This window comes from Ranitomeya variabilis, chromosome 3 (assembly GCF_051348905.1).
Source record: "Ranitomeya variabilis isolate aRanVar5 chromosome 3, aRanVar5.hap1, whole genome shotgun sequence".
Taxonomy (NCBI): domain Eukaryota; kingdom Metazoa; phylum Chordata; class Amphibia; order Anura; family Dendrobatidae; genus Ranitomeya; species Ranitomeya variabilis.
In genome coordinates, this window is record NC_135234.1 from 188,289,124 (window position 1) to 188,361,212 (window position 72,089).

The following is a 72,089-nucleotide window of genomic DNA, read 5'->3' on the forward strand; positions in this document are numbered from 1 at the left end:
CTTTAAGAAATGAAGGTCAGTGAGTCGGAAAAATTGGGAAAACTTTGAAAGTGTCCCCAAGTGCAGTGGCAAAAACCACCAAGCGCTACAAAGAAACTGGCTCACATGAGGACCGCCCCAGGAAAGGAAGACAAAAAGTCACCTCTGCTTCTGAGGATAAGTTTATCCGAGTCACCAGCCTCAGAAATGGCAGGTTAACAGCAGCTCAGATTAGAGACCAGGTCAATGCCACACAGAGTTCTAGCAGCAGACACATCTCTACAACAACTGTTAAGAGGAGACTTTGTGCAGCAGGCCTTCATGGTAAAATAGCTACTAGGAAACCACTGCTAAAGACAGGCAACAAGCAGAAGAGACTTGTTTGGGCTAAAGAACACAAGAAATGGACATTAGACCTGTGGAAATCTGTGCTTTGGTTTGATGAGTCCAAATTTGAGATATTTGGTTCCAACCATCACATCTTGCAGTGGCATGCTATTCCATCTGGTTTGCGTTTAGTTGGACCATCATTTATTTTTCAACAGGACAATGACCTCAAACACACATCCAGGCTGCGTAAGGGCTATTTGACCAAGAAGGAGAGTGACTGGGTGCTACGCCAGATGACCTGGCCTCCACAGTCACCAGACCTGAACCCAATCGAGATGGTTTGGGGTGAGCCGGACTGCAGAGTGAAGGCAAAAGGGCCAACAAGTGCTAAGCATCTCTGGGAACTCCTTGAAGATTGTTGGAAGACCATTCCCGGTGACTACCTCTTGAAGCTTTTCAAAAGACTGCCAAGAGTGTGCAAAGCAGTCATCTAAGCAAAAGGTGGCTACTTTGAAGAACCTAGAATATAAGACATAACTTCAGTTGTTTCACACTTTTTTGTTAAGTATATAATTCCACATGTGTTAATTCATAGTTTTGATGCCTTCAGTGTGAATGTACAATTTTCATAGTCATGAAAATACAGAGAAATCTTTAAATGAGAAGGTGTCCAAACTTTTGGTCTGTACTGTATAATATACTAAAAATGAAGGTGCTCATAAATTGGCCAATTTATGTGAGGTGAGCCGATCAACAACAGCAAGGTGACCTTCCCATGATGGGAAGCGCCAAAATTGGCAGGGATTACCCAATTCTGGGGCAACTGAGAGCTGATAATCTTAGTCTTGGATTGGGTCAATATACAATACCCTTTTCCTAGGTTATTAATATCAGCCCACAACTTTCTGTTTCGCCTTTGCTGGTTTTCGAATATAGGAGGACCCCACACAATTTTTAACCAGTAAAGGCTAAACAAACAGCTGTGAACTAATATTAATAGCCTGTGACCCTTTATGGATATTGGCCTATTCCCAGAATATTAACATCAGCCCTCAGCCATCGGCTTTCCCTTAGCTGGTTATGAAGATGATAGAGATGAGCGAACACATTCAGAAAACTTTGTAATCTCAAATTCAGCATGAAAATTGCACATTAGGATTTGTGTTCAGGTTCCTGAGCATTTTCCTCAAAATGGGCAAAATTCATCCAAAGTTCGGTAAATGATCGAGTTTCCACTATTGCTTTTGTTAGGACTTTGGCTAGTATAGTGGTGCTGTATGATGAGCAGGAGGGACGTGCTTGATGAGGGGAGTGGGTGGGGAAATCTCAGAGTAGTGGGGACTGTATTTTTTTAAATTAATGGGTGTAGAATCTGGCAACCAATCACAGCGCAGAAACCATCCACAATGTCGAGACACAAGAGCTTCTGTCATTGAATGCTGATGTCACATGTCCCTCACCATATAAAATAGAGTACATGTTGTTTTTACACCTTTACACCATTTTGTTAGTATAACAGTGCAGAGAGGCTGTTCCTTCTTCTGCAAGCAATCAGTTAGCTAGACGGTTTATTGTCAAGCTAGTTCTGCTAGATAAGATCCTGTCTCAAATCGATCTTCCAGTATCTAAATAGTTTGTGCTAAAAGTGTGGTGCAGACAGGAGTCCACATTCCGGAATCTAAATAGTTTGTGCTAATAGTTTGGTGCAGCCTGGAGTCCACATTTGAGAACCTAAATCGCTTGTGCTAATAGTGTGGAGCAGCCAAGAGTCCACATTTGAGAATCTAAATAGTTTGTGTTGATTGTGTAGTGCAGCCAGGAATCCACATTTCAAAATCTAAATAATTTCTGCTAGTTGTGTGGTGCAGCCAATAGTCCACATTTCAGAATTTAAATCATTTGTGCAAATTATGTGTTATAGCCAGCAATATACATTTCAGCATCTAAATCCTTTGTGCTAATTGTGTTGTTCATCAAAAAGATAGCATTTCATCATCTAAATCCTTTATGCTAATTATGTGGTCGATACATCAGTCCACATTTCAGCATCTAAATCTTTTGTGCTAATTCTGTGGCTCAGCCACACTATCTCAGCAAATAAATACAGATTGCTAATTTACTGAAATGTGTGGGTCTAGAGTTTTAAACAGCTGGCCAAAAGAGGGGAAGTTTACATACAAAATGAGTGGGAAAAGGCGAGGTCATGGTGAAAGGGGGAATAGGCTTGGTGTTTGAGATGTACATTGGGTAGGTGGTAATGTTACTGAAAGCTCTACTCCGGCTCGACCTATCCAAAGACAACTGACAAAGACTGTTACTGGATGGGCTACTCGATGCCCTTTCATTGGAGCTGCACAGCGGTACACCTTGTAGATGAAGGCAAGAAAGTGTATGTGCTCCAGTGGATGGCAAGAGCTTTATCAAGTGGCCTCTCCTCCTCTTCCTCCACCTTAACATAACACACAGTACAGTCCTCAGAGGTGGCACCCCAATTAGTCTTGTTTTCCCTGCTTCACAACTGTCCAACAGACCAACTGACCCAGAGTACAAACAGTATAATTACGCTGCATGGATGCATGGGACAGGGTCTGGGACTAGCTTAAACACTGATCAGTAACAGGTGGATGAGTGACAGGTATAGGACTGGGGCTCTGAAATCCCAGCCAAATTCAGGCAACAAACTTGAAGGAGACCCAACTTGTAGCCCAAACATTTTAAAAAATTATGGCTAGAAATCAGGAAAAATGTCATCAATTGACTCACAGTAGAAATTTTGGAATGGCACAGCAGCAGTCAGACATGGACTAGTTATGAGCCAGGATCTGGGCTAGCATTTGCAGCTTTCAATTTAGGTTCAAATTAAGAGGTGGGTGAGGGACCGGTGTAGGCCTGTTGTGCTAGGAGCCCTGATACCTCATGCAACAAGTCAAACTGTTTATCTGCTCAGCTACACTCAAGTGGCACAAATATCAGCTTCATAGACTATTATTGTTTAAAATATGTAAGGATAGTAACACAGTTAATTGACTGAAAGTAACATGTAGTCCAAACATTTCCAAGAATTAGGAGCAGACACCAATAAAGTTGAATCAATTTCCCTTCCATTACAGGTAGCCCACCAAATTGTTAGTAATAGCAGCAGTAGCAACAGAAGGTACAGAAACTACGACAAAGGTGTGACAGAATGCAATAACGCGAGATCAGTGCAGCACACTAGAAACTACGCCATTGCCTAGTCTGCCCAGTCTGCGACTGGGGTGAAAAAGTCATTGGTGATCCATGACTTGTTCATCTTGATGAACGTTAGATGGTCTACACTTTCAGCGGACTGTCGTATGCGCTTATCCATCGGGACACCACCAACAGCACTGAAGACACATTCTGGGAGAACCCTCACCTACTGTATCCTCACCCATCCCGTGTAGACTGTGAGCCTCCATGAACAGGGTCTTCTCTCCTCCTCTACCAGTTGGTGACTTGTATTGTTTAAGATAATTGTACTTGTTTTTATTATGTATACCCATTTTCACATGTAAAGCGTCACAGAATAATTGGCTCTATAACAATAAATAATAATAATAGAGGTGTTCGGCTGCCAAAGAAAGGGAGACGAGAAGCCCGTTCAGTAACAGAAGTTGTCAAATTGCTCGCAAATATACTATTTATAATCTGGGGAAATTGATGCCACTTTAGTTGTGTGTCAATATTTTTTTTAAATATGGAAACTTTAAGTTGGGTCTCCATCTGGTGAGTTGCCTGTAGTGGAAGGGGTGTCAGAACCCCATTACATTATTTCTACTCTGGGGAAATTGTCGTGTCTGCTCCTAATTTTTGGAAATTTTTAGACTCCAAGTTGGGTCTCCTTCGTGTTTGTTGCCTATAGCAGTTGGACTCCCAGACCAACAAGCCTGCACTTACTTTCAGTCAACTACCTTACTATCCTTACATTTTTCTACCAATAGTAGTCTACGAAATTGATTTTTATGCCACCTGAGTGTGGCTGAGCTGAAAAGGAGTTTGAACTGTTGCATGAGGTATCAGGGCTCTCAGCTCAGCAGGCCTACACCGACGCCCCACCACCTCTTAATTTCAAAGCTGTAAATGTTGTCACAGACCCTATATCATGCATGGACCATGCCTGACTGCTGCTTTGCCATTATAACATTTCTACTGTGGATCAGTTAATGCCATTTTTCCTGGTGTCTGCCCCAAATTGTTTTAAATGTTTTGTCTCCAAGTTGGGTTTCCTTCATGTGTGTTGCCTGTACCAATAGAACTATCAGACCACAAAGCCTGCATTTACTTTTACTCAATTACCTATGTTACTTTCCTTCATTTTTTCTTCAAAACTGATGTATGTGACCCCTGAGTGTGGCTGAGTTGAAAAGCAGTTTAAGCTGTTGCATGAGGTATTAGGGCTCCCAACACAGCAGGCCTAGTCCAATCCCACACCCACCTCATCTTAATTTGAACCTAAATTCAAAGCTGTAACTGCTGGGCCAGACCCTGATACCTCATGCATGACCCATGGCTGACTGCTTCTGTGCCATTATTTAATTTCTATTATTGGAGAATTGAGCAGTCTACTACTTGTGCTACTATCCTTTTATTTTTATACCAATAGTAGTCTACAAAACCAATGTTTGTGCCACCTGAGTGTGGCTGAGCAGAAAAGCAGTTTGAGCTGTTGCATGAGGTATCAGAGCTCCCAGTAGAGCAGGAATACACTGGTCCCTCACCCACCTATTAATTTGAACTTAAATTCAAAGCTGTAAATGCTGGACCAGATCCTGGCTTATAAATGGCCCAAGCCTGAATCCTGATGTGCCATTATAACATTTCTACTGTGGGTCAATTCATATCACTTTTCCTGGTGTCTGCCCCAAATTTTTGGAAATGTTTGGAATCCAAGTTGGGTCTCTTTTATGTATGATGCTTGAATTTGGCAGGGCTCTCAGAGCACCAGGTCTAAACCTGTCACTCATCCACCTGTTACTTATCAATGTTTAATTCATAAATGCTGAACCAAGCCCTGTCCTAGGCCCTGTCCCAATCAGCTATGCTGCACAATTATACTCTTTGTACTCTGGGTCTATTAATGCCACTTTTCCTGGTGTCTGTCTCTAATTTGAGCTGTTTTGGGAGCTTTTCACCCCATTGTTGTGTATGCATTTGGTTTTGCCTTCCATTAAAATCAATTGGGTTCGGATTTGTTGGGCGAACTGTTTGGTTGACATCAGGACGTTCACCAATCCGAACAGAACCTTGAAAGGTTCGCTCAACTCTAGACCCAATGCCGTTTTTTTCATTTATTTTTATCATTAAGTACAGTAGGTTGACCTGTGTTCATAGCAGCTGATTCTCTTGATTTGGAACTGCCAGTGCTGGACTGATGAACGATCATGAGTTTGGCACTCAGCACTCCGGAATTCATGTGTCCAGCACTCAAACTACCATTAAGCCCGGTGGCTGTGAACTCAGGTAATCTTACAGAGTTCGCAGCTACTGGCAGCTGTAAGGCTGTAAATACACACCTGTACTTTGTATCTCCCCACCTCATTGTAGATTGTAAGCTCTCACGAGCAGGGTCGTCTTATTTTGTCTTATTTTGCTTTATTACTGTATTGTTAACATTGTTACCTATGACTGTTGTGTTTGAAACTGTTAAACTGTAAAGCGCTGTGGAATATGTTGGCGCTATATAAATAAAGATTATTATTATTATTATTATTAACAACCTCATTTGACGTATGGATTGGCATTTGAGTCATAAAAGTATCAGCATTAAATCTGCCACATGTGAACATACCATTTAAACAATTAGGAGCTTATCTTATGATCTTACTATAGGATGAGAAATTATAAGAGGTTAATTCAATCATTACATGGTTAATAACTCAGTCTTCATTAATAGTGTACATACTTAATTTATGTACGTTTAGAGTTTACTATAGAAAATGCAAATATATGCATTATTAATTAAATGTTACTTATTCAAAATGACTTTAATTGTATTAATTAAAAGTCTTGTCAAGGATGAGGATACTATATATTGTGGTTGATAAGAATATGTCTACTAATACATGCATTTTGTGCCTGAAATATCTAGCTCTCTAATGAATTCACCAGAGATTCTAGCTTCGACACTGGCATCTAAATGCTAATTGAATTGCAAACTGGTTTCAATTAACTAACTAGCCAATTTAAAAATAATTAATTATATGCAAAATTAGCGAGTACACACAAAGATTTCAGGAAGACAAAAATGAAAGAAAGATAAAGAGAGAGAAAAAGAGTCGAAGCTATTTCTCTGCAATATGATTACAGTAAAGGGAGCTCAGAACAATTTATGATATTTCTCAGTTGTACCAGAATATTTAACCTGGTAATTAAAGACATTTTATTGTGCAGTCAACAACAATGAAAAAAGGAAAAAAAAAGTTGTTCTTTATCACTATGAATTAATTCTGTGGTGTTTGCAAAACAACAAACTCAGTGTAATATGCAGCGTTTGCTGAGAGTGGCATTTTCTAAAATGGAAAAAAATGCTGAAGCTGTTTCAAAGATTCAGTAATTGTGGTGAGTCTCAACTGTAGTATAAAAAAATATATGATTTAACTGAACTCTGGACGTTAGAAGCTGATTGTATCTGTAGTGGTAGATACTGAAAAGCTGCGACTGCTGGAATTCCTAAAAAAATAAAAGCCAGATACAGTACAAGGAGAAATAATTGTCAAGTTGTGAAATAAGGCTAATCCTCATGGTAGTATTAAGAATCCTTGTTGTCCGGATCTTCAAGTCCTTTTCAATGTCATCCTTCCCATCTTGCTACTGGTCCTGTGTAGAGATGACCCTATAGATCTGCAGAGGATGGAGCTTTAGTATATTGTTGGGAAATTTGCAGAGTTACATAAATTCAAGCACTTTCACATTTGATTCACAATTTGCAAATAAAAATAACACTTGTCCAGAGACAATTCCCGCAATACTGAATTATCAGCGAGTGGGCTAATGTTGTTTTCTGTGGCCACATTTGATTCCTCATAATGCCTTCCAGTAGTGGCATCTAGTGGATTATCATACTTTTTGCATTGTTGGTCAGTATCTGGGCCATCTCAGAGCAGCGGTTCCCAGCACAGGACTGGCAGTATGTACAGCAGTCAGTTTCCAGATACCACTGGGTGAGTTGAATATATGTATCATATTGAAAACTCTCTCTTGTATTGAAGTTTACATTAATTTATTTGCTCAAATCAAAGCTCTTGCAAAAATTTGGCAAACCTAGGAATTCAAATTTCAAATAATAGTTTTCAATCAACCCAAAAATAAACAGCACTGAGGATACTCCTTCACAAAAACTTTATTGATACCAATGTACACTAGGGTTGTCCTTAATGCAAGCAAAAACATATATTTTAGATTTTTGATGGAGCACACTCTGAAATTATTCATTCGGGTAAAAAAACTAATAAAACTGCAAACATTTAAAAAAAATAATTTTTACAGGTCGAGGTCCAGGTTGATTTACCAATCAAGATATACAGTCATTTTAACATATGTTTCTTTTGTTACCTGATAGTTAAATACTTGTTTAGCAGCATCACTTATTATTTGCAGTTAATGAGTGTCTTTTTCATTCTATCTCCATATGGTTCTTGATGCTCTTTGACTACGAGCAGCAAAAATTGTTTATATTATTTATTTGCTGTGTGTAACTTGTTATGTTCTTCCAGTATTGTTGTCAAATCCAAAGCCCTAGTATGCTTTATATTAAACAAGTTGTCTAAACCTACGTTCCATTATTCCTCCTTCTTCTTCAGACTATCAGAACATTTCGCACTTTGTTTTCTTTGTTTTTCTTGAGCTTTTCATATTCTTTGAAGAGTCTTTACACTTTTTCAACCCTAGCCTTTTCATTCTTGTGGAAATGCCTGCCTTTTGCCCAGATATAAAGAACATTATTATTATTATTATTTATTTATATAGCACTATTAATTCCATGTTGCTGTGCATGTGAAAATGGGTTACATAAAGGGTTATTGATATCGCTAACAGTAAACAAATTTACAATGACAAACTGGTACAGAGGGACCCTGTCCTTGCGGACTTACATTCTTCGGGATAATGGGGAAGAGACAGGAGTTCGGGGTGCTGCAGCATTGGTGGTGGTGAGGCGGCAGCTTGGGTGGTTGGTGAGGTGGCAGCTCGGGTGGTTGGTGAAGTGGCAGCAGCTCAGGTGGCTGGTGGGGTGGCAGCTTGGGTGGTTGGTGGGGTGGCAGCTTGGGTGGTTGGTGAGGTGGCAGCTCAGGTGGTTGGTGAGGCGGCAGCTCAGGTGGTTGGTGAGGCGGCAGCTCGGGTGGTTGGTGAGGTGGCAGAATGGTTATTGCAGGCTGTAGGCTTTCCTGAAGAGTTGAATTATCAGGTTCCGTTTGAAGGATCCGAGGGTGGTGGATAATCAGACATGTTGAGGCTTGGAATTCCAGAGGATGGGGGATATTCGGGAGAAATCTTGGAGGCGGTTGTGTGAGGAACAAATAAGTGTGGAGAGAGTGGGAGGTCTTGGGAGGATCAAAGATTACGTGAGGGAAGATAGTGGGAGATTAGTTCAGAGATATAGGGAGGGGACAGGTTGTGGATGGCTTTGTAGATCAGTGTTAGTAGTTTGAACTGGATTAGTTTTGGAATTGGGAGCCAGTGGAGGGATTTGCAGAGGGGAGAAGCAGGGGAGTAGCGAGGAGAGAGGTGTATTAGCTGAGCAGCAGAGTTGAGGACAGACTGGAGTGGTGCAAGGGAGTTAGCGGGGAGGCCGCAGAGAAGGGTGTTGCAGTAATTGAGGCGTGAGATGATGAGGGCATGCACAAGAATTTTAGTAGATTGTGGGCTGAGGAATGGATGTATTCTGGCAATATTTTTGAGTTGGAAGCGACTGGAGGTGGCAAGAGTTTGGACGTGCGGTTTGAAGGACAGGGCAGAGTCGAAGTTACCCCGAAGCAGCAGATGTCAGGTGTGGGAGAGAGCGTGATGCCATTTACCATAATAGATAGATCAGGTAGGGGGGATACGTGAGATGGGGGAAAGATCGGTGTTGTCTACATTGAGTTTTAGGAAGCGAGAGTTGAAGAATGAGGATATGGCTGACAGACACTCTGGGATTCTGGACAGCAGAGAGGCGACACCTGAGCCAGAGAGGTAGATCTGAGTGTCGTCCGCATATAGGTGGCACTGGAAGCCATGGAGCTTTATGAGTTGTCCTAGGCCAAGGGTATAGATGGAAAAAAGTAGGGGCCCTAGGGCAGAGCCTTGAGGGACTCCAACAGAGAGAATGCAGGGTGAGGAGGTAGTGTGGGAGTGGGAAACGCTAAATGTGTGGTCGGAAAGGTATAAGGCAATCCAGGACAAGGCAAGGCCTTTGATGCCGAGGAAAGAAAGAATCTGTAGCAGTAGGCAGTGGTCGACTGTGTCGAAAGCAGAGGACAGGTCAAGAAGATGGAGGATGGAGAACTGTCTGTTAGCTTTGGCTGTGAGTAAGTCATTAGTAATTTTGGTCAGAGCAGTTTGAGTGGAGTGGTGGGGCAGAAGCCAGATTGGAGGTTGTCAAGGAGAGAGTTAGATGAGCGGTGGGAGGAAGGTTGACCATGGACATGCTGCTCAAGGAGTTTGGAAGCAAATGGGAGCAATGATATGGGGTGATAGATGGGCATAGCAGTTGGGTCAAGGTTAGCTTTTTTGAGGATGGGTGTGATGGTGGCGTGTTTGAAGGCAGAGGGGAAAGTACCAGAAGATAGCGATAGGTTGAAGAGATGGGTTAGGGCTGGAATGAGCATGTTAGTGAGGTTGGGGAGCAGATGGGAAGGAATGGGGTCAAGTGCACAGGTGGTGAGGTGTGATTTGGAAAGGAGGCGAGTAAGTTCTCCTTCAGTGATGTTGGAGAGGGAAGTTATTGGGGAAGGACAGAGGTCTGGTATGGAGTGGTTGGGGTGATGGATGTTGTGAAATTGGATTTTGGGCTCCCCCGGTGGCCACTGGTGGAATTGAACTGGTGTGCATCATCCTCTCTGTTCACCTGTTTCCATCAGGATGTGGGAGTCGCTATTTAGCCTTGCTCCTCTGTCACTTCCATGCCGGTCAACATTGTAATCAGAAGCCTTTCTGTGCATGTTCCTGCTGCTAGACAACTCCCAGCTAAGTTGGACTTAGTCCTTGTTTGTTTTTTGCATTTTGTTCCAGTTCACAGCTGTAGTTTCGTTTCTGTGTCTGGAAAGCTCTTGTGATCTGAAATTGCCACTCTGATGTTATGAGTTAATACTAGAGTCTTAAAGTAATTTCAGGATGGTATTTTGATAGGGTTTTCAGCTGACCATGAAAGTGCCCTTTCTGTCTTCCTGCTATCTAGTAAGCGGACCTCAATTTTGCTAAACCTATTTTCATACTACGTTTGTCATTTCATCTAAAATCACCGCCAATATTTGTGGGGGCCTCTGTCTGCCTTTCGGGGAAATTTCTCTAGAGGTGAGCCAGGACTATATTTTCCTCTGCCAGGATTAGTTAGTCCTCCGGCCGGCGCTGGGCGTCTAGGGATAAAACGCAGGCTACGCTACCCGGCTACTGTTAGTTGTGCGGCAGGTTTAGTTCATGGTCAGTTTAGTTTCCATCCTTCCAAGAGCTAGTTCTTATGTTTGCTGGGCTATGTTCTCTTGCCATTGAGAACCATAACAGATGGAACAGTAAAGGTTTGCTTTGCTTGGTCGATCTTGTTTTTGAAGTAGGTTGCAAAGTCCTCAGAAGAGATGAGGGGAGTAGGAGGTGGCAGTGGCGGGCGGAGGAGAGAGTTAAATGTGCGGAATAGTTGTTTTGGGTTGTAGGATAGTGAAGATACAAGGTTAGTGAAATAGGCCTGTTTAGCAGAAGTGAGGGCTAGTTTGAAGGCAAGTGTAGCTTGTTTGAAAGCAGTGAAGTAGTCTGGCAGGCGTGTTTTTTTCCAACGCCGCTCCGCGACCCTGGATGCTTGTCAGAGTTTTTTGGTGAGGTTGTTATGCCAGGGTTACCTATTGATTTGTCACACTTTGCCATGCATGAGAGGGGCAGTGGCGCTATACGTGTCGTGGAGTGTAGATATGGAGGACAGTGGTAGAAGAGAGTCTGAGAGTCTGTGAACGTCTAGGTGTGCAAGGTTTCTGCGAGGATGTGGTAGTGGCTGGACATGGGGGGCGGGTGAGGAGGACAAGGATGAGAAGGTGAGTAGATGGTGGGCAGATAGGGGGAAGGGAGAGGTTGTGAGATTAGATAAGGAACAGAGGCGGGTGAAGATGAGGTCTAGTGTATGTCCATCTATGTGGGTGGCTGTGGAGGACCACTGAGTAAGTCCAACGGATGAGGTAAGGGACAGGAGCTTGGAGGCTGCTGGCTGGTGGGTGTCGCTTGGGATATTAAAGTCACCCATTACGATGGTGGGGATGTCAGCAGAGAGAAAGTGAAGAAGCCAGGTGGAGAATTGGTCAACGAAGGCAGTGGCTGAGCCCGGTGGTCTGTTTATGACAGCCATTTGGAGATTAGAGGGAGAGTAGATACGGACGGAGTGAACCTCGAAAAAAGGGAGGATAAGGGAGGGTGGGGGTTGGATAGGGTTGAAGTAACAGTTTTTGGAAAGAAGGAAACCCACTCCCCCGCCATGTCTGTTGCCAGAGCGAGGAGTGTGGGTAAAGTGGAGGCCACAGTAACTCAGTGCAGCAGGGGAGGCTGTGTCAGGGCTGGTCAGCCAGGTCTCAGTGAGGGCCAGGAAGGAAAGGTTGTGGGAGGTGAAGAGATCGTGAATCACATGGAGCTTGTTGCAGACAGAGCGGGCATTCCAGAGTGAGGAAGCAGGGGGGTGGGGGTCAGTTGAACAGATTTTAAGAACATCATTAGCTGTTAAACGAACTGCACCACAAACCATCTGTTTAGTCACTTTTTTTTAGTAGTAGAACAGTGATATAACCTCACTTTTGGATGTGAGGTTAGTTGAAGATAAACTACTATCAGACATTTGTCCAATAAGCCAGAATCTGGTTTCACTTCTGGTTGTTAGCTTGGACATACAGCAATGCTAGCTGCTAAGTTTGATGTTTTATTTTTGTAAGCCCTGTAAAGGGAGTATGATGTACAGGAACTGATGTAAACAAAATCAGACAGTGCTTCTCAGTAAGACACAATAATCCTCTTAGAGATGTATTGTGGGGGGCAAGTAGAAGCATCAGTCTACAGGACTTATGAAATCACTAAGCTGAAGAAGGAGAGTGTTAGTAATGTCAGGCTATATTAAGGAAAATTTGCACCGTCCTGCCACAACCATATCTTTTAGACAACATGCAAATGAAACTCAGCCATGGCAACAATCCAGAAAGTTTGATGATAGGTAGCGACCCCTAAATCTGTGTGTATCTGGTTGAATTATTTTCTGCACACAGTTTACACACAGAAACAGAATCAAATGGTGCCTTCTGAAGAAATCACACTTTTGAAAGTAAGGACCACCTTAAGGAACACACAAGAAAAACATCAAGCAACGTTTTTGCCAAGAAGGACTTTTATCAAACTATTAAAAAGGTATGCATAACAACATTATACAGACAAAGTACTATTTATAGTAAGTCATTTATAGACCATTCCCCTTAGTCACTCCTCCTGTTTGTCCAACCAGCATTACAACAGAGACAATACATAACAAGCACAGATAAAATACAAGTTAAAAACAATGATATAAAGACATCAGGTGTCACTGATGGAATAGCTATCAATCGGTGGATAATTTTATATAGAAAACCTCAACAAAAACCTAGCATATGTGTATTTACAAGGCTAATAACATATACACTTTTCTTGTTTATCCCCCAGACATTAGCATAAGTCACATCACAAAATTCCAACTCAGTAAATAGGAGTTATAGAGTGCTGTTTTCATTCATACAGAAGAGACAATTGGTCTCACAGCATCATGCAGACATTAGGACTGGAATAATCTTTTTTGAAAAGGTGCTATAATTGCTGATAGGTTACCTCTGTTGTATGTATTCCACATTGAAAGCTAGTGAAACGCCCCCATCAGAATGCCGTCACGGGAGACACAGTGGCTCTCGTCACAATCCCAAGAACCAATCAGCAGTAAAGTGTGATGTCGCAGCTGTCCTCAACACGTGATCCCTGTGGTCATGTGCCTTACTTGAACTCAGCAGTCACATGACGAAAGCATCATCCAGAACCTCCCACAGTGACATCATGAGATCCCAGTAACAGGGTCAAATCATTAGGACAGTAGGGTAAAAGGAGGACACGCCTCCTCAGACACATCACATATTTGGGGCCAATCACAAAATTATTAATATTATTATTTATTACTATGGCGCCATTTATTCCATGGGAGATTGTGTCATCTGTTGCTAGACAACTAGATTCGGCAGGATATAAGTAAAGGATCATATATTTCTAGGTACAGTAGGTTATGTTAAGCATAAACAAAGACAATCACTATCAATAATTATAAATTGAGGTCAAAGTGGAATCATCTTTTAGTAAAATTAATCACACAACAAGGGTTAGAGAATAAGGATGATTAAATATGACCTTCACCATGTAATGCTTTTCCACACATGCTTCCATATAGATTGACATAGCTACTTCTCTCTTACTACAGCTGTTTAGAGATACTTTAAAATGTATTTTCTAACAACACTCAACTCTATAAATAATAACTATGTCTTGAACCACCAAACAAAGGGGGTGGAGGAATGGGGAGGGGGGAATGGAGCCACATTGACTAAAACACACTAGAATATGGACAGGTATAAAAAAAATCATACTTACACTACAGGGCCCTCATTGTTATTCAACCTAGAATTAAAAATATGGACATAGACTGTTAGATGAAAGAAAGGACATTAAAGTCATTATTCAAACCATTTTAGCTCATAGTGTATAACCTTTGAATCCACATCATCTACTTTTTTTCCTACACGTAACCTGATTCCCTCTTCTTCTGAAACGTGGTATGTGGCCAATGACTTGAAATCTCAATTGGCTTACAGTCAATTATGTTGTTCAATTCTATTTTTTGCAGGTTGACTTGTTTTACATAAGCATTGAATCCAATAGGGTCAAGTAATAAGGTAGATAGCAAAATCAGTGTTACAAGTATATAAATCCTTAATGGGAGTGTCTAAAAGAACTTTCCCTTGACAATATTATTGCAATTGCAACAGGACAGGAAGGGAAAAGTATCCTTCTTTGGTTGTGATAAAAACCTTTGATGAGAATTTATAGACACCAAGTCTGCCCTTACCAACTCATCCTGTGGAGATTTTACACAACAAAAAGTCAAGATGGGAGCATTCCTGAATTCCACTAACCCTGGGTGGGAAACACTCACTATACATAAGCCAGTATTTCTATAGAACCTGGCCAATATTCTGACTGTGAGGATAATATGCAAACACAAATGGCAAACGTTTGTTCCTTTCCCTTCTCCCCATTTTTGATACATAGGGTTTGATACAAGTGGCTCTTTCTAAATCTCTTGCAGGATATCCCCTTGTTCATAATCTGCGGATCATCTCACTCTGTCTAATACTTCTCTTGTGAGGAACGGACATAATTCTATCAATCCTTTTGTATTAGCTATTGGGAAGGGATTTGACCATTGAGGTTGGGTGGAAGCTGTCATGCCGTAAAAGGTAGTTCCTGTCTGTACTCTTGGTATAGAGGTCAGTTGAATTCATGCAATTATAACTCATCTTCAGTCCATATGGTGAAGATGTCATCTATGTATCGCAGCCGGACTTCACAAAAAAGTTGGAAGATCTGTCTGTAATGCACAAATGACTGCTCAAGCCCTGCCATGAAGAGGTTAGCATATGTGGGAGCCACACTGGCCCCATAGCAGTACCCTGTCTCTGTTCAAAAAATTAATCCTTAAAGAGGACATAATTTCAATACAAAACAATTTTAAGTAGTATCTTGTTCCATGGTATACTTCTTAGGCTAGGGACATGCGACTGTATTTTCTATCATCTGGCACAATCAAACCCTTTATGTTGCTACCACTCTCATCAGAGTTTTATCAGAGTATGGTCATAGTGTGATACGATTCTCTCAGAGAAGAAGGAAATGGCAAAATTTTGGAGAAAAAAAAGGACCCCATCTTCTCCATTCTGCCAGTCTGTGAAGATCAGATTGTATTCAGATGTCATCCAAGTGCAGTCTAATGTTTTCCATTGACTTGCATGTCCAAGTGCAATCTGATTATTGGATCACATTAGGGCATTGCGCAATTTTTTTCCTAGTACAGACTCCGTCTAAGGAAAAAATTGTACATGTGCATAGCCCCAAAGAATAACATTGGTCTGAGTGTGATCTGATGACTTATAGGACAAAAAAATTGGTAAACCGCATGAGCATTTAGATTTACAGTAGGACCATAATTAAGATTGGATTTATGCATAGGAATACAAGGCAATAGTTGTTCTCTTTCACTGCCACTCAGTAAAATCTGCATGTTTAGTATTGTACTTTAATATTTTCAACTTAGTAAATAGGAAATATGTAAACTGCAACATGCACATTTATAAGCTATTTTGCTAGTTTTGCATAAATGGGTTTGAGGGTACATAACAAACAGTCAGAAAAAAGATGACTGTATACTGTGCATTAACTGATTGTTTGTCTTGTGTCTAAATTTTAAAACCTTATCTTTGTGACAAAGTTGCAACCTAGTTCACTTTAATAACACTATAAAATGAAAATGTTATAGAGTAGTAACTGCATCGCTAATATAGGGATAACTGTGTTCTGTGGATTCATTTACAATGTGTGTGTGACCTCTGTCTTTCAAATCAAGATACTGTTTATTTTAATGCAGTCACAGCTATGTTTGAAGTGTTTTAACTAGCATTGATCAAGATGTTAGCAAGTCACTTAAGATGTACTCGCCAGTCGCCAGTGTATTTTGTAGCCTTCATTCTGGTTTACACATGCATTTTCTGTTAACTGTAATAATTGTTTACATTAAATTATGACCCCAGAAAACATATGTGGCCTTATTTACATTGAATGTTGTACCTTCAGTGCAAAATTCAGGATTGATTAATCTGGTAAGAAAATGCAAGTACTATAAAATATTGATCTATAATATAGCAATGTAAACGGGACCAATTTAAACGCTCCAGATGCCTGAGGCAAAAATTTAAATGGTGCCCCTCCACACAGTGCAATATAAACCTACAGTGAATAAATACGATTCTGTCCTTGCCTTTGGATTTTGCTTTTATAGTATTCCTTGTATTGAAAAAAGGACCTGTGATATGATTCTCCAGGTTAATGAGATTTTGTAAATGGTAAACTTTCATTAATTTTTTTCTTTACAAAAACATTTTTTATGCCCTTTTTGAGACCTGTAACATTTTATTTTCCCTCCTATAGAGCTGTGTAAGGGCTTTTTGTTTGCATGTTAAGTTGACATTAATGATGAGTGAGCACTAAAATGCTTGGATGCTTGTTACTCAATTACAGCAGTTTCTAATGCTCGGATACCCATTCCAAGTAACGAGTATAATGGGTGTCATTTGGAAAGCCAAGCTTTTTTTCTGGCAGACTCTACAAGTTGGTCTGCGAGTCAGTGAGTCAGTGAAAATGTTGAAATGAATGGAAAAAATTTTGATTGGAAGGAAAACAGCATGGGGAAGAACCTTGGAAGCATCTCTGACTCCCACTTCGCTGCTGAGAACAATGGGGTCACACTTTTATTCCACTTTAAGAGCTGACAATAAAAAAATTCAAGATCAGCCAGAAATTGGAGTTTACAGGAAAAAAAATGTTGAGAAGCATTTTTCCCTGTATAATGCCATGTATATGAAGCAAAATGTAAAAAGGACTGTTTAAAAAAAGTGACAAAAATTAGGGACTTGGAGTAACTCAGTGGCGTGTATTAGACATAAAAGAGGGCCTAATACATATTATGTTCAAATTGTAATGTAGTAGTACTCATAGACTCAATAAGGCTATGTAACAGGTGCAAATCCTGAGAAAAACTACAAGAATGGTCATCTATACACCCTTTAATGCACAAACTGTAGTGCCTCATTCAAATATTGTAAGCAAAGTGTAGTTGTGCTACTAATAAAAACTCTTCACAGTGCAAAGTCTGCCAATAATTACAATCAGGGTAATCTATACATCTTTGAAGGTACCAATTGGAGTGCCTCATTAAAAATTTAAAATAGTGTAGTTCTGGTATTTCTGCACTCATAAATATTTTGCAAAGTGCAAAGCCAGGAAAAAATTATAAGTTGGGTAATACAGTCATCCATAGACCCTAGAAGACAACAACTGGGGGCCTCATTCAAATATTGAACAATAAATACACTTTATGTGCTGCTGTCTAGAGATAAGTGAATCTTTTAAGGCTTGGTTCGGTTGTATTTGCCAAATTTTTAGACCTTTGCCAAACATGTAATTCCTAGAATTCGGAATTTAGGACCTGAGAATGACGTCACGGCTTGTGATTGGTCGCGTGGCGGTCACATGAGCGGCACGCAACCAATCACAAGCCGTGACATCATGGAAGGCCCTAAACGCGCACATTTTAAGCAAAGAAGGCTGCCGGTTACCAGCGGTGATGTCCAGGGGCCTCCGGAGAGGTGAGTATATCAAAATTTTTTATTTTAATTCTTTATTTTACACAGTAATATGGATCCCAGGGCCTGAAGGAGAGTTTCCTCTCCTTCAGACCCTGGGAACCATCAGGATACCTTCCGATACTTGGTGTCCCATTGACTTGTATTGGTATCGGCGATATCCGATACTTTTCGGGTATCGGCCGATACTATCCGATACCGATACTTTCAAGTATCGGACGGTATCGCTCAATACTAGTCTCCACATTTTAAAAAATTGTTTGTAACATCAGCAGCAGTAGCCACAGCAAGCACAGAAGTCATGACAAAGGTGTAACACAAGCTCAATACATGACACTGCCTAGTCTGTGACTGGGTTGCAAAAGTTATTGTAAATCTATGACTTGGTTATTTTGATTAGACAAAGTTAGACTTCCTACACCCTCAGGGAAAAGCCAGATGAGCTTATCCATTAGGACACCACCAGCAGCGATAAAGACCTGTTCTGAGAGAACACTGTCTGCTGAGCAAGACAAAAACTCCAAGGCATGATAGTTGAACTCAGGCCACTCTTCCATTTTTGAAGTCTAAAATGCAAAAGGATCCAACCCTCCCTGATGGCAATGGATATGGAGGTTGAGATACTTTTGCACCACCTTCTCTAGTCATTCACAATGTGTCAGACTTGTACTCTGTTCGGCTGGTGCACAGGCTGGTCTAAAAAATGTGTGAAACAACTCACAGAAATTACTTATGCCACTTACACTGCTCCTGCTAATATTTTTGCAATGAAATTATCATTAAGGCAGCGCGGATTTAACCCACACCTCCTGCACAGTTTATATTTGCAATGAAATCTTGACATTACCGGGGTTGGACGTCTAGAACTTTGATGCAGACTGTTGTGCCTTAATGCTGTCTTGTGAAAAACAACTTTTCCAATTGTATGCAAGTGTGTTTTGATACTCCAGCATGAACGCATCCCTTTCTAGGGGAAACATCTGGCTGGAACCCCAGTAGTCAGCACTATTTCTAACCCGAAGAATACAGGCATTGTGTTGAAGATAGTGCAGCAAGAAGTCGCTCATGTGTCGGATGCTTCCAAAAGGTCCAAGTCCATGTTATATTGGTGGGGGTGTAACACTCAAGGTGGCTTCCTCTGTTCCCTCCTGCAGCCATGGACATCAGGGAGGGGAACATTACCCTATTCATCTCCTGACTGTTGTGCATGCATCACCTCTTCCTCCTCATCCTCTTCCATTTGTTCTTCTACTCCTGCACCTTCATTAACAGCTTGGTACCATGAGCCTCCCTCAAACAATGTAAGTCAAGCTAATTTGCAATGACAGTCTGAAGATTTGAGATATTCTTATTCTTTCCGCATCCTCCTCTGGTTCCACCTCTTCCTCTGGTACCATCACCACCTCCTCATGCAGACTATTTACAGTGTCCTCCACCATGTAGATGACTGGAAAAGTAATTCTGATGATGGCATCGTTAGTGCTAACCATCTTAGTAGCCATTTCAAAACTGTAGAGAAGAGTACAGAAATCCTATATCTGTGCCCACTCCGCAAGCATGATTTGTAGTGTGGAATTCCACCGTGTCAGAACATCGTACATCAAATGGTTAACCAGTAGGTCGAAAGACCTCTGTAGCGATGCAAATCGTTAACCTGCAGAATGCGATCTTTGGAAGTGAGCACACAGAGACTGTGCTTTCTGTAGCAGAAGAGAAATTTCTGTACTACCAGGTTGAGGACGTGAGCCATGCAAGGCATGTATGTGAGGTTGCCCCGGTGTAGGTCCGCTACAAGGTTTGCATCATTATCACACATGGCCTTCCTTGGCTTCAGGTTCAGTGGAGACAGCCATTGCTCTAACTCGGTTTGGATAGCTTTCAAAAACTCTTGAGCTGCGTGACTGCAATTTAATATGCATATCAATGATAACACTGCCTGATGGTGGTGAGCCATGGCTGCGTAATACAGAGGTGCGCAGATTCTAACTGCACTGTTGGAATGCATTTTTTTATTAAGAGACAAGTGGAGGCCCTAGAGGAGGTGGAAGGGCCAGAAGCAGTAAAGGAAGTGTTAGATACAGAAGTTTGTCCCGCAAGCTTTGCGGGTTCAAAGTTTTGTGGAGCATCCCCTTGACTGCCTGACTCTACAGCCATCAGAGTCACCCAGTGCCCAGTCAGTGAGTTGTAACTGCCCTGCCCATGTTTGCTCATCCAGGAGTCAGTGGTGAAATGCACCCTGGCAGACAGAGATTTTTTCAGGTAACAGGTGATATCTGCAACATGCTGGTATATTGCAGGCATAGCTTCCTTAGAGAAATAATGGTGACTGGGCAACTGGTACTGGTGGACTGCAATGGCCAACAACTTTCTGAAGTCATCTTTATCCACAGGCAGAAAGGCAGCATTTCCATGGCCAAAAGATTGGAGATGGTGGGATTCAAGCTCTTACCTTTGATATGTGTAGGAGGAACCTTTCTTTAAAATCACCACAACTGCTGGACAGAGGACTGGCTTCTGTGTTGAGAGAAGGTGGAGTACAGAGAACAGGACAAACTTCTGGACTGTCAGTGAGGTGCAGGCGGAGATGTCATGGTGAATTGAGCAAGATGCATTGTGCTAGGTGGCACAAAAACAGCAGACTTGTCGACTTTCGTAACAGCTGATGGGCTCTCACTCACCGCTTCTGCAGGGGGTAAATAAGTGGAGTTTCTGTGGCTGGAGACCTGTATGAGAAATCTTGGCATGGTGACAGAGGAGGAAAAAGCATCCGTTGTGTTTAATGGGACAGCCGGGGATTGGTGAGGCCCGCTAGTCAGCATTTCAGTGATATTCCCACACTAAGGTATCTTGATAACGCATGTGCCTAGTCAACCCTTGCTGCCCCTTCGACCTGTACAATCGCAACCGCTGCTGACCACAGCCAGGGTTGGGGCTGAGGATGCACTGCTTGTCATGGTTTCATCACTTTGTGTCTGTGTGAGAGGCTGCAACTTAACCTTCTCGTCTTTCTCCTCCTCCTCCTCTGCTGAGCTACTCAGCTGTGTGCCTCTTAGTTCACACCAAGTGGGGTCCTTCAACCTCATCATCATCCTCTTTCTCACACTCCTCACCCTGAGAGTCATCCTCCTCCTCTTCTTGCCCTGACACCATAGTTCAGTCAGTGTGCTCCTCTGATATCTGAGTCTCATCAGGATCACCTCCATCCCCAGAGGTTAATGTCTGGTGATGAGGGCCTGGATTCTGCTCGGACCTTAGTTCATTTGGCTCTGGATCCAGCCTGAAAAAATTTTGGCCATGGATGCAGATGCTTTCCTCCTTTGGATTCTGTAAATCTTTGGAGCAGACTTCTGATGCCTATGGAATAGAATGTGTAAACAGCTCTGCAGAATGGTCCATCTGTGATTCACCACAGTCAGTTGAGGTTTTTAAAATTCATGACGCAGGGGAGACAAGGGTGATTTTGGTGCCACCTTTGAGGATTGTACTGTGTGTGATGTTAATGTGAAGGAAGAGGAGGAGAGGCCACTTGATGCAACACTTGCCATTCATAAGAGCACATGCTTTTCTGGCCCCCATACACAAGGTGTAATGCTGTGCTGTGCCTTACTGCCACCTAGTAACAGATGTTGTAAGTAGGGTTGAGCGACTTTCATTTTTTTAAGATCGAGTCGGGTTTTGCGAAACCCGACTTTGTCCAGAGTCGAGTCGAGTGCAGTCGGCCGATTATCGCTAAAAGTCGGGGATCGACCGAAACACGAAACCCAATGCAAGTCAATGGGGAAGCATAGTCGACAGTGAGTGGAGGTCAGGAAAACACCTACAGTGCCCATTTTAATGCCAAAAACATCCATTCTTGTTTCTGAAGCTTGTCAATCTTAATTAAGTTTATAATAATCGTTGGGCATTGGAAATTGGGGGTCATTTGGCAAAAGTTGTGGGGGGTAGGGCTGGTTCAAGGTTTTAGTGGGCCCAGGAAACGTGGACTACGTCACGGCGGTGGAGCAGTGAGAGGTAAGTATGTCAAGTTTTCAAGTGCTGTGATCCTAAGCAAGCAGGGGGGGCCCACTCGTTGGCATTGGCACTGGCACAGGGCCCCTCAAAGTACAGCGGTGTGTTTGCACGGCGGGGGCACCTCCCACCAGCAGCGACACTTTTGCGTACTCTGAGGGGCCCTGTGCCAGTGACGTCGCCAATGAGTATGCCCCCCCCACCTGATGAAGGAACCTGCACTTTCATCTGCACCTTCCTCTTTGTCCCTGTGTAAGGTGGTATAACATGCGGAAAGGGGAACCTTACTTTCAACAGGGTCAGATTCTGGCTGTGTAGAGTGCAAGTGGAATGTAGTGGTCTAGGTCAATGTACCAGCAGACTCATCTAGCAGTGGCTGGGCAATGGGCAGGATGAGGAGGAAACACAGATATAGGGCCAAAGTATAAAGTAGGCTAAATGCAGTTCAAAATTGGTAACAGGACTAAACAGGTGGCATTGCTTTGTTCAGTGGAGTAGCAAACCCAGGAGCAGCAGACACTGTTTTAAGGGCCCAACCACACTATTAGGCCAAATGCAGTTTAATATCTGCTACTATAGGCCAAAAGCCTAAAGACTGAAGCTCAGCTTTATACAGTGGAGGACAACACCAGGGAGCGGCAGACACCGTTAGTAGGCCGTAACCACCAATCTTTGTTTAAAAAAGCACTTACTGACAGCCAGAAGGTTGAAGCTCAGCTTTATACAGTTGAGGACAACACCAGGGAGCGGCAGACACCGTTAGTAGGCCGTAACCAAAGTTGAAGGCCAAATGCAGTTTAATATCTGATACTTTAGGCCGAAAGCCTAAAGACTGAAGCTCAGCTTTATTCAGTTGAGGACAACACCAGGGAGCGGCAGACACCGTTATTAGGCCGTAACCACCAAGTTTTTTAAAAAACAGCACTTAATGAGAGCCAGAAGGTTGAAGCTCAGATTTATTCAGTTAAGGACAACACCAGGGAGCGGCAGACACCGTTAGTAGGCCGTTATCACCAGGTTTTTTAAAAACCAGCACTTAATGAGAGCCAGAAGGTTGAAGCTCAGATTTATTCAGTTAAGGACAACACCAGGGAGCGGCAGACACCGTTAGTAGGCCGTTATCACCAGGTTTTTTAAAAACCAGCACTTAATGAGAGCCAGAAGGTTGAAGCTCAGATTTATTCACTTGAGGACGACACCAGGGAGCGGCAGACACCGTTAGTAGGCTGTAACCACCAAGTTTTTTAAAAAACAGCACTTAATGAGAGCCAGAAGGTTGAAGCTCAGATTTATTCAGTTAAGGACAACACCAGGGAGCGGCAGACACCGTTAGTAGGCCGTAACCACCAGGTTTTTTAAAAACCAGCACTTAATGAGAGCCAGAAGGTTGAAGCTCAAATTTATTCAGTTAAGGACAACACCAGGGAGCGGCAGACACCGTTAGTAGGCCGTAACCACCAAGTTTTTTAAAAACCAGCACTTAATGAGAGCCAGAAGGTTGAAGCTCAGATTTATTCAGTTAAGGACAACACCAGGGAGCGGCAGACACCGTTAGTAGGCCGTAACCACCAAGTTTTTTAAAAACCAGCACTTAATGAGAGCCAGAAGGTTGAAGCTCAGATTTATTCAGTTAAGGACAACACCAGGGAGCGGCAGACACCGTTAGTAGGCCGTAACCACCAAGTTTTTTAAAAACCAGCACTTAATGAGAGCCAGAAGGTTGAAGCTCAGATTTATTCAGTTAAGGACAACACCAGGGAGCGGCAGACACCGTTAGTAGGCCGTAACCACCAAGTTTTTTAAAAACCAGCACTTAATGAGAGCCAGAAAGTTGAAGCTCAGATTTATTCAGTTAATGACAACACCAGGGAGCGGCAGACACCGTTAGTAGTCCCTAACCACCATTTTTAAAAAAAAAAACAGCACTTAATGAGAGCCAGAAGGTTGAAGCTCAGATTTACACAGTGGAGGACAATTTGAATTAGGGACTGCAGACAGACTTAGTAGGCTGTCCCCTGTGGACCATGCATCCACCACATTAACCCATTGCGCCGTAATGGACACGTAACCTTCCGTGGCCATGCCTACAGGTCCACAGATTGCCAGAGTGCATGGACAATGCGGTCTTTTACATGCTGGTGGTGGGTTGGGATGGCTTTTCTCGCAAAAGAAGTGTTGACTGGTTAGCTTGTAGCGTGGTACAGCGTAGTCCATCATGGCTTTATTAATATTAAATAAAATATATAAATAGGCTCAATGCAGTTTTAAATCGGTTACATGGATACATAGGCAGCATTGTGGTCAGTGGATGAGGATTGCAAGGAGGGACCGCAGACAGGCTAACGAAGGCCTAAAATATAAAAAAAATAGGCTCAAGGCAGTTTTAAATCGGTTACATGGATACACAGGCAGCATTGTGGTCAGTGGATGAGGATTACAAGGAGGGACCGCAGACAGGCTAACGAAGGCCTAAAATAACAAAAAATAGGCTCAAGGCAGTTTTAAATCGGTTACATGGATACACAGGCAGCATTGTGGTCAGTGGATGAGGATTGCAAGGAGGGACCGCAGACAGGCGTACTAGGCCTAAAATAACTTAAAATAGGCTCAAGGCAGTTTTAAATTGGTTATATGGATACACAGGCAGCATTGTGGTCAGTGGATGAGGATTGCAAGGAGGGACCGCAGACAGGCTAACGAAGGCCTAAAATAACAAAAAATAGGCTCAATGCAGTTTTAAATCGGTTACATGGATACACAGGCAGCATTGTGGTCAGTGGATGAGGATTGCAAGGAGGGACCGCAGACAGACTAACGAAGGCCTAAAATAACAAAAAATAGGCTCAAGGCAGTTTTAAATCGGTTACATGGATACATAGGCAGCATTGTGGTCAGTGGATGAGGATTGCAAGGAGGGACCGCAGACAGGCTAACGAAGGCCTAAAATATAAAAAAATAGGCTCAAGGCAGTTTTTAATCGGTTACATGGATACACAGGCAGCATTGTGGTCAGTGGATGAGGATTGCAAGGAGGGACCGCAGACAGGCTAACGAAGGCCTAAAATAACAAAAAATTGGTTCAATGCAGTTTTAAATCGGTTACATAGATACACAGGCAGCATTGTGGTCAGTGGATGAGGATTGCAAGGAGGGACCGCAGACAGACTAACGAAGGCCTAAAATAACAAAAAATAGGCTCAAGGCAGTTTTAAATCGGTTACATGGATACATAGGCAGCATTGTGGTCAGTGGATGAGGATTGCAAGGAGGGACCGCAGACAGGCTAACGAAGGCCTAAAATAACAAAAAATAGGCTCAAGGCAGTTTTTAATCAGTTACATGGATACACAGGCAGCATTGTGGTCAGTGGATGAGGATTGCACGGAGGGACCACAGACAGGCGTACTAGGCCTAAAATAACAAAAAATAGGCTCAAGGCAGTTTTAAATCGGTTACATGGATACACAGGCAGTATTGTGGTCAGCAGAGGAGGAGGACTGCAAGGAATGTCTGACACAGTTAGTACTGTCACAAAAAATAAATAGATGTTAAAGTCTCGCAAAACAACAACAACAAAAAAAGTGTGGCATACTTAGGTACAGGGGTGGGCTCATTTGCTGAGTTTCTGACAAAGTAATTTGGCAGTAAGTATTTACTGGTGTCAATATAGGACACTGACCCAGACTACTTTAACTAGCAGCATAGATGTCAACAAATTGGTATTGTCAGTGCCAGGCATTGAATGATGTCAGCGCATAGACTAAACATTGGTGGAGCTGTGCGCGATAATTTTGCACGGGGTAGAGCGCAGTTTGAGCTGGGGGGGAACTCTCTTGTGGCCGGCGGTGCCGTCCCAGGGCCCCTCATGTTACAATGGTGTGTCTGACGTTGGGTGCGTGCCACCACCACCAGAGACACTTTATTGTACTATGAGGGACCCAGTGGCAGTGCCGTCGACCAAAAGCGGGCACACCCACCTCTTCAGACAAATGGCACTCTAACGGGTGCTTGCGCCAAGTGGCGAGACCACGGCCCCGTGGGGGGAGTTTTCCCATTGAGGGAGGTGTAAACATGTCGTATGCTGGACAAACAGCTGCTGCAAATTAAGATATTGGAACACTCAGTAAGACCAGTCCACAAGCAAGACCTTTTTATAGGAAAGCTAGGTGTCAGCCGGGAAAGGTGGGGCAAAATAATTTGAAATCCAGGAGTGGTTCATTTTAATGAAGGTGAGATCATCCACATTTTGGGTAGCCAGACGAGTCCTTTTTTCGGTTAATATTGAACCAGCAGCACTGAATACTCTTTCTGATAGCACACTAGCTGCTGGGCAAGCAAGCTCCTGCAATGCATATTCTGCCAATTCAGGCCAGGTGTCTAATTTGGATGCCCAGTAATCAAATGGGAATGACGGTTGAGGGAGAATATCGATAAGGGATGAAAAATAGTTAGTAACCATACTGGACAAATGTTGTCTCCTGTCACTTTGAATAGATGCTGCAGTACCTGTCCTGTCTGCGGTCATTGCGAAATCACTCCACAACCTGGTCAGAAAACCCCTCTGTCCAACGCCACTTCTGATCCGTGCACCTCTAACACCTCTGCCCTGTAGCCCCCTGCAGCTCGTGTGAGAACCCTCACCGGCGCTGTGTGCTGGGAATGCCTGAATCAAACGGTCTACAAGAGTTGCTTGTTTGGTTGCTAATATTTGTTCGAGGTTCTCATGTGGCATAATATTTTGCAATTTGCCTTTATAGCGAGGGTCAAGGATGCAGGCCAACCAGTAATCGTCATCGCTCATCATTTTAATAATGCATGGGTCCCTTTTGAGGATACATAAGGCATAATCCGCCATGTGGGCCAAAGTTCCAGTTGTCAAATCTGCGGTTGTGCTGGTTTGAGGGGCAATTACAGGCAAATCTACGTCACTTGTCTCCCTTAAAAAAACAGAACCCGGCCTTGCAACGCCAATTTCTGTTGGCCCAGGAGAAGCTTACTCATTAAAAAAGTACTCATCCCCACCATCCTCCTCATCCTCCTCCTCCTCTTCGCCCGCAACCACGTCCTCTACACGGCCCTGACCAGACAATGGCTGACTGTCATCAAGGCTTTCCTCTTCCTCGGCTGCAGACGCCTGCTCCTTTATGTGCATCAAACTTTGCATCAGCAGACACATTAGGGGGATGCTCATGCTTATTATGGCGTTGTCTGCACTAACCAGCCATGTGCATTCCTCAAAACACTGAAGGACTTGACACAGGTCTTGTAGCTTCGACCACTGCACACCTGACAACTCCATGTCTGCCATCCAACTGCCTGCCCGTGTATCCTCCCACAAATACATAACAGCACGCCTCTGTTCGCACACTCTCTGAAGCATGTGCAGTGTGGAGTTCCACCTTGTTGCAACGTCGATAATTAGGCGATGCTGAGGAAGGTTCAAAGAACGCTGATAGTTCTGCATACGGCTGGAGTGTACGGGCGAACGGCGGATATGCGAGCAAAGTCTGCGCACTTTGAGGAGCAGGTCAGGTAACCCCGGATAACTTTTCAGGAAGCACTGCACCACCAGGTTTAAGGTGTGAGCCAGGCAAGGAATGTGTTTCAGTTGGGAAAGGGCTATGGCAGCCATGAAATTCCTTCCATTATCACTCACTACCTTGCCTGCCTCAAGATGTACAGTGCCCAGCCATGACTGAGTTTCTTTCTGCAAGAACTCGGACAGAACTTCCGCGGTGTGTCTGTTGTCGCCCAAACACTTCATTGCCAATACAGCCTGCTGACGCTTGCCACTAGCTGTCCCATAATGGCACACCTGGTGTGCAACAGTGGCAGCTGCGGATGGAGTGGATGTGCGACTGCGGTCTGTGGACGAGCTCTCACTTCTGCAGGAGGATGAGGAAGAGGAGGAGGGGGGGCGAACGCCTACAGCCAACTCTTTCCTTGACCGTGGGCTAGGCAGAACTGTCCCAATATTGCTGTCCCCTGTGGACCCTGCATCCACCACATTCACCCAGTGTGCCGTGATGGACACGTAACGTTCCTGGCCATGCCTACTGGTCCATGCATCTGTTGTCAGGTGCACCTTTGTAGTCACAGACTGCCTGAGTGCATGGACGATGCGGTCTTTAACATGCAGTTGGAGGGCTGGGATGGCTTTTCTAGAAAAGAAGTGTCGACTGGGTAGCTCGTAGCGTGGTACAGCGTAGTCCATCAGCGCTTTGAAAGCTTCGCTTTCAACTAACCGGTAGGGCATCATCTCTAATGAGATTAGTCTCGCAATGTGGGCGTTCAAACCCTGTGTACGTGGATGCGAGGATGAGTACTTCCTTTTCCTAACAAGAGTCTCTTGTAGGGTGAGCTGGACTGGAGAGCTGGAGATCGTGGAACTAGCGGTGGTGCCGGTGGACATGGGTGAGTGAGAGAGGGTTGGAGATGGTATTCTTGCCGGTGCCCTACATGCAGTGTTTCCTACTGCAAACCTGGTGATTCCCTGACTGCTTTGGCCTGGCGACGAAAGCTGCACTGATACTGCAGGTGGTGCGGGAAATGGTGGGTTTACAGTGAGGGAAGGGATGTAGCGTTGCTGACTAGCTTCATTGGCCGAGGGTGCTGCAACCTTTAGGGACGTTTGGTAGTTAGTCCAGGCTTGCAAATGCATGGTGGATAAATGTCTATGCATGCAACTTGTATTTAGACTTTTAAGATTCTGACCTCTGCTTAAGGTAGTTGAACATTTTTGACAGATGACTTTGTGCTGATCATTTGGATGTTGTTTAAAAAAATGCCAGACTGCACTCTTTCTACTATCGGATACCTTTTCAGGCATTGCAGACTGAGCTTCTTTAACCGGATGGCCACACTGTCCTCCAACTGGTTTTGGTTTTGCCAGGCGTTTTTGGCCAGATACGGGCCCGGCAGATGGAACCTGTTGTGATGTTGATGCCTGCTGTGGCTCCTCCTCCTCCGCTTCAGAACTACTGCCGCCTGCACCCTGTTCCCCCAATGGCTGCCAATCGGGGTCAACAACTGGGTCATCAATGACCTCCTTTTCTATGTCGTGTGCAACTTCGTCTGTGTCACCGTGTAAGCCGGTGGTAGAGCGTTCGTGACGGGGCACCATAGTCTCCGCTGGTTTTGATTCTGCCTCAGTACACTGCGAGGGCAATGTTCTGGTCTGAGTCAAAGGAACAGCATAGTAATCTGGCTGTGGCTGTGCATCTGTGCACTCCATGTCCGATTCAACTTCTAATGGGCATGGCCTGTTAACTGTTTCACTGTCTAACCCAGGAACGGTATGTGTAAAGAGCTCCATGGAGTAACCTGTTGTGTCGACTGACGCATTCTTCTCTGTTGTTCTGGGTGAAGGACACAAGGAAGTGACTTGTTTTTGACCGGGAGCATCCACTGACGATGCACTGCTCTGACATTTGGCACTTTCCAAGGAGGAGGCGAAAGAGCTAGAGGCAGAGTCAGCAATGAAAGCCAATACTTGTTCCTCCTGCTCCGGCTTCAAAAGTGGTTTTCCTACTCCCAGAAAAGAGTGTTCGAGGCCTTGTGTAGCCAGACGACGAACCTGGCTCAACAACTCGAGACTTAGGTGCTGTACTGCTTTTACCACGACCACCTGATGCTCCACCACCACTACCATCATTACCAGCTGACAATGACCGCCCACGGCCACGACCTCTTCCACTAGACTTCCTCATTGTTTGCAAAACGTAACCAAAGTAACGGTATTTGTTACTGTAAAACAACTTATAAGGTGAACTCAAACTTCTGTAGGATTTATATATACCTTTATAGGTGCCTGAAACTGAAAGGAAAATCAGGCCCAATGTTACACACTAGGTTTTCTGTGCCCCAATAATTTGAGACAGATGGCACACACAGGATCGGCACTCAAGCAGAAATGCCAATCTTAATCTCCCACTATTTTTTTTTTTTACAGGGAGAATTTACCCCCCCCAAAAAAATGGCCCAGTATTACACAGTGGTTTTCGGTGGCACACAATGAGACAGATGCCACACACAGCAATGGCACAGAGGCAGACTTGCCAATCTTTATCTCCCACTAATTATTTTTTTTTTTACAGGGAGAATTTAGAAAAAAAAAATATGGCCCAGTATTACACAGTGGTTTTCGGTGGCACACAATGAGACAGATGCCACACACAGCAATGGCACAGAGGCAGACTTGCCAATCTTTATCTCCCACTAATTATTTTTTTTTCTACAGGGAGAATTTAGAAAAAAAAAATGGGCCAGTATTGCAAAGTGGTTTTCGGTGGCACACAATGAGACAGATGCCACACACAGCAATGGCACAGAGGTAGACTTGCCAATCTTTATCTCCCACTAATTATTATTTTTTCTACAGGGAGAATTTAGAAAAAAAATAAAAATGGGCCAGTATTACACAGTGGTTTTCGGTGGCACACAATGAGACAGATGCCACACACAGCAATGGCACAGAGGCAGACTTGCCAATCTTTATCTCCCACTAATTATTTTTTTTTTACAGGGAGAATTTAGAAAAAAAAAATGGCCCAGTATTACACAGTGGTTTTCGGTGGCACACAATGAGAGACAGATGCCACACACAGCACTGGCACAGAGGCAGACTTGCCAATCTTTATCTCCCACTATTTATTTATTTATTTTTTCAGGGAGAATTAAAAAAAAACAAACAAAAAAAAACAATATTACACACTAGGTTTTCTGTGGCACACAATGAGACAGATGCCACACACAGCAATGGCACAGAGGCAGACTTGCCAATCTTTATCTCCCACTAATTATTATTTTTTCTACAGGGAGAATTTAGAAAAAAAAAATGGGCCAGTATTGCAAAGTGGTTTTCGGTGGCACACAATGAGACAGATGCCACACACAGCAATGGCACAGAGGCAGACTTGCCAATCTTTATCTCCCACTAATTATTTTTTTTTTACAGGGAGAATTTAGAAAAAAAAAATGGCCCAGTATTACACAGTGGTTTTCGGTGGCACACAATGAGAGACAGATGCCACACACAGCACTGGCACAGAGGCAGACTTGCCAATCTTTATCTCCCACTATTTATTTATTTATTTTTTCAGGGAGAATTAAAAAAAAACAAACAAAAAAAAAACAATATTACACACTAGGTTTTCTGTGGCACACAATGAGAGACAGATGCCACACACAGCACTGGCACAGAGGCAGACTTGCCAATCTTTATCTCCCTGCAGTAATCTCAGAAAAGTAAAAAAAAAAAAACAACAGAAAAGGAAGGTCATAGATGGGGATCACCACACACTAGATTTGGGTCAAATATAAACACAGCTTTATTGATAAATATCCACAACTATGAAACATGCATTTAAGAAAAACACACACATTTAAAAACAATTAAAAAAGGTAACATCCTTGTACCTTAGAAACAAAGCCTATAATAAGACTTAACACCTGCACCCAAAAACCTATGCAAATCTATATATGCAAGGGTGCCTATATGGACACCACTAAGCATGCACTCAAGAAACATAACATAGTAGGGCAAATATGTAAATGGTCATTAAGGGTGAGCCAAAGTAAACAGCAATCCTACCTCACCCAAATGTGGTGAGTACCAATAAATACCTTAATAAAACATCCTAGATAGCAAAATAACCTTAGTAAATATATATAAAAGTGCTTTAGCCTGAATCACTTCCTCCATATAGGCCAAGATATAAGCCCAGATGTAAAGAGCCCTGTACACGGCCATTTACATACTATACCAGAAGCCCATCTCTAGCCGTGCACAGCCTATTGGCAAAGGATAGCAAAAAATGACATAGGCGCAGGTGGAGCGGAGACCCAACGCGTGTCGCCACACAAAGGTGGCTTCGTCAGGGGTCACCCCTGACGAAGCCACCTTTGTGTGGCGACACGCGTTGGGTCTCCGCTCCACCTGCGCCTATGTCATTTTTTGCTATCCTTTGCCAATAGGCTGTGCACGGCTAGAGATGGGCTTCTGGTATAGTATGTAAATGGCCGTGTACAGGGCTCTTTACATCTGGGCTTATATCTTGGCCTATATGGAGGAAGTGATTCAGGCTAAAGCACTTTTATATATATTTACTAAGGTTATTTTGCTATCTAGGATGTTTTATTAAGGTATTTATTGGTACTCACCACATTTGGGTGAGGTAGGATTGCTGTTTACTTTGGCTCACCCTTAATGACCATTTACATATTTGCCCTACTATGTTATGTTTCTTGAGTGCATGCTTAGTGGTGTCCATATAGGCACCCTTGCATATATAGATTTGCATAGGTTTTTGGGTGCAGGTGTTAAGTCTTATTATAGGCTTTGTTTCTAAGGTACAAGGATGTTACCTTTTTTAATTGTTTTTAAATGTGTGTGTTTTTCTTAAATGCATGTTTCATAGTTGTGGATATTTATCAATAAAGCTGTGTTTATATTTGACCCAAATCTAGTGTGTGGTGATCCCCATCTATGACCTTCCTTTTCTGTTGTTTTTTTTTTGCTATATACAATTGTTGGTCAGGGTATGATCCCACTGTTTATACCGTGGTGCCCCCTCAAACATATATAAGTAATCTCAGAAAAGTATGGCAGGCAGCTATAAAAAGGACTGCTGTTTGGGGGTGAATGTACCCTGCCTAACACTGTCTATCCCTGCTTCTGACGAAGTGGCACCTCTCCCTATGCTCAGATCAGCAGCAGTAAGATGGCGGTCGTCGGGAACGCCCCTTTATAGCCCCTGTGACGCGGCAGAAAGCAAGCCAATCACTGCAATGCCCTTCTCAAAGATGGTGGGGACTGAGATCTATGTCATCACGCTGCCCACACTCTGCGTCCACCTTCATTGGCTGAGAAATGGCGCTTTTAGCGTCATTGAAACGCGACTTTGGCGCGAAAGTCGCGTACCGCATGGCCGACCCCACACAGGGATCGGGTCGGGTTTCATGAGACGCAGACTTTCACAAAAGTCGGCGACTTATGAAAATGAACGATCCGTTTCGCTCAACCCTAGTTGTAAGGGGTCTTTGGATAGGTCGAGACGGTGTTTGTTCAGTTGAGCTTTTATTAATATTAACACCTTCCCACTCATGTTATATGTACCCTTCCCCCCTAGTAACGTGCTGGTTCAAAACCATAGGCCCACAGTTGTCAGTCACCTTTCATTAAATGAGCAATCACAATTTATTTTGTTAGTTTGCCTGAACAACACTGTTATACCTAATGATTTGTAAGTGGAAAGATGGCATTCTGATTTCTTACTGCACACAGATTCATCACAAACTATTTGGATTTGCAAATTGGGCATCCTGGCTGAACTCCGATATTAGGTGTAACAATTTATCAGTGGAAATATGACTTTCTGTTTTCTCACTGAAGCATAGTTTTATCCCAAACAATTTGGATAAGTAAAATGGGCCTCCTGGCTGCACCCCAATATTAGGCCTAACGATTTTTAAGTGGAAATCTGGCCTTCCGATTTCTCATTGAAACACAGTTTTATCACAATTTGGATTAGCAAATAGGGCCTCCTGAGACTGCAACACAGTTTTAGCACAATCTAGCTAGATGCTGGAAGATTGATTTTACACACAATAGGATCCTATCTAGCTAACTGACAAGTTCACTTTCAGCAGGAGCACTAGGAGGAGTGGCCTCTCTGCACTGAGACATTGGGAAAATGGCACCAGCAAAGTAAGATATTCTCTTTTTATATCGAAAGGAACATGTGACTTAGGTAACAGACAGTCACAGAAGACCTTGTGTCATGATGTTGTGGATGGTTTCTGTGCCCTGATTGGCTGCCAGAATGTACACACAATAAGGTATTAAAGAAAAAAAATATGCTCTGCAACTCCTTTGACCTAGACACACCCCCTTCCCTCATCAAACATGTCCCCCCGCTCCCACTACTCATTATGCAGCACCATTATTCTAGCTAAAGTCAAAACAAAAGTACCAAACTGTGACTGAATTTTCCAACTTAGAGCAAAAATGCTCCCGAAACCAACCACAAATTCAAGTGTTATACATTCATGCCAAATTTAAGACTGGCAAACATTTTCCGAACAAGTCCCCTCATCTCTGCTGCTGTCATCTGTTGATGTGGAAAAGTCTGGTCTAATCCAGGCTTTGTTCATTGTTATCAGAGTGAGCCTGTCAGTGGAGCGCCCACCAGGGCCATGGGGTATTCGGGCTGGGTCCGATGGTTCTTAAGGGGGTGGACACGGCAGCAGTGACCAGGTCTGTGGCCCTGGGTGTTCAATAAAAATTATGAAATTAAAGGGGAATAAAGTTTATGGGGAGGTTGTTCGTGACACCACCCGTGATGTTCGGCAGTGGATGGCCAACGCTGCGGTTTTGGTCCACTGGGGCAGTTGGTGATGCAGCAGAGTTGGTACAGCTCTCTATGGGTAGAGCTAGGCCCCAGGGCAGTTATGGTGTCCAATATGATGGTGATGGTCATAGTGCAGGGCAGGTGGCACAGCAATAATTCAGAGGACACAGCAGGGTGCAGTTTCCACACTTTACTCACAGTTCTTATAGGCAGTCCCTAGCTGGTGCTGTGTCCTCCAGGTCTTGGGTACACTTTGCCAGGACCCCCTTCTTATGTTCCTCTCCTGGCCATCTCACTGTGCTGGCTCCTGCCACTCCTGCCCTGCGCCTTCACACACAGTGTACCAAGCCAGCAGCCTCAGACCTTTTCAGGCAAAGTCCTCCTGATCCTCTTGATTCTATGTGGCTGCCTTTTTGGCAAATGTCTGTGGCTGTGGCATGTACAGTTACCACAACCTCCGGCTTGCTAACTGAGCCTTGTAGTTCTCCACTAGTCTGGAGGCCGGTTCCCACACTGCGACCTGGTGCCTTCACCCAACTATATTCGGAGTGGATTCAGGCCCCACAGGTGGATTCCTCGCTACCCATGCCCCTAAGACCCCTTCTTCCTCTCTCACTCTCTGGAACTTCTCTCTATCCTCCTTGTTCTCTCTCTCTGTTCTATGGTGCTTGGTCGAGCTCCTCTCAGCTCAAGTCCCCAGGTCCAACTGTCTAACTCACTAACTAACTCCTCCCTCTTGTTTCCATGATAATTCTACTCACTCCACCAACACCCTCAAACTAGTTCCCTCCAGGCCTATAGAGGTCTAGTGTTGGATGCTAGTGTGTGTGGCTACTGGATAGTGTCCCCTCCTTACCCAAGAATAGAGTACAACACTTCTAGCTGAGGTGCAGTATCTCTGTGGTGACTAGACCTTCAGGGGTGTCACATCAGCACTTACTGTTGACAGGCAAAGGTATCTGTCTATTATGACCCCTGATGGCTCTAAAAGTCCCTCAGGCAAGACACTAGTGGCAGGTAACACAACACCTCTGAATTATAGAAGGACAGCTCATGCCAGGTGTCTAGCTTTGAGACCCAATAGCTGGAAGTTGCAGAGGAATAAGGGGGTATGCTGGTTTTGTCAGGCAGGTAATGCATGATAATTTTTAAAAATGTTTCTCTACTTTTCTAAAATATCCAGTCATCAAGGCATGTATGCTGGGGGAGTGTCATGAAATTGGCCCAGGCCTTTGACAGTGTACTTCTGCATCTGCTTTAGCTGTTGTGTGTCTCCCTCACCTCTCCTTCTTGGTTGGGTATGGAAACTTGCCCCCTTGCTGATAGCGTTGTCGGATAGGAATATTTTTCAACATATTCTCTACAATGGCCTTCTGTTATAGCACAATTTTAGAAGATCTCTCTGCCCAAGGAAGAAAAGATGAAAAGTAATCACTGTAGCCTGGGTCTAGCAGGGTGAACAACTAGTACTCTTTTTGGCCAAAATGAATGTAACGCGAGGGTCATGGGAAAGGCAGCAGTATATAATGTCAGCCATATGGCCCAAGCTCCCTACAACCAACACTTCCCTGTCTGCTAGTGTTGAGCATTCCGATGCTGCAAGTATCGGGTATCGGCCGATACTTGCTGTATCGGAATTTCCGATACCGAGATCCGATATTTTTGTAATATCGGATATCGGTATCGAAACAACATTAATGTAAAAAGGTGTAAAAGAAAGAATTAAAATAAAAAAAATCGCTATACTCACCTGTCCGACGCAGCCGGGACCTCGGCGATTGTAAGCGGCAGCGTTGTTTCTTTAAAATTCGCGCTTTTACTTGCTTACGTGAATTCCCGGCTTCTGATTGGTCAGGGCGGCCATGTTGCCGGGACTCGGACCAATCACAGCAAGCCGTGACGAAATTACGTCACGGCTTGCTGTGATTGGTCCGCGTCCCGGCAACATGGCCGCCATTAACCAATCACAAGCCGTGACGTCACGGGAGGCTGGACACGCGCTTATTTTGAAAAGCGCGCGTGTCCAGCCTCCCGTGACGTCACGGCTTGTGATTGGTCACGGCGCCATATTGCCGGGATGCGGACCAATCACAGCAAGCCGTGACGAAATTACGTCACGGCTTGCTGTGATTGGTCCGCGTCCCAGGAACATGGCCGCCATTAACCAATCACAAGCCGTGACGTCACGGGAGGCTGGACACGCGCTTATTTTGAAAAGCGCGCGTGTCCAGCCTCCCGTGACGTCACGGCTTGTGATTGGTCACGGCGCCATATTGCCGGGACGCGGACCAATCACAGCAAGCCGTGACGTAATTTCGTCACGGCTTGCTGTGATTGGTCCGAGTCCCGGCAACATGGCCGCCCTGACCAATCAGAAGCCGGGAATTCACGTAAGCAAGTAAAAGCGCGAATTTTAAAGAAACAACGCTGCCGCTTACAATCGCCGAGGTCCCGGCTGCGTCGGACAGGTGAGTATAGCGATATTTTTTATTTTAATTCTTTATTTTACACATTTATATGGTTCCCAGGGCCTGAAGGAGAGTTTCCTCTCCTTCAGACCCTGGGAACCATCAGGAATACCGTCCGATACCTGAGTCCCATTGACTTGTATTGGTATCGGGTATCGGTATCGGATTGGATCCGATATTTTGCCGGTATCGGCCGATACTTTCCGATACCGATACTTTCAAGTATCGGACGGTATCGCTCAACACTACTGTCTGCACGTTGTTGACTACTCTCTATCTCCTCCTCCCTCTTCTTCCTCTTTCCCCTACCTAGCCCATCCACATAGGAGAGACCGGACAAAGTTTGTGCGGGTTTCAGCTCCTTTCTTCCTCCTCCTCAGCCTTCATGTCCTCATTGTTACCCAATCCACACTGAACAGATTAGATGAGGCTGGGTAGTATCTCATGTCTTGCTCCTTCTCCAACTGGTCCAAATGCAAAGCTTCATGTTTAATTGTCAGCAGCACCTGTTTAAGCAGTCACAGAAGAGGGATTGTTGCTCTGATGATGGCACAATCACCGCTAACCGCTCACCAGAATATCGGTGGACGTGTTGGAGCTAGTATTCCACAACTGGCCTCCTCTGCTCACAAAGTCTTGCCAGCAGGTGCAGTGTGGAATTCCAGTGTGTGGTCACATCGCACATCAGTCGGTGGGCTGGCACTAACATGGGCTGCTTCAGTACTGCCAGTGCGGCAGCAGCTGTAGCTAACTTGCAGAAATTACCGCTGACGAGACGTATCTTGACCAGAAGCTCTGGCAAATATTGTCAGGTTTTCAAAAACTGATTAACTACCAAGTTGAGCACGTTGGTCAAGCATAGTACATGTATGAGCTTGCCAAGCTTCACAGCCACCATCCGGTTACAGCCATTATCACACATGACAATACCTGGTTGAAAGTTTCATTGGCCAGAGCCACAGATCTGTCTGGTCTGTTATTCCTTTTAATAGCTGTGTCGCAGTGTGCAGTTTGTCTCCTTGACAATTTAGTTTCAGAAGAGCCTGTTATCGCTTTCCTGAGGCAGTGCTGCAGAGCTTCCAGCTGACATGTGATCTGAGATTGCACATTGGAGGTAGAAGATGAGGAGGATCAGGAAAGGGTGGAGGAACTGTGGAGGAGGTGGAAAAACTCTGATATAAGTAGTTTCATCAGTAATACATGTGTCTTGCCAGTGTGGGACTCGGCCTTGGCCTTCACAGTGTTCCCCGAGTGTGCCATCAGTGAATTGTAGCATCTCTGGCCACATGTCGATCTTTAAGTGGAAAATCCCAGTTACCATGTTGGTAAGGACACAGGTGATGTTCCTGGACACTTGCTGGCATAAAGCGGGGAAGCCACACAGGGAGAAATAGAGGTGGCTGAGGACCGAGTACCTAGTGACCAAATTTGCAGGCCTGTAGCAAGCCAATTTTGGTTTTGAACAACCAAATTTTGTTCACCTGTAGCAGGCCAATTTTGTTTTTTTATTTCTAACCAACAAAATTTCGCACAAAGCAGATTTTACAGTATGTATGACAATAGCAATTTTTTGAATAAAAATATTTTGTGAACTGTACAAGGCCAAGTGGTTTGGCCCACCATAATTTTACACAAAGCCCTTTAAACTGTATGGATGAATAATTGAATCCATAAAATTTTTTGGAAGGGATTCTTTGAGTGGTATATACCACCGTAATCTAACAAGAATTGTGTAAAACTGTATGTTAGGACTGGCGGAACACACCAAATAATAATTAGAGAGGATATTAGGTGCTTTTGCAATCTGGGGTCCACCGTGCAGAAAAGACACCTGCTGCTCGGTAAAGATGGACTAGATGGTGGTATAATGTGAATACACACACGGGTTAGCTTCACCCCGTATGAAGGAAGCGAACCCTGTTACCTCACAGGGCCGCGGTACCACACAAAAAGCACAAACAAAGAGTCACTGAACTCTGTCCCAAGACTCAGGGAAAGAGTTCCTTTAGACCTCTTGCGCTCGACACCACTACTGGGGTGTCAGAGATTAACCAGAACTAAGAATTTACTGCACAAGAGTGGGTGCAGCTCCGCTCTGTATGGATGCCACTAACCACCCAAACTTGGGCCAGGAAAGCGCACTATTAGCCCACAGCGCCGCACTGGTGGTCACTGCTAACAGACACAGTATCATGTGCTAGATGTGCGGGATAGCACTGTCAGGCGCTAGGTAGCTTCCATCATTCGCAAGCAGTCAACAACTCTAGAGATGGGAGTGATTCAGAGCTTTAATCCATCGACAGGCATACATGCACACACGTTAGCAAGTTTACACTAGTGCATGGCCGAGTGGCCATGCAAACCTTTCATAGTAGTAGCGCTCCGGGACCTTCCTGCTGGTCCAATAGGAGCTGCAACAGGACCTGAGCATGTGTCCCCCGACTTCCAATGGGAGGTCGTCCCATGGGCATGCTAAGAATGAGAAAAGCAGGAATTAGTACCTGAAAGACCTGCTCGCTGCTGATCAGTGCTGGCTACAAAGGCAGAGCCTGGAAAGGCAGCAATAACCAAGCGCACAGTATCAGCTTGAGCCAGATGCTGGGACCGACGTCTCTGCTGAGCAGGTTCCATTGCAGCTGGAGGAGAATGGGAGACTGCAGTGGACCTGGTTTGAGATTCTCCATGTGCAGCAGCAGGAACTAGACACCTAACACTTTATGGATGACTAACTGAATCCATAATTTTTTTTTAAAATTTATATGACCGTAACAAGAACCAAGTTAAACTATATTTATAAATAATTGAATCCATAAGTTTTTTGGAAGGGTTTTTAGGAGTTATATATACCACCGTAATGTAATAAGAATCATGTTAAACTGTATGGAGGAATAATTGAATCCATAACATTTTTTAGAAGAGCTTTTTGGAGTTTAGTATACCACTGTAACATAATAAAGCCCATATTAAACTGTATATAAGAATAATGCAATCCATAAACATCTTTGGAAAGGTTTTGGGGGGTTTTATATACCACCGTAATGTAAAAATAACTATGGATGAATAATTTAATCCATAAAAAATTTTTGGAACATTTCTTTGGAGCTTTATATACCAATATAATGTAACAAGAACTGCATTAAGTTGTGTTAATGAATAATTGAAACCATAAAAAATGTTTGAAGTTTTTTGGAGTCTTATACACTGTGCTAAACTGTATGGATGAAAAATTGAATGCATACAATTTTTGTAAAGGTTTTTTGAGCTTTGTATACCATCGTAATGTAAAAAGAACCAAAGTAAACTGTATGGATGACTAATTGAATCACAATTTTTTTTAGCATTTTTTTGGAGTGTTAATAATACCAAAATTTAACACAATGCACAATATTTTGTATGGATGAGCATTTGAATCCAAACAAATTTTTCAATGCTTTTTTTGAGCATTATATACCACCGAAATGTAAGAAACCACATAATACTGTATAGATGACTAATTTAATCCAGACAAATTTTTCACAGCTTTTTTGGACTATTATATACCACTGAAATGTCACAGAAAGATCCTAATGCTATATGGATGACTAATTGAATACAGACAATTTTTTCAATGCTTTTTTAGAGTGTTATATGCCACCGTAAAGTACCACAAAGCATGTAATACTGTATGGATGGGTAATTAAATTCAGAAAAAAATTTAAATGCTGTTTTTGAGTGTTATATACCACCTTAATGTACCACAAAGCATGTAATACTGTATGGATGAATAATTGAATCCATAAACATTTTTTGAATGTAAATATTTTGAAAGTTTAGTTGATGTACTTGTACACTCATAAATGCTTTGCAGAAAGTATAACACCAGGAAAATTTATAAGGCGGGTCATTCATCTATAGACACTAGAAAGGAAACAACTGGGGGGCCTCATTCAAATATTTTTAAATTGTATTTGCTGTACTCCTAGACAGGCAGGCTTTGAACAGAGTAATACAATAATCCTCTTCAGGTGTCCATTTCTTCTTCTCTTTCCTCAGGAGGCTGGGGGACTGCCTCCTTCTACTTCATGAGCTGGATTCTCTGGTGCCTGTCCTGTAAGCAACCAAGCATCGGGAAGCGCCGAAGCCCCTAGCATAAAAAAAGAGCGACATCCCGTGTCACATGCACCTTCACCTGCACCTTCATAGGAGGTAGAGATCCCCAAGAGATCCCCTGTCCGCAGTACACAAGAATCCCAGTAGTGAAGCTTGCGGCCAGGGTTCGGGCCTTGGTTGTTCTGGAAAAATGGCAGGTTCTGGATCACAGTCTCCTTCCACCTCCATTGTCACACCAGCTTCTTCTGGTTCCAATATTCCTCTGATAACTCCCTCTGAAGTCTTGCTCGATTCTGCTATTTTTATCGCCCACAGAGCATATAGTACCTTATGGATGAATAATTGAATATCGAAACATTTTTCAACTCTTTTTTGGGAGTGTTACCTAAATGTACCACAGATTATGTAATAGTATATGGATGAGTAATTGAAAGCAGGAGAATGTTTCAATGCTTTTTGCGAGAGTTATATAACACCAAAATGTGCTACAGAGCACTTGATACTATGTGGATGAGTGATTGAATACAGAAAACATTTTTAATGTGTTTTTGGACTGATATAAGAGTGTGCAAAGCAGTCATCAAAGCAAAAGGTGGCTACTTTGAAGAACCTAGAATATAAGACATAATTTCAGTTGTTTCACACTTTTTTGTTAAGTATATAATTCCACATGTGTTAATTTATAGTTTTGATGCCTTCAGTGGGAATGTACAATTTTCATAGTCATGAAAATACAGAAAAATCTTTAAATGAGAAGATGTGTCCAGAGTTTTGGTCTGTACTGTATATATATATATATATATATATATATATATATATATATATATATATATATAGATATATATATATAGATATATATATATATATATATATATATATATATATATATATATAGATATAGATATATACACTCACCGGCCACTTTATTAGGTACACCATGCTAGTAACGGGTTGGACCCCCTTTTGCCTTCAGAACTGCCTCAATTCTTCGTGGCATAGATTCAACAAGGTGCTGGAAGCATTCCTCAGAGATTTTGGTCCATATTGACATGATGGCATCACACAGTTGCCGCAGATTTGTCGGCTGCACATCCCAAAGATGCTCCATACAAGGCAGGATGGATCCATGCTTTCATGTTGTTTACGCCAAATTCTGACCCTACCATCTGAATGTCGCAGCAGAAATCGAGACTCATCAGACCAATCAACGTTTTTCCAATCTTCTACTGTCCAATTTCGATGAGCTTGTACAAATTGTAGCCTCAGTTTCCTGTTCTTAGCTGAAAGGAGTGGTACCCGGTGTGGTCTTCTGCTGCTGTAGCCCATCTGCCTCAAAGTTTGACGCACTGTGCGTTCAGAGATGCTCTTAGGCCTACCTTGGTTGTAACGGGTGGCGATTTGAGTCACTGTTGCCTTTCTATCAGTTCGAACCAGTCTGCCCATTCTCCTCTGACCTCTGGCAACAACAAGGCATTTCCGCCCACAGAACTGCCGCTCACTGGATTTTTTTTCTTTTTCGGACCATTCTCTGTAAACCCTAGAGATGGTTGTGCGTGAAAATCCCAGTAGATCAGCAGTTTCTGAAATACTCAGACCAGCCCTTCTGGCACCAACAACCATGCCACGTTCAAAGGCACTCAAATCACCTTTCTTCCCCATACTGATGCTCGGTTTGAACTGCAGGAGATTGTCTTGACCATGTCTACATGCCTAAATGCACTGAGTTGCCGCCATGTGATTGGCTGAATAGAAATTAAGTGTTAACAAGAAGTTGGACAGGTGTACCTAATAAAGTGGCCAGTGAGTGTATATATATATGTAGTCATTAATATACTATATTTAATAGTATACGAATGACTAAATTGAATACAGAAAAAAGTTTGAAGACTTATTGGGAGTGTTAAATAACACGGAGATGTACAACAGACCATGAAATAGTATATGGATGAATAATTGAATACAAAAAAATTCAACGCTTTTTGAAGTTTTGTATAACACCGAAATGAACCACAGGGCACGTAATAGTATATGGATGAGTAATTGAATGCCAAAAAATGTTTCAACGCTTTTTTAGACTATTATATAACAACGAAATGTACCAGAGAGAACGTCATTGAATGCAAATGAGTTATTTAATACAGAAAACTGTTACAGCGCTTTTATGGAGTGTTGTATAACACCGAAATGTGCCACAGAACACGTAATAGTTTATTAATGGGGAGCCAATCGTAGTAATGCTATTGTCAAGATGGCTATGGCATTACAGTAATGTAATGTATCCTTTTATGGAAATTGGCTGTGTAACAGGTGCCAAACATGTGGGGTGGGGATTTGAGATTGAAATCGAGTACCGGCTAAAGCTCACTGAGTGATAATCACATCCAAGCACCCAGATACTAGAATGATATCCGAGTATCACCGAGCATGTTCGCTCATCCCTAGTTGACATATTAATTCATACTCCTTTTGGGTACATGTGACATTTCAGACTCTTTATTGCAGTAAATAGGGAGATTATGTGCCAAAAACGCAATTTTGGCATTTAGGTTTTTGTTTCTCTTTAGTATATGGGTTTGTTATTAGCATATATTGATAGTTTTGACAGACTGGATTTTACACATGAGACAATATCAAATATGTTCATGATCAGGCACCACTAACATCGGACCCCACAATAAGGGTGTAACATATGGTCACTGCAATAATATACTCTAATACTCAGGTCAATCAAAAGGACAATGTGAGAGATGAGATCCCTATTTGTGTCACTGGTTGCATGAAGAAACTGGTTTACCAGAAATATGCATGATGATGATTTCATCTCCCTTTTAGTCTTTGCATTGTATTTGCTATTGCAGTGGCTAACTATTACACCCTTTTTGAGATGCTCCATACTAAGGTCAAACATGAGTAGTAGTGTACACATCTGTGTATTTTAATTGCTTGAATTTGTGATTTCCTCTATATAGTGTATTTTTTAAAAATCTTTTTTCTATTTTTATGATTATTGGCTGTGCCTTGTTTGCATAATGCATCTTTTTTTTTTTTGCATTATAGTGCCTTCAAAATGTAACAGCAGACTCCCAGTATACTTTCAAGCAGTAATAGTTACACTTTTGTGCCTCCACATAGTGATAGTGTCCCCCTCTTTGCAACACTGTAGCAATTATGCCTCTAATTTGCTGCAGGGAATAGCAGAGCAAGGAGCATATGGCTCCCTGCTCTGTTACAGTTTTTAATGGTATATCAGTGTTCTGTGAAAACCAATGCAGTGAAGACCCAAGCAGCCTTCTGCCAGACGGACAAATTTGACAATGCCTAAATCTGTTTTCACGCCTAAGATTTTGGCAACTGGTGCAGCCACCTTTCCATTTTTCCTCAAAGCAACACCAATGGATGAAATGCTGAACATGACTGTTCTTCTACTTGAGTTTTGATGTAATTCAGTCCTTATTGTTATTTTGTTCTTTGCTGCATAATACAAAATGCACACGGTTTGCTATTATTCATTGTGCAAGCAGCAATATATGAATAATTGATTTAATGTACATGTTATTTGTATGTACAGAATGCATAATCTAGAGCCTAACAGCACAACAACAAATAGGGAATTAATTTTCAATCATGGAAATGCATATCTCTGAAGCAGTTATATTGTATTACCCACCAGAGACAGAGATATTGTAGATTCGTCTGCGTGCATTTTTGCTGTAAAATGCTGTTTACTCACAAATTCAATAGATAATGAGTTAAAGCTATGGAAGGTTTCAAAAGGTAAAATAGGTAAAATGCTGTTTGTGAAAGTATGACTTAAACAACTGTGTCCAATATTTGCTAAATCTAGGTATTCTATCCTACGTAAGTGTTAGAAAGGGATAGACTTTCTAAAAAAAAAAAAATATCATCTCTCGTGATGAGCGAATATACTCGTTACTCGATATTTCCCGAGCATGCTCGGGGGTATTCCGAGTATCTTTTTCTGCTCGGAAACTTACTTTTCATTGCCTCAGCTGATTGATTTACAGCTATTAGCCAGCATAAGTACATGTGGGGGTTGCCTGGTTGCTAGGGAATCCCCACATGTAATCAAGCAGGCTAGTAGCTGTAAATCATTCAGATGCGGCGAAAAAACTAAATCTCCGAGCACTAAAAAATACTCGGAGGACACCCGAGCGTGCTCGGGAGTTCTCAAGTAACGAGTATATTCGCTCATCACTAATCATCTCTTTTTAACATAATTTAGTGAAAAGGAAACAAACTGGCCTTTTAATTTCTCATCACTCTTGTTTTATTCTAGATCTCTGTTCAGGTTGGCAGTTGTGGTGTGTTTTGCTTGTAAAAAGTAATAGCTAGCAAGAAAAGACAATGTGGCAGCTGTAGTTCACAACGCGGATAATGTAGCAGTTTTAGTCTTTCTGCCTTTTTTGTACAGTGCATCATTTTTTGTGTATTGTAATGCTCAGTCTTCATTACTGTTTATAATATCATTCTAGCTTTATCTATTGTTGTGCCCACTTTGATACTGTTATTATACTATATATTGGCATAGAGGGTGGCACATAAGAAGGGTACCATTACTGTGTGGGACATTTTTACTGTTTAGCATATTAGAACAAACAGAAAAAATGAGGCATAGCAGCTTAAATGGAATTAAAGAAATATATGTATAAATTAATAATATACATATTAGTGGCATGTAGGTCCTAAAATATTGAATGGCTGACCCTTCAAAATATGAATAACTGAACAACAACTAGGCATGTGCCTAAGAAGAATGGTAATGGGACCAGGGTGGTAGAGTAAAACACCTTTATTAACGGGAATCTGTCATCCCAATTTAGGCCTATAAGCTAAGGCCACGGCCATCAGGGGCTTATCTACAGCTTTCTATAATGCTGTAGATAAGCCCCCAATGTAACCTGAAAAATAACAAAAACAAGTTAGATTATACTCACCGAGGGGCGGTCCCGGTTTGGTCCGGTCAAATGGATGTCGCAGTCCAGGTCCGGTGCCTCCCATCTTCATGCGATGATGTCCTCTTCTTTGCTCCCTGCCGCTGCTCCTTTGCAGGCATACTTTGCTGAATGAGTTTCTGGGATCCAGACAGACTCTTGCATTTTTCATCTAGCCAGTGACGATCCTGGATTGTGAGTTATGGGGAAAGCTAAAGAATTGTCAATGGATCTATGGGAAAAGGTAGTTGAACTGTATGAAACAGGAAACGGATACAAAAAGATATCCAAGGAATTGATAATGCCAGTCAGCAGCATATTAACTGTGATTAACAAATGGAAAATCAAGGGCTCTGCAAAACGAAACCATGGTCAGGTAGACCAACAAAAATGTCATCCACAGCTGCCAGGAGAAATGTTCGGGATGCAAAGAAATACCCACAAATAACATCAGCTGAAATACCGACCTTTCTGAAAACTAGCGGTGTGGCTGTTTCAAGAAGCACAAAAAGGAGGCATTTGAAGAAAAATGGGCTACATGGTCGAGTCACCAGTAGAAAGCCATTACTGTGCAAATTCCACTAAGTATCTCACCTACAAAACACAAAACAGCACAGAGACAAGCCTCAAAACTTCTGGAACAAGGAAACTTGGAGTGATGAGACCAAAATTGAACTTTTTGGGCAGAACTATAAACATTTTATTTGGAGAGTGGTCAACAAGGCCTATGATGATAGGAACATGATTCCTACTGTAAAGCATGAAGGTGGATTGCTGATGTTTTAGAGATGTGTGAGCTACAAAGGCACAGGAAATTTGGTCAGAGTTGAAGGAAAGGTGAATGCAGCATGTTATCAGCAAATATTGGAGGCACATTTGCACTTATCAGCCCAGAAGCTGCACGTGGGCTGTACTTGGATGTTCCAACATGAGAACAATCCAAAAAAAAGGCCAAGTCGACCTGTCATTGGCTACAGCATAACATAATGAAGTTTCGGAAGTGGCCATCTCCGTCGCCTAACCTCAATATTAGAGTTGAGCGACTTTTACTTTTTTTGGATCGAGTCGGATTTCGCGAAACCCGACTTTGTCAAAAGTCGGGACGGGTGAAATCGGCCGATTATTGTGAAAAGTCAGGGGCCAACTGAAACACGAAACCCAATGCAAGTCAATGGGGAATCAAAGTCTGCAGTGAGTGGAGGACAGGAAAACACCTACAGTGCCCATTTTAATGCCAAAAACATCAATTATTACTGAAGCTTGTCAATCTTAATTTATTTAGGTGGTGACAACGGCCCTGTGGGGGGAGTCAGCCTATTTAGGGAGGTATAAAAATGGCCTATGGTGGACATTCAGCAGCTGCAAATGGAGGAATTGGAGAAGTCAATAAGAGGAGGCCAAAAGCAAGACAGTTTTCAGGCAAGCTACGTGTCAGCAGGGGAAGGTGGGGACAAATAGATTGAAATCCATGATTGGTTCATTTTAATGAAGGTTAGATCATCAACATTTCGGGTAGCCAGACGTGTCCTTTTTTCGGTCAGTATTGAACCAGCAGCACTGAAGACTCTTTCTGATAGCACACTAGCAGCAGGGCAAGCGAGCTCCTGTAATGCATATTCTGCCAATTCAGGCCAGGTGTCTATTTTAGATGCCCAGTAATCAAAGGGGAATGACCTGTGAGGGAGAACATCAATAAGGGAGGAAAAGTAGTTTGTAACCATACTGGAGAAATGCTGTCTCCTGTCACTTTGAATCGATGCAGCAGTACCTGTCGTGCCAGCGGTGATTGCGAAATCACTCCACAACCTGGTTATAAAACCCCTCTGTCCAACGCCACTTCGGGTTTGTGCACCTTTAACACCTCTGCCATATGTTGCCCCCTACGGCTCGTGTGAGAACCATAACCGCCGCTGTGTGCTGGGAATGCTTGAACCAAACGGTCTACAAGAGTTGCTTGTTAGGTAGCCAATATTTGGTCAATGTTCTCATGTGGCATGATATTTTTTTTTCTTTATACCGTGGATCCAGGAGGCAGGCCAACCAGTAATCATCATCAGTCATCATTTTGATAATGCGGGGTCCTTTTTTAGGATATGCAAGGCATACTCAGCCATGTGTGCCAATGTTCCAGGTGTCAATTCACTGCTTGTGCTGAGTTGAGGAGCACTTTCTTGCAAATAAACATCACTTGTGTCCCGCAAAACCCCTGTACCTGACCTTGCAATGCCACCAGTTTATATTGCCCCCTGAGAAGCATCCAGTATTCATCCCCATCATCCTCCTCCTCCTCTTCGTCCGCCACCTCGTCCAGGAGAGTTCCCTGAGCAGACAATGGCTGACTGTCATCAAGGCTTCCCTCCTCCTCGGCTGCAGACGCCTGCTCCTTAATGTGCATCAAACTTTGCATCAGCAGACACATTAGTGGGATGCTCATGCTTATGATGGCATTGTCTGCACTTAGCCGTGTGCATTCCTCAAAACACTGAAGGACTTGACAGAGGTCTTGTAGATTCGACCACTGCACACCATACAACTCCATGTCTGCCATCCAAGTGCCTGCCTGTGTATGTGTAGCCTCCCACAAATAAATTACAGCACACCTCTGTTCGCACAGCCTATGAACCATGTGCAGTGTGGAGTTCCACCTTGTTGCAACGTCGATTATTAGGTGTGCTGGGGAAGATTTATCAATCGCTGATGGTTCAGCATAAGGCTGGAGTGTACGGGTGACCGGCGGATGTGTGAGCAAAGTCTTCGCACCTTCAGGAGCAGGGCTGGTAACCCCGGATAATTTTTCAGGAAGCACTGCACCACCAGGTTCAAGGTGTGATCCAGTGAAGGTATGTTTTTCAGTTCTGAAAGGGCTATGTCAGCCATAAAATTCCTTCCGTTATCACTGACTACCTTGCCTGCCTCAAGATGTAGACTGCCCAGCCACGACTGAGTTTCTTGCTGCAAGTACTCGGCCAGTACTTCCGCGGTGTGTCTTTTGTCACCCAAACACTTCATTTGTAACACAGCCTACGCTTACCACTAGCTGTCCGATAATGGGACACCTCGTGTGCAACACTGGCAGCTGCGGATGGAGTGGTCATGCGACTGCACTCTGTGGATGAGCTTTCGCTTCTGGAGGAGGAGGAGGAGGAAAAGGAGGAGGGGTGAGAACGCCTACAGCCAACTGTTTCCTAGACTGTGTGCTAGGCAGAACTGTCCAACAATGGCTGTCTCCTGTGGACCCTGCATCCACCACATTAACCCAGTGCGCCATGATGGACACGTAATGTCCCTGGCCATGACTACTGGTCCATACATCTGTTGTGAGGTGCACCTTTCCACTGACTGATCGCCTCAGTGAATGGACAATGCGGTCTTTGACATGCTGGTGGAGGGCTGGGATGGCTTATCTCGCAAAGAAGTGCCGACTGGGTAGGTCATAACGTTGTACTACATAGGCCATCAGGTCTTTGAAAGCTTCACTTTCAACCAACCGGTAGGGCATCATCTCTAATGAGATTAGTATAGCAATGTGGGCGATCAAACCCTGTGTATGCGGATGAGAGGATGAGTACTTTCTTTTCCTAATGAGAGTCTCTTGTAGGGTGAGCTGGACTGGAGAGCTGCATATGGTGGAACTAGCGGTGGTGGTGGTGGTGGACATGGTATTCTTGATGCTGGCCTACATACAGTGTTTCCTACCAATAAACTTTTGATTCCCTGACCCTGCTTTGGCCTTGCGATGATACCTCCACATTTGCTGCTGCTGGTGTCCTAACCGGTGGGCTTACAGGGAGGGAAGCAATGTAGCGTTGCTGACTACCTTCATTCAGAGCAGGTGCACCAACGGTACGTGACATTTGGTAGTTAGTCCAGGCTTGCAATTGCATGCTGGTTAAATGTCTACGCATGCACGTTGTATTTAAATTTTGAAGATTCTTCCCTCTGCTAAAGGTCTTTGAGCATTTCTTACAGATAACTTTTGACTGATCATTCTGATGTTGGTTAAAAAATTGCCACACTGCACTCTTCCTACTATCGAACAGCTTTTCAGGCATTGCACGCTGTGCTACTTTCACCGGATGGCCACGCTGTCCTAAAACTGTTTTTGTTTTTGACACACATTTTTGGCCTGATAAGGGCCTGCCAAATGACAGCTGTTGAGATGTAGATGGCTGCTGCGGATCATCCTCCTCCGCTTCTGAGCTACTGGCAGCGGCACCCTCTTCCGCCAATGGCTGCCAATCTGGGTCAACAACTGGGTCATCTATCACCTCCTCTTCAATGTCATGTGCACCTTCCTCTGTGTCATCGTGTAAGGTGCTATAGCGTTCAGGATGGGGAACCATAGTCTCATCAGGGTCAGATTCAGGCTCAGTACACTGCGAGGGAAATGTAGCGATCTGAGTCAATGGAAGAGCATAATAATCTAGCTGTGGCTGTGCATCAGTGCACTCCGATTCATCTTGTAATGGGCAGTTAACAATTTCCCTTTCTAACCCAGGCACAGTATGTGTAAAGAGCTCCATGGAGTAACCTGTAGTGTTGCCTGACGCATCCTTCACTTTTGGTTTGGGTGAAGGACACAAGGAAACGTCTTGTTCCTGACCAGGAGCATCCACTGATGACTCACTGCTTTTATATTTGGAACTTTCTGAAGAGGAGGTGAAAGAGCTAGAGGCTGAGTCAGCAAGAAAAGCCAAAACTTTTTCCTGCTGCTCCGGCTTTAAAAGCTGTTTTCCTACTCCCAGATAAGGGAGCCTTCGAGGCCTTGTGTAGCCTGACGATTATGCTGGCTCAACACCTCCAGCCTTAGGTGCTATTGTGCTTTTGCCACTACCTCCAGATGCACCACCACCACCACCATCAGTACCAGCTGGCAATGACCGCCCACGGGCTCTTCCCCCAGACTTCCTCATTTTTTGGAAAATCTAACCAAAATAACAACCGTTATATGGTACTGTAAAACAAGGTAGAAGGTGTGTATAAACTTGTTGAGAATTTGAATCACCCTTTTTTGGGGGGGAGACTGAACCAAAACTCAGGCCCAGTGTATAAAACAATACAATGTAAGTGGTAGAAAGTGGCTGGCTGATATACTAGAAACTAACAGGACTGTAGTATATCCACTTTGTGAGAATTTGAATCTCCCTTTTTTGGGGGGGAGACTGAACCAAAACTCAGGCCCAGTGTATAAAATAACACAATGTAAGTGGTAGAAAGTGGCTGGCTGATATACTACAAACTAACAGGACTGTAGTATATCCACTTTGTGAGAATTTGAATCTCCCTTTTTTGGGGGGGAGACTGAACCAAACCTCAGGCCTAGTGTATAAAACAACACAATGTAAGTGGCAGAAAGTGGCTGGAAGATATATGAAAAAATACAAGGACTGTAGTACAATTTCAATCTCCCTACAATGATCTCAAGACAAGTATGGCAGCAATAAAAAGGACTGCTGCACACAAAAGTGCACTGTGGACAAATAAACAAGATAACTGTGTAGAAAGGAGCAACAGGATTTTTGCTTTTAAAAAAGCAGTTGGTTTGCACAGCACCGTGCAAACAGCAATGCAGCTATCAGGGAGCCTTATAAGGCAGCCTAATAAGCTACAGAGCTGATGCACAAAAATATAGCCTCCACTGTCCCTGCAGAAAAAAGGTGGTGTTGGACAGTGGAAATCGCTACAGCACAAGCAGTTTGGGGGTTAATCTTCCCTCCCTAACTATATCCCTTAATCTGATGAAGCTGCAGCAACCTCTCCTATGCTAAGATCGGCAGAAGTATGATGGCGGTCGGCGTGCACGCCCCTTTATACCCCCTGTGACGCCACAGAAAGCAAGCCAATCACTGTCATGCTCTTCTCTAAGATGGTGGGGACCGAGACCTATGTCATCACGCTGACCACACTCTGCTTCCTCCTTCATTGGCTGAAAAATGGCGGTGAAAGCGTCATATGAAACGCGACTTTGGCGCGTAGATCTCCAACCGCATGGCCAATCTTACATTAGGATCGGATCCAGTTTCATGAAACCCGACTTTGCAGAAAGTCGTCAATTTTTGAATTTGTCTAATCCGTTTTGCTCAACCCTACTCAATATCATTGAGATCTCAAGTGCGCAGTTCATGCTAAACAGCCCAGACATGTTCAGGAACTGGAGGCTTTTGCTAAGAAGAGCTTTACCATCTGAGAAAATAAAGAACCTCATCCACAACTACCACAAAAGACTTCAAGCTGTCATTGATGTTAAAGGGGGCAATACATGATATTAAGAAAAGGGGTATGTGAATTTTTGAACTGGGTCATTTGGGTTCTCATTATGATTAAAAAGCATAAACCCCAGTAGATTGACAATAAATGGCTTCAACCAACCACTAACCATGAGTGGAGAAAAAGTCTTTGTGTTGTCATTCATATTCTCCGATAAAATGACAAGAAAGCAAAAATTCTGCTGGGGTATGTAAACTTTTGAGCACAACTGTATATCAAATAGAATAATTTAGGATGCAGACTTACATAGTAATGTGGAGCCCTGTTAGCTGTGTAACCTTGCTCCCCAATGTGCATTTCACCCAGTTTAATCAGAGGGGTGTGTTAAAAAAAAAATTCTGCAATGAAGAGGTTGACATCAGATACCATAGAAGAGAAGCAGGACAATTGCACAGCGGTATGACCTCGGGTTGATGAAGCTGCACACACACCAGGGATTATGGTTGCCACTTCCAAAGGAAAAGAATCTGTTTGTCCGTAGAAAAGAAAGCGGATTGGCACATACCATCCTGTGCAACAAAATCATTTATTGTGACATCATCATACCAACAGCAGACAGATAAAACAGTGGAGCAAATACAGACGATGATCGTTTCTCACTTACATTGCACTTCAACAGGTTGACATCAGATACATATAGATTGACAGCAGATACTCAGTAAATTCAAACACAAAGGCAGAACATGGCAAACCAGAGGATTAGACTAAAATTATATTTGCACTGCACAATGCGCAGTCTTAACGGACCACCAACTGCAACATTTTCACCTCTTGGAAGTTGCCTAATGTCATGCCTGCTCAGCAACACCCTACTCACCGTGGTCAATGCACGGTGTCTCCTCATGTCAGGTTGACTTGCTGAAGTTTGCTTCTTGCAGCACTCCTCTGCACGGCTGCTACAGCATGGTGTTTCCATTTGGCTTTAGGGGGTTTGGCTGGTTCTTGCAGGAATTTAACCCTGCTGTATCCTGCAGAGATCTGTCTGCCTGGTGTATTTCATGTGAGCAGGCACTATATTAGGAAGCTCTTCCCATCACTCCTTGTTCGAATGATTGATTACTACCTTGTAGTCCATGTTTATGCTTGTATCTGGTCATGTCTGATCTCTGTTCTACTGACCTCGGCTATACCTTCTGATCCTGTGCTGGCTATCTATACCTTGGATCACATGACCATGTTTTTTCTGTGCCCTACTCTACCACGTACCCATGTGTCTGACGTTCTGGTTCATTGCTGTAGTCTATGAGACTGTCATGGAGTGGGGCCTGGTGTCTACATGTGGCAAAGCCTAGCCTCACCATCAGAGGCTCTAGCGAAAACCAGATAGTTACTTAGTCATGCACATTCAGGATGAGACTGGCACATGGCGCAGTAGGTCTACAGCCACCAGTATTACACCTAACTACCTGTTTACACATGCTGATCTCATGCCACATGTGCAGACACTGAAAGATCATTAATAGAAAATTCAGCTCACATGCCTTTCTTCTAGTCAGCGTAAGACCTGATGACACAGAACAATGCACTGCTGAAAATTATGATCTTTTGTTCAAAACTAAATGGTCATTGCATCTGACAAATGAGCAGTTTGCATTTTGCTCGTTTGTCAGGTGGCCGACACCCTGTTTCATGGTCATCATGAAACTAGTGTTCCTAGGTACACCCATTCATGATAATTCTGCAGTGTAAAATCACCTTAAGATATCTGAAAACAAAGAAGGAGGCACAATGAAGTACTTATTTTACAAGTATGAGATGAAAAATCCAAATGACAAAGAATGAACTCAGAGACAAGGTCAGGGTGAAAGTCAGGGTGAAATGCAATCAGCTAGCCCAAGAAGTGATGAGTAACATGCTGAATTTAAATACTTTTTTATTTTATCTTTTTTTCTAATCTATTTTTTCTAAAAGAAACAATTTAAAATGTATATGTTCCTCCCCCATCATATGCAATATTTTAGCAAAAAAGTAAGCTATGAGTTAAAGAAAAAAAAGAAAGTAGTGCGCATAAGGTGAAGATGACATGGTAAATGAGAGACGTATATACACATAGGGAAGCAATAACATATAATTATATGGTGGGGCAAAGAATTAAATCCACTCATGCAGAAACAGCTTCCAGTGAAACAGTTCAGGCAGGTTAAATTAAACTTGGTCTGGTATCCAAAAGGACGAGTGAGATTAAAACATCTGTTGAGGAATTAATTCAGGAGAGAGATCATTCTGAATTTCATTGCTGGAAGGATACTGAACCTTTCCCAAATTAAACTGAATGAAAAAATCTCTACCTTTGATTGCAAGACTTTTTTTTTTAAAGTACTGCTGGTAACTTAATCTTGTTCATTCATTCACTCAGTCAATATTGGTAGCTGGCCATTAAAAGCTCTTCATAATTCATTAGCTGAATCAATGCGTAGTTTTGTCTCAAGACCACTCTCTTTTAAAAAGCTGTTTTATGTTTTTAAAGGCTTTTTTTTTAAATTTAGTAAAAATGTTTTTAATCAATATTCAGGTAAATCATTTAGCATATTCGGCAATGTTTTATGCAAAGCAACACAGCTAGATTTAATGAAAAGCTATAAAACTGATCAATTTAATGGAGAAAAACAGTTGTAAAAAGGGCTCTTCTGGAGATTCTTAACACCCTAGAATTGTTTTTCTCCCGATATATTTCTAAGAATAGAGTGGAATATATCAAATCAGTATTTTCCAAGAAATAAAGTGATTTATTCAAGCGATAGAATTGAATATAAATGTGTTTAAAAAATGTACAGCAGTGGCAAAACCTGATCACCCAGGTCCTAATGTAAAACATGTACCATGACCCCCAGAATAATGATATCCTATTTAAAGTACTGATACTCTTTAAGGCCTGTTTCACACGTCAGTGGCTCCAGTACGTGTGGTGACAGTTTTCTCACGTACCGGAGACACTGACTCACGTAGACACATTAAAATCAATGTGTTTCTGCACATGTCAGTGTGTTTTCATGGACCGTGTGTCCGTTTGAAAAACACGGAGACATGTCAGTGTTCGTGGGAGGGCACGGATCACACGGACCCATTAAAGTCAATGGGTCCATGTAAAACACGTACCGCACACGGATGCTGTCCGTGTGCCGTCCATGTGCCGTGCAGGAGACAGCGCTACAGTAAGCGCTGTTCCCCCATCTTGTGGTGCTGAAGCCGCCATTCATTTCTTCTCTCCAGCAGCGTTCGTTGGAGAGAAGGAATGAAAAATCATAGTTTTGTTTTTTTTGTGTTTAAAATAAAGATCCTTGTCACCTCCCCCCTCCCACCCCATAGGGGTGGAGCCGCATATTCGTCACTGTAATGAGCGGTACCACGTGATTGCTCATACAGGAAGAAGCTGCGGCGCTGAGAGGAAGCATCGAGGGAGCCGGGTGAGTATTTTATTTCCAGGGGCAGGCGCACAGGGGATGGGAGGGGGGTGTTGACAAGGATCTTTGTTTTAAACACACACAAAAAAAACAATGATTTTTCATTCCTTCTCTCCAGCGAACGCTGCTGGGAAGGAATGAATTCCGGCTTCAGCACCAGATGCAGGGGACAGCGCTTATCTCTAGTGCTGTCTCCTGCACAGTCCGTGTGGTACCCAGTTGGCACACGGGCGGCACATAGCTGCCGCATGTGTGCCACACTGATGTGCCACGTGAGCACACTGACACACAGACATGGATAAATCCGGTACCGATTTTTCCGGTACCGGAATTATCTGGACGTGTGGGACAGGCCTCAGATCTCCTTCACACATTGGTATAGGTCACGAACATGAAAACCCAGTACTGGTGTCATCAGTGTTTTCCATCTGTGCGTCATCTTGTGGCCTTTTTTACCATTAGTGTGTCATTGGTGTTTGTATAGCATGGATAGAGAAAGAACAACATTACAAAGCTTCTCCTTTACTTTGCAATGTTAAACACGAACAGAACATGGCTGCCCATCCGTGTGCTAAACGTGTTTTTCACAAACTCATAGACTTGTATTGGCCCTTGTTCTTCCGTGCTGCTAAAAAAAACCTGACATGTCTCCATGTGCTTTGCATGGGCACATTGTTCATGTAAAAATATGGACATGTGCATAGTACCATAGGCTATCATGGGTACATGTGGTAGCTGTGAAAAAATGAATACCATATGTACTGGAAACACGAATGCTTATAATAAGTAGTAATCATGAAATAAGACCCAATTTTAAAAGATATCAAGGACTTTAAAAAAGGCCTCTGGTTCCTAACAAAGGCAACTACCTGTCTGTACCCGCCTTGGTCATTGACTGCTCCTGCTAAAGATTCAGGTGCTCGCTGTAAACAGAACAGCAGTTTCTCTTCCTGTTGACATGGCGACATTACTGCTGTCATATGCTGATTGACAGCCAGCTTCAACTGCCTAAATGGTGGAAGCTGGCAGCCACTCAGCATGACACCAGTAGTCCCTCCCTGTCAACAGGAAAAAAAACTGTTGCTCTGTTGACAGGGAACAGCTGAATTTCTGGCAGGAGCGGTCAATGACCGGCGCCAGGTACAACAGGCAGGTAGTTGCCTCTGTTAGCAACTACAAGTCTTTTTTAAAGTCCTGGATATCCTCTTTAAGGATAATATCTCATAAACCCAATATTTACGTACCTATGTTTCAGTGAAAATGTTATGAAACTTTATTGTGACACTGAGCAAAATGTATTTACTCCATTAAGTAAATAATATAATAAAATATTATAGTAGTAAAAAATACAGACATTTAAAAAATATATATTTTGTCTAATCCATTTGAACGAGTTGATCTTTTTCGTCTACCATAATGTTTCTCCTGCTCATATTCATAGATTAATATACAGAAAATGGAAGGTAAATATGTTCCAAACAACATTTTATAGGTTCAGTAAAGTCTTGGTGCCAACTCCGCACAACATCCAACAGTACAAGTACAATAGTCACTGAAAACTACAGTCAAAGAAGAATGTATCCAAAAGTTGAATTGTATCTTACAAGTTAATTCTTTCCTTGAGTATTATCGGAACCAGTAACATATGAGGAAAACTTCATCACTTAAATGATGAGCTAGAAGGTTGCTTTATGCAATATGATGCTTCTGTATTTTTCACTGATCAGTGTAAACAGATATTATTTGACGCTTGGCCTTTGTCAAGGTTATCTGGTTTCAATGGAGGATAATTAGACAGGGTCTAATGATGCAGCTAAGAGGAATTATATCTCTGTGACCAGCAGTGGTCAACATGCCTGGTGCAGAGCGGGATTCGCCATGTGTTTACAGTAGTGTTTTACAGTAACCAGAACAATTTTTTTTAACAGTGGGTAAAGACATAGCATGGGATTTTAAGTCTTTCTCATTAATATTTCTGCCAAATAAAGGACTTTTGCTTCTATAGAAAACAGGGGTGAGAGGTGCTGCTTGTACCATATAATTCTAGGACATGTGCAGAAATACTATAGAAAGAAAGTGAAAAATATAGTGCAAAAAAGAGAAATATGTTATCAAGGATTATCAATAGTAGTTAAAATATGTATTAAAAAAAATGAATAAATGTAATCGCTTAATAACTTTGGGTGTAAAATGGCAAATTCTCGTTCATATTTTGAAGTTTTGCATTTGAGTGTTTTATAAAATTAAAGGTTCTTCCTATCAATAAACACATTTCTATTTCACTAATATTAAATGCAACTCATTGGACAGATGAAAGAGTAGAACTGTAATATTGCCTGTCAAGGATATGGCAGTTCATGTAAAATGTTGCAACCAAAATTAGTTTGAGAGAAAATGATCGATACGGTGAAGCAACATAACTGTGCCAAAGTCAGTTCTTTGTTATCTTATATTGCTCCGTGCAGTCATTTCCCAAATTGCTCATTTAAATAAACAAGCAAATTGAATGCAAATTACTTGGGGAGCTGACACTAAGAAGCTGGTTTCCAAATGTCTTTTGGCTTTGATCAAGGAATGAAGTATCTGTTTCCACAGTTTATTACTTTCTCCTGAAAATAATTATTTCTCATCACCATTTTTATAACATATTTTAATAACAATTTAGTTTACTATTCAAACATTTTCTTCTGTTATATCATTACATGAAAATTATCAGTCATAATTAGTTGTGGAAAAAAATTAATCTTTGCTACATTGATAAGTAAAAAATGTATGAATAGAAGAAACTATATCAACAGAAAAAGTACAAAAGCTCAGGATACAGTAGAGCGAGGCATTAAAATGATAGAAAAAGAGTTTGATACTTAGAAAAAGATAACATTGCAAAGCAACATATGTGAATCTCCTTATATTTAATCTTGGCTTTAAATAGTCACGTGACATTTATGACATACTAGATGGTGGCCAGATTCTAATGCATCGGGTATTCTAGAATATGTATAGTAGCATATAACACAGCCCACTTAGTATATAACACAGCCCACGTAGGATATAACACAGCCCACGTAGTATATAACACAGCCGTGTAGTATATAGCACAGCCATATAGTATATTGCCCAGCCAAGTACATTGCACAGCCCACCTAGTATATAGCACAGAGACGCAGTATATAACACAGCCCACACAGTATGTAACACTGGCCACGCAGTATATAACACAGCCCACATAGTATATAACACAGCCCATGTAGTATATAACACAGGCCATGTAGTATATAGCACAGAGACATAGTATATAGCACCACCCATGTAGTATATAACCCAGCTATGTAGTATATTGCACAGCCACGTAGTATATAGCACAGGCCATGCAGTATATAACACAGGCCACACAGTATCTAACACAGCCCACGTAGTATATAACACATCCCACATAGTATATATGTCCAATCAGCGACGCGGGATTTTCGTGACAGACAAACAGATGGAAGTACCCCTTAGACAATTATATAGATAGATGTGACTTTGTGCGGCCACACAGTGATTGTGATGTAAATTTGCAGTAATATGTTGAATTTGTTTTTTGAGATATTGGAGCGGTGTTTCTTGAATGTGTACTTTGTAAGTTTACTACACATTTATTTTGCAATCAATTAGAAATTGCCCCAACACATTTTCAATGAAAAGGAACAGTCAATCAGATTTCTGTTCTGTACTGATGAGTAGCAAAACCCATAGAGCATAACTGTCTACAGATGTGTGTCTCCTGTTTGCCTGATATCTCTAGCCTTATCTCAAGGCTCCATCAAACGTATAATATCATCTTATAGGAGACACTCTACCTGTAGGTTGCACTAGGCCGACATTTTTTCATATTACTAGAGGAGAGCTACATTGTGTAGATTCACAGGGAAAATTATAAGATGCCCAATATTATCTTAATTCTTTCCTGTCACTCAAACCAATAGCTCCTAATGCCTCTGTCAGTCATTTACATTAATCTCTCCAGAGAAGCCTTTTGCGACAATCTCCACTAATTTATAGTTGCTAATGCAAAATGCAAGAAAATCGCATCCCCATGATGATCTTACACATTCTTTTACCCCTTCATGACATATGACATAATTTATGTCATTTGTCATATCCGTCCCTGCCTTTGATGCGGACTCACATGCTGAGCTTCTAACTTTTCCTGAAAAATGCGACTAATTTAATCGGTCATCATGAGCCTTTTAAAGCTGTGGCCAGTATTCATATGCGACTGTGATTTCTGCTATGCATAGCAGAAATCAGGCTATTCATGTAATTAAAAAATAATAATTTTAAAATTTCGTAAAAATGAAGCCCAATGTATTGCAAGAAAAGAGGCAAAATGTATTATAATATCCAAAGAAGAAATGTATTTAGAGTCCTTAGCAGAGCATGTACCATAAAATGCCAGAATGTGCCTGGTCAAGAACAGGGGAAAATGGCCTGATTCTGAACTGATTAAGATGGCTCGCTCATGTTAGCATACAGTGAAGGAAAATTTGAATCCTTGCTGATTTTGTAAGTTTACCACTGACAAAGACATGAACAGTCTATAATTTTTACTATTGCACCAACAGTTGTCTCCTTCTCACCCAGCATGTTACGTATGGTTTTGTAGCCCATTCCAGCTTTGTGCAAGTCTATGATTTTGTCGCTGACATCCTTATAAAGCTCTTTGGTCTTGCCCATGTTGCAGAGGTTAGAGTTTGACTGATCAATTGAGTCTGTGTACAGGAGTCCTTTATAAAGATGACTATGTCAGACCACTTTCTTTAATGCAGGTAATGAGTTGATTAGGAGTGTCTAACTGGTCTGTAGGAGCGAGAAGTTTTAATGGTTGGTAGGGGATCAAATACTTATTTGTCACTGCAAAATGCAAATAAATTTATATAATTTATACAATGAGATTTTCTTGATTTTATTTTTGAAATTCCATCTCTCAATGTTAAAATTAACCAACTCTTAAAATCATAGACCGTTCATGTCTTTGTCAGTGGTCAAACTTACAAAATTAGCAAGGGATCAAATACTTATTTCTTTCACTGTATACATCAGATGAGTGCTATGTTTTATAGGATACCACTCAGACCAATCTTTTACTATCGGGCAGTACTGATCAACATTTTTTTTCTCATATCGATTTGGCATGATAAAAAAATTGCAGCATGCTGCGAGTTGCTCCGCAAATTGGATGGCACGTGCCCTTTCAAGTCTATAGGTGTGAGAAAACATTGGACTGCACTAAGACATCATCTGAGTGCAGTCTGATTTTCACAGACACACAGAAAATATAGAATAAGGAGATATTTACTCTCAAACTTCTCCTTACCTGTGCAATGATTCGCTCCTCCTAGAGGGGCACACACTACACTCTGATCAATCTTGGAGCATAGTTGGATCGAAGTTCCATTTTCACAATTGATCCGGCCACAATGGTGTTCTTGCCACTCTTCACTTTAATTCTCTTTATTTATACAAATTGTCTACATGAGGCAGCTTCTTTGATGTGACAAACTATCGCAAAGTAACAATGCATCTGTTGCTGTGGGTTCCCTCTATTCTTCCATTGTTCTACTAAGACTTTCTACTTTACTGATAGCAAAACTTCTAAACAATTATTTTAGTCATCACTGTACTTAAATGTGAATCTGATATTCAACATGTTCATTTTTTTAAGATGCGTGACAAACCTATTAAATGTTTTAGCAGCTACGACTACACAATGAAGTATTGTATGCAAACAATATTTTAATTTCGGGACAAATTTCTAAAATAGCATTGAAAATCTCAAACATTTAAGTGCATCTCCAGAGGCGCTGGCTAGGACTTGGGTGGCACATATCATAATGTTGTGGTGTCACAAAGTGTGCCACGACGGCACATTGGGCAGTGATGTCAGAGGCTGGGTCATGATGGAATCCCTGGCGCAGAGTAAAGTAGGTTGAAGAAGGCAAAAAGAAGTACTGTATTTTCCGGCGTATAAGACGACTGGGCATATAAGACGACCCCCCAACTTTTCCAGTTAAAATATAAAATCTTCTTAAAAGTCGGGGGTCTTCTTATACGCTGTATGTCATCTTATAGGGCTGGTGACTAATGTGCCTTTTGAGGAGGAGTGGTCCTGATGACGAAGAGGGGGCGTCTCACAGGAAAGTGTGAGTGGAGTATCCCCCATTACCTCATTGTAGCTGCAGTGTGGGGTGCTGGGGAGCTGCGGCGGCTGCTCCTCTTTGTGCCGCGTGGGTGCTGTGCTGTGGGGTGGCGGCTCCTCTTCGTGCAGCATCGGGGCTCTGTGCTGTGGGGCGGTGTATCTTCGCGCAGAGTCAGTCGGGGCTCCTCTGGCATTTCCTCAAAGCCCGGAGGCCCCGGCAGCTCCATTGCTGCGATGCGGTGGCCTCCGGGAAAATGGCCGCTGGGGGCGGCACATGCTCAGATTCAGATCTTGTCTCCCAAGATCTTGGGACGAGATCTGAATCTGAGCATGCACCGCCCCCAGCGGCCATTTTCCCGGAGGCCACCGCATCGCAGCAATGGAGCTGCCGGGGCCTCCGGGCTTTGAGGAAATGCCGGAGGAACCCTGACTGACTCTGCACAAAGATACGCTGCCGCCCCACAGCACCGAGCCCCGACGCTGCATGAAGTTGAGCCGCCGCCCCACAGCACAGCACCCACGTGGCACAAAGAGGAGCAGCCGCCGCCACTCCCCAGCACAGAGACCCTATGCTGCAGCTACAATGAGGTAATGGGGGATATTCCACTCACACTTTCCTGTGAGACGCCCACTCTTCGTCATCGGGACCACTCCCCCCCACCCACGATATACACATTGGTGGCTGCACTCGGCGTACAAGACGACTTCCAGCGTATAAGACGACAACCGACTTTTAAGAAGATTTTCAGGGGTTAAAAAGTCATCTTATACGCCAGAAAATACGGTAGGTTGGGTGGGTTGCAGGAGCTGCGCAACAGGCGACCAATGCAATTAGTATATTGCTGAATTCACGAAGGGCAAATTGCAAAAAAATGTGCATTCAGGAGAATACAAATTTGTGCAAAATTCAATGAGAATTCAATTCCACTCATGTAAATTCAAACATCTGTAATAGTATACCTATTTTTTTTTTTAAAAAATATTGGTGCCATGCTATTCAGGACAGAAAGACCCTAAATTAGTTTTCCTTTTCACTCTCCTTTCTTTCATAAAAAATATTTAAAATACTTGACTTTTTGAAATAACCATTTAAAGTGATTGTTTTAAGGCAAACATTCTCCATCTACTGTATTTGCCCTATTGTTACAGATTTCAAGGGGAAAGTGTACACGGCAGCTAACACTGTAATATGTTGAGTATACCAGTGTACAATCTCATTAAGGCCTTGTTCACACTATCCTTTTTTTGCTGCGGATTTTTCAGGTCCTGATTTGGAAAAACCGCAGTGCAAAACCGCGGTGGTTTTCACTGCGGTTTTCAGTCCTTTTTCTACTGCGGATTCCACTGCGGGTTTCCAGCTGCACTTTCCTATTGGTGCTGGTGGAAACCCGCTGCGGAATCCGCAGAAAGAATTGACATGCTACTTCTTTTTTTCCGCAGAAAATCAGCGCGGATTTTCCAGCGGAAAAAAGGAACGTGGGAACAGCGGATTTGGTTTTCCATAGGGTAACATTGTACTGTACCCTGCATGGAAAACGTCTGCGGATCCGCAGCTGCAAATCCGCTGCGGATCCGCAGCAAAAACCGCAGCGTGTGAACATAGCCTTAATCTGTCATTTATTTGGCAGTTTTATGACTTACACATATATAAACTTTATAAAGCTTTATGTTTTTGTATACACAATACTTTTCTTTTCCTTGTTGCCCCCTCTGCATCCAACCGAAAAACCTCTGGAAATTTGTACTGTAGTCAGCATCATCTGTCCGTGAAGGGCAGCAACACATTAAATAGTGATGATTACAACATGGGAAATACACCAGTAATAAAAAGGTTTGCAGTTTAACAATAGTTTTACCTTTCATGAAAGACTGTCATTTTCCTGCTCCTATGACAAACTTTAGGACAGCCATCATTTTGTCTCACTTGAATTGATATTTCGCTTTCTGAGTCTGAGGTAGAAGTTAAATGAACCTGTTCTTTACCACTCTGTAAGCATGAGGCTGTCAGAAAGTCCTTCACGGGCTCTTTAATTTTTCCACTTGGTGATATTTGATTCTGAATTGCAATCATCTTCTGCAACAGGATAGCTTGATGAGTAATCAGTCTGGTTTTCCCTCTTTTATTCAGCTCTTCCAAGATTTCCTTTGTTAAATCAATTGCAAAAGTTGTTTTTCCTTTTTTTTTTTTTACCTGCTTTAATGAAGAATTTCATAGCACATAGTTTTTCACTATCCAGCAAGAATTCTGATTAGCATTTCTGGGTAGCATTTCATTGCACATTATGACATAGTTATGGTATAGCTAAAAGCATTTTTTCACTTTGTCTGCATCAAGAAATTGCATTAAAGTAATTCTCTGGGGCAAATTAATTTAGACATCTGTGTTTGTATACGTTCGTAAAACCATTCCAATTTTCATCGAAGTTTGTAATCACAGTTGTGTCTATGCATAGAAGGTGGTCTAATGTTTGATTAAAGTATTAAAAGAGATTGTGAAAATATTTTTGCTTCCCTCAGACCCCAAATTCAATTGCATTTGCTATTCTTTTACCTTCTGTGCTTTGTGATCTTTGGTAGCTCTTTGTTGCCTACAAACATGCCGCTTTCTACTGTAATAGGTGTTTTCATATGGTAACTTGTGTCTTATTGATTTGGTTTCTGGCACCAGATGAATTCTGAAGATCCATTTAGGAGGACTACACTATGTGTTCACTTACATTTCATCATCGTTCCTTCTGTGAACATTTAGGATAATGTTGATTAATTCCAACATTGACCATGCTCTTTACATGGCACATGCTCCCATTAAACCAAGCACAACCCTCTGATAACATTTATGGACTTATTTGCTGAACATTTTGTTTCCATTAGGAATTTTGTGCAAAACGTACTACCTTTGTTTGGCTATGCTACATTTTAGACAAATTAATAACAAATACTCTACCTCATTATAATGTGCATATAACTTTTTTAGTTAAAATTTTTCAATATTTGTTTCTTCATAATTATTCAGCAAAGTTTTAGAAAGTAAAAAAAAATTATTCCATTTGAAAACATTCAAACAAAATGCAAAAAATATTTTGGGTTTTTATTGCTTATGTAGGCATATTTTCAAAGATAAGGGAAATATTGTACATTTTTTTTACCTTGTTGCCCAAAAGTAAAATTTGAGTTCCTTATTCACCTATTTGACTTTCATTTTTATAAGTGTTCCTTAAACCATATGTGAGGCATACTGTAATATGTATTTCCTTCATACTACATAGTTTGCGCTAAAATACCTTTTTTAAGAGTGCATGACATCTATTAGGGGTACAATTAAAATCTAAATTCAACCAATCAACTGTTTGGAATAAAATCACATAAGTCCAATAATTATCCTGAGTGCCTAGTTAATTGAGTGCAGAGCGTGTCTTATTTCAACAAATAACAAATAATGACAAAAGTTCCCCAAGGTTAATAAACTTGCACATAAACCTGCATAAAGTGCGTAATGCTGAGGTTACCTCTCTCACCAGAGTGGTTTTGGTCCACAGTACGAGGTTCTTCTATGAGGATGATGATTGCAGCAAAAGGGTTCTTTCAGGAGCGTGGTCCGGGCCTGTGACACAAGCTCCCTGAGCCTTCTTCCCAGCGGCGTACGAGCGTGATCAAGCTCGTGGTTGAGGTCCGTGGCACTGCGATCAACTGGCAGGACCTTTCGTGACATAGGCTGTCACCTGACCAGTGGGGGGTAAGAGGCATTGTTAGGACCAATTCCTACGCGCTTCGGAGATTACTGAATAATGTTTTTTACAAATTCTAAAATTCACTCCTTGGGGATTATGCGAGTGTGAGGCTTCCTATTATTCAATGTTGCCTGATACTGGTTACTTTGCTGCTGATTTTGTAAAGAACTCACTAACCACCGATCAACCAACCGCTGCACGATCAGCTCTATCCTCACCTACTGTATTCTCACCCATCCCTTGTAGATTGTGAGCCCTCGCGGGCAGGGTCCTCACTCCTCCTGTACCAGTTATGACTTGTATTGTTCAAGACTATTGTACTTGTTTTTATTATGTATACCCCTCCTCACTTGTAAAGCGCCATGGAATAAATGGCGCTATAACAATAAATAATAATAATAATAATAATAATTTGAGGCCACATTAATTAGCAGGTTGTCCATATTTCATGTGTTCAGCCTGGAGCCAGTTTGAGGGATACACGTAAAAGTCATATATCATTGGTAACTCATAATGCTGTTGGTATTATGATGGTGTAAGGGGTGGTATAGCAAATTTATTCTCCACGATTTAAATGTCCCTTATTATGCTCTGGAGTTGAAAGATATCCCAGGGCATAATAAAGGTAAGATGTAGAAATTAAAAGTAATATTTACCTCACCTTTCATCTTCACTGCTCACTGTTCCCTGCATGGTCCTCTCTTGTTACCACCACACACAAAAACTTAGGGCATCTTGCTTGAGTGTGTGTTGTGAGGTCATGGCCTAAAAGTGTTTCAATTGTAGAAAAAGGCACTAAAAACTTTATTGGTAAGAGCGAGCAGCAGAGGTGATCGGCGAGGTAAGCAGGTAAGCAGTGAGCATTTTTTCTGGCCATCTGAAGTTCACCAAAATGGCAGCCAACCAGTTTCAATTTTGCAGAATTCACTTAGAGCAAATTAGAAGACTGCATTCTTGAAAACACAATTTTTTTGTAAAATGTTAGAAGAATTCAATTTCGCTTGAATAAATTTGCCCAACATTAGTCTCCACTCACACAGGAATTGAAAGATGTGATAGAGTGGTGTGGTCCTTAACCTACCTCCAGGAGTGTGAGTCTGGTGCACTTCATATGGATATCATGCTAGGCTGAAAACTGGAGCAAGTTCAGAGAAGAGCTACCAGGATGGTAAGAGGACTGAAAAGTATGTCCTATGAGGAACTTTTAAAGAATCTGAGAATGTTTAGCTTGCAAAAAAGAAGGCTAAGAGAAAACTTAATAGCTGTCTACAGATATTTGAAGGGATGTCACAGTGTAGAAGGATCATCCTTATTCTCATTTGCGCATGGTAAAACAAGAAGCAATGGCATGAAACTGAAAGGGAGATAATACTAATTAGACATTAGAAAAAACTTTTTGACAGTGGGGGTGATTAATGAGTGGAATAGGCTGCCACGAGAGGTGGTGAGTTCTCCTTCAATGGAAGTCTTGAAACAGAAACTGGACAGACATCTGTCTGAGAAGGTTTAATGAATCCTGCATTGAGCAGAGAAGTGGACACGATGACCATTGAGATCCCTTCCAACTACAGTCATATGAAAAAGTTTGGGCACCCCTATAAATCTTAAGCTTAATGTTTTATAAAAATTGTTTTTTTTTTAACAGCTATTTCAGTTTCATATATCTAATAACTGTTGGACACAGTAATGTGTCTGTCTTGAAATGAGGCTTATTGTACAAACAGAAAATGTGCAATCTGCATTCAAACAAAATTTGACAGGTGCATAAGTATGGGCACCCTTATCATTTTCTTGTTTTAAATACTCCTACCTACTTTTTACTGACTTACTAAAGCACTTTTTTTGGTTTGTAACCTCATTGAGCTTTGAACTTCATAGCTAGGTGTATGCAATCATGAGAAAAGCTACTTAAAGTGGCCACTTGCAAGTTGTTCTCCTGTTTGAATCTCCTCCGAAGAGTGGCATCATGGGTTCCTCAAAACAACTGTCAAATGATCTGAAAACAAAGATTATTCAACATAGTTGTTCAGGGGAAGGATACAAAAAGCTGTCTCAGAGGTTTAACCTGTCAATTTCCACTGCGAGGAACATAATAAGGAAATGGAAGAACACAGGTACAGTTCTTGTTAAGGCCAGAAGTGGCAGGCCAAGAAAAACATCAGAAAGGCAGAGAAGAAGAATGGTGAGATAAGTCAAGGACAATCCTCAGACCATCTCCAGAGAGCTGCAGCATCAACCTGCTGCAGATGGTGTCACTGTGCATCAGTCAACTATACAACGCACTGTGTTTTTTTTGCCGCCATGCATAACGCCTTTTTGTATTACCAAACAACTCAATCTTGGTTTCATGAGTCCACAGGACCTTCTTCCAAAAAGAAATTGGCTTCTCCAAATGTGGTTTTGCATACCTCAGCCGACTCTGTTTGTGGCGTGCTTGCAGAAACGGCATCTTTCGCATCACTCTCCCATACAGCTTCTCCTTATGCAAAGTGCGTTGTATAGTTGACCGATGCACAGTGACACCATCTGCAGCAAGTTGATGCTGCAGATCTCTGGAGGTGGCCTGAGGATTGCCCTTGACTGATCTCACCATTCTTCTTCTCTGCCTTTCTGATGTTTTTCTTGGCCTGCCACTTCTGGCCTTAACAAGAACTGTACCTGTGTTCTTCCATTTCCTTACTATGTTCCTCACAGTGGAAATTGACATTTTAAACCTCTGAGACAGCTTTTTGTATCCTTCCCCTGAACAACTATGTTGAATAATCTTTGTTTTCAGATCATTTGACAGTTGTTTTGAGGAGCCCATGATGCCACTCTTCGGAGGAGATTCAAACAGGAGAACAACTTGCAAGTGGCCACTTTAAGTAGCTTTTCTCATGATTGCATACACCTAGGTATGAAGTTCAAAGCTCAATGAGGTTACAAAACCAAAAAAAGTGCTTTAGTAAGTCAGTAAAAAGTAGGTAGGAGTATTTAAAACAAGAAAATGATAAGGGTGCCCATACTTATGCACATGTCAAATTTTGTTTGAATGCAGATTGCACATTTTATGTTAGTACAATAAACCTCATTTCAAGGCAGAAACATTACTGTGTCCAACAGTTATTAGATATATGAAACTGAAATAGCTGTTGAAAAAAAAACAATTTTTATAAGACATTAAGCTTAAGATTAATAGGGGTGCCCAAACTTTTTCATATGACTGTATAATATTATATGTTTCTATGTTGAATTAATGTCAGCATGTTACAGAATCATTTTGGCTCCTTCATCAGGACAACCACAATTCACAAATAAAAAAGGAGCTAAATGTGATTTATCCGCGCTGCTGGTAGGCAATGAAGATCCAAATGGAAGTATAATAAAGATTTTTTATTTCAGGTTTTTTAGTCAACAAGTTTCAAAGTCACTCCAGACTTCTACCAACACTACTCAGGACACAAACAGACAGTTGAAGGTGAACATATTTAGACTCATGGTTTAGCACAAAATTTAAAAAAAAATGTGCGCCAAAGAGACACCTGACATGTTTAAGTTCAGTTTATTTTCATTTAAAAGACTTGAAGAGAGAGAAAATAGAAAAAGAAAAGAGGATTTTCTTGTGAAAGAATGAAAAATATTTATCAGTTGAGTTTATTGTTATTTAACTTTTAAAATTTGATAAAAAAATCTATAAAAAATGTATGCATAGTAATGATTATAAGAATCATTATGTCTTTAAAAGCAGATTCAAACTTGTGTGGTGTTTGTCTTGATGTATGCAGGTCAGCCACTTGAAGCTGTTGTAATCCAGTTGGCTGAAAATTGAATGTGTGAACGTGACAAGGGAAACAGATAACATTTAATCAGGAGTTATCACTAATTTATTCATTTAAATATTCTCTGAGGTGTTCATTTTTTTTCTTTATAACCAGTGGAACAAGGGAATAATTCTTTAATGAAAGATAGGTTTGGCATGGAATTGAGCCCATCAAAGAATTCAGTATGATTCATTGTGTGTGAAGACTCTGTACTGCACGGCCGGGAGGCAGATCAACATGAGAGGCAGAAAGAAAAGGAGGCTGCCAGTGTAAATGCGGTTACAGGAGTAAATGTCACACAGACTCGGGATTGAGTCAGTCAAGAGACTCAGCGTGATTCAATGCATGTGAGTCCGGTCCACTGCTGCACAGCAAGGAGACAGATGTACATGAGCGGCAGAAAAAAAAGGATGGACTACCAGTACAATTGTAATAAAAACAATGGAAACTTGAAACCAAGTGAAGGAAGAAAATAAAATATTATGTTTTTCTTGAGTACACATCAAAGTAAATGGCATGACTAAAATGACATTAAAATCAACAAGGATGATAATAACATTAAGAACCTGCAATGATTCCCACAATCAGGGGCGGACTGGCCCGGGTTGCAGAAATGCATATGCCCCCCGGGCCGGTGCCTGAGCAGCTGCACAGGGCCGCTGGAGGACCGGCAGCGATTTTAATATATAGCGCATCTCGCCAGCCGGCCCTTTAAATCTTGTCAGTCAGGTCCTGTGTGCGCGCATTGCCCGCGCTGAGAAGTGCCGCGGCGGCCCGCGTTAGTGCACGAGCACGGCCGCATTGCTAGTTCCTGCGCGTGCTCGTCTGCTGCCTGTGCCAGCGCGGGCAAGCAGGAGACCACGCGCGCACATGGAGAGATTTGAAAAGTCCGGCGCGCATAGAGGGCGCCTCCACCTGACTGTGTGTCTGACGCTGGCCGGCCTGTACCAGCGTCAGAGAAGACTGTTCTCCTCACCAATGCCTGGGATCCTCTCCTCTTCACCGCCTATGCTGGACAGGACCCGACCCACTTAAGCTCTTCATCCTCCCGACCTCCCCCCCATCTCAGGGACTTGGGTGAGTCCCAAGATGAATTTTTTTAATGTATATACAGCAGTTGCACCTATATAATGTGTATAGATTGCTATATATACATCATATAGGTGATGCTGCTGTGTATAATCACTATACCACCTATATAATGTACGTATAGCAGTCTATATCTTATATAGGTGACACTGCTACTGATGAGTATATACCTTATATAGGAGACACTGCGGGGGGTGTGTGTATGTATGTATATATATATATATATATATATATATGTACATGTATACACAGCAGTATCACCTATATAACGTATATACATCAGTAGCAGTATTGCCTATATAAGATATAGACTGCTATACGTACATTATATAGGTGGTATAGTGATTATATACAGCAGTATCACCTACATAATGTGTATAGGCTGCTATATATACATTATATAGGTGATACTGCTGTATATACTCACTATACCACCTATATAATGTACGTATAGAAGTCTATATCTTAAATAGGTGAGACAGCTACTGATGTGTATATACCTTATATAGGTGACACTGCGGGGGGGGTGTGTATATCACACCACTGTATACACAGCAGTATCACCTATATAACGTATACACATATCAGTAGCAGTATTGCCCATATAAGATACAGACTGCTATACATACATTATATAGGTGATACTGGCTGCTACTCCTGTATATAATCACAGTATCACCTATATAATGTATATACGGCAGTCTATATACATTATATAGGCAATACTGCTACTGATGTGTATATACACGTTATATAGGTGATACTGCTGAGTATATACTGTATCGTTATATAGGCGATACTGGTGTGTGTATATATACACACACACACACGTACATATATACACAGCAGTATCACCTATATATAATGTATATACACACCAGTAGCAGCATTTCCTATATAATCTATATAGACTGCTGTATATTCACTATATAGGTGATACTATCATACACAGCAGTAGCAGTATCGCCTATATAATATGTATCCAACATTTGCAGTATCACCTGTATAATGTTGACTACTGCATATACGTTATATAGGTGATACTGCTGTGTACAGTCGCACTATATATCTGTGTGTGTATGTGTGTGTGTATATATATATATATATATATATATATATATATATATAGCAGTTTCACCTAAATAATGTGTGTACAGCAGTCACAGTATCACATACAATATATAGGTGATACTACAACTATGCACATCAGTCGCAGTATCAACTATATATTGTATATACAGTAGTTTCAATGTGATATATATCCAGCAGTCGCGGTGTCTCCTATGTACATCAGCCTCGGTGTCTCTTATGTGATGTATGCATCATAATGTATGCATCATAATATAGTATAATGGTGTCTTAATTATAATATATTGAGAGAGAGGGAGAGATGTTTATATAGTGTAGAGATGTTTATATAGTGTGGTGCTATGTACATAGTGTGGAATTCACACTATATATACACTGCTGCCACATCTCTACACTATATAATATATACACCGCTCTATATTCCTTAACACGATATATAATATGCAGCTGTGTATATAATAGATTGTAGTATACTGTATATACTCGTGTATAAGCCGAGGTTTTCAGCATATTTTTTTTAGTGCTGAAAACGCCCCCCTCGGCTTATACACGAGTCATTGTCACAGAAAGATGGAGGGGGAGCAGCGGGTCACAGAGGCAGGAGCCGGCGGCTGAGGCTAAAGTCTGTGCCGCTGCTAAAGAGAAATGAATATTCACTGCGCTGGCAGTGAATATTCATTTCTCTTACAGTGTGCACA

At 42.2% G+C, this 72,089-nt stretch overlaps 1 long non-coding RNA gene across 1 annotated transcript; it reads right to left on the reverse strand.

Moving 5' to 3' along the window:
• Window positions 1-6,638: 6,638 nt before the first annotated feature.
• Window positions 6,639-56,470, reverse strand: LOC143818056 (uncharacterized). Its single transcript, XR_013224287.1, has 4 exons — window positions 56,374-56,470; window positions 14,146-14,172; window positions 8,103-8,244; window positions 6,639-7,170 (listed from the first exon to the last, which is right to left on the reverse strand). It is a non-coding gene; the product is annotated as an uncharacterized LOC143818056 (long non-coding RNA).
• Between the last annotated feature and the right edge of the window lie 15,619 nt (window positions 56,471-72,089).